The 64,092-nt window shown below is 41.5% G+C and overlaps 1 protein-coding gene and 1 long non-coding RNA gene across 4 annotated transcripts in view; one reads left to right on the top strand and one right to left on the bottom strand.

Moving 5' to 3' along the window:
• The first annotated feature begins 6,496 nt into the window (after positions 1 to 6,496).
• Positions 6,497 to 31,642, top strand: LOC112836234 (uncharacterized). The gene is made up of 4 exons (XR_003211434.2): positions 6,497 to 6,632; positions 11,251 to 11,396; positions 24,290 to 24,354; positions 31,429 to 31,642. It is a non-coding gene; the product is annotated as an uncharacterized lncRNA (long non-coding RNA).
• Positions 31,643 to 47,792: 16,150 nt separating this feature from the next.
• The window catches only part of SH3GL2 (SH3 domain containing GRB2 like 2, endophilin A1), a 211,198-nt gene continuing 194,898 nt past the window's right edge, over positions 47,793 to 64,092 (bottom strand). For 2 of the 3 annotated variants that reach the window (XM_073880847.1, XM_073880848.1), the window contains exons 4-9: positions 58,839 to 58,982; positions 57,864 to 57,997; positions 55,649 to 55,807; positions 53,793 to 53,896; positions 51,820 to 51,950; positions 47,793 to 49,755 (exon numbers count right to left, since the gene is read on the bottom strand). In XM_073880847.1, the coding sequence (XP_073736948.1) occupies positions 49,556 to 49,755; positions 51,820 to 51,950; positions 53,793 to 53,896; positions 55,649 to 55,807; positions 57,864 to 57,997; positions 58,839 to 58,982 (872 nt within the window). In that variant the 3' untranslated portion in view covers positions 47,793 to 49,555. The remainder of the gene's footprint in view (positions 49,756 to 51,819; positions 51,951 to 53,792; positions 53,897 to 55,648; positions 55,808 to 57,863; positions 57,998 to 58,838; positions 58,983 to 64,092) is intronic. The other variant, XM_025887866.2, reaches the window with a different exon arrangement.

Here is a 64,092-nt window from a genome sequence, read left to right as displayed (position 1 = left end):
CTTCTTCTTCTTCTTCTTCTTCTTCTTCTTCTTCTTCTTCTTCTTCTTCTACTTTTGAATCTTTGTGGGACTATAAAACTCTAAGTGCCAGTTCAAAACTGGATAGACAACAATAATTTCTATCTCCATCAATATTAATGCTAGGGACAAGCCCTCCACCCAAGTGACAGGAAAGCATCCAGAACCAATTTGAATCCCCAGGCAGATTTAGAAAATTATTATGCCTCAACAGGGGGTAGGGTTGAATCTATCTGCTTTGACCCACTTTGGAAGATGATCTCTTCCCACTACAAATAAACAGATGATGGAAAATGCAGGCCAGGGGTAGAGAAAGCCTGACTAGGTAATTTTAGCCATTGACACAGAGACATTCTTGCTGCTCAACAAGATCAAGGCTAAACTTGGAGTGGGCAGAGCTCCTCAACATTTTCTGTGGTCAAATATGCAGCTTGGCAATCAGTCAGGAGAGGAATGAACACAGAGGATTCATCGCCTTCAGCTCAGCCGCATGGCTCAGCCAGACTCTTCACAGCAAGAAGGTTCTATTTGTTTCTTCCTCCTCTAAAGGAAAGGACAGTTTTTCAAAGGACCAGAAAAAAACCTTTGGCCAAATTTGGATTATGAGATCAAGAAATAAAATTATCAGGAAGCTTAAGTAGACATAGAGGCAATCAATTAGTCTGAAATTAGATGAAGTGAATACATAAGGCCATTTAACAAATATTTCTTGAAACCCAAACCAAGTACTTAGCTGTAATTTCTAAATCTATTTTATTTGAACCATATACAGATGAAAATTGATTTCCTGAAGTAACTAATCAAATAATGTGAAGTATAGAAACTAGAAAGAGGAAGCGATGTTATTATTTCTTTCTGTGCTGTAACTTTTCCACCACATTTTAAGACGGGGTTGTGATGACCTGGGGCATGTCCAAAAGAGAGAAACCCAGGTAGAAGGGAGATGCAAAACCCTGTCACATAGAGACTATTCAAGGACTGGGACCATTGAGGGGGAGGAGTTCTCAAGGGGCAAAGGAACACGATGCTTTGTTTGATTTTTTTGTTTTGTTTTGTTTTCATTTTGAAAGGCAGTGTTGAGGTCATAACATATTTGTGTAGAAGTTCAGGACAAAATACTGGGTATGAGCTGCAGAAGGGCACTCATGTATGGAATGGGTGCCCCGGTGGTGGCAGGTTCCTTGCCATGCTTAAGATGGATGGTTTGTTGACAGTGGTATGGGAGAGGGATTTGAACATAGGGATGACACTGGATTGGGATGAGATAGAATTCAGGGGCAGGGTGGTGCTGGGTTGCATTAAGAGCTCAGTTCTAGAAACAGACTTATTTGGGGGGGTCTCAATCACTGAACACTCTGCTTAACTTCTACGAGCTTTGACTGTTTCACAAGGAAATGGAGATAACAGTGCCTGTCCCATGAGGTTGTTTTGAGAAATAAATGCCTTATGCATACATAGAGCTTCACATTCTGCTTGACACACAATGCTTAATAAACAGCAGCTCATGAGTACTGGGGTTTTTATTACCCTGATAGTCAAATGTAAACTTTCCAAATTCTCCAGATTCAAGTAAGTTCACCTACAACACAACTACAAGATGGCAGACAGATTGGCACCTTAATTCATGCTTTGGGATCTAGCTTGGAGGTGAGGAGCCATGAGAAAGCAGTCAACAGTGAAAAGGGAGAGAGAAATGAACCTGGACCCACATGCTCACAGCCGGAAACACAGCAGGGTGGGACCCATGAAATTAGGCCATGAATTTACAGGGAGTTTACTATACTCTGACTTTTAAATGATTACTTTTTTGTTTGACTTTTATAGGAATAAAATATCCGTTGAATAATGAATAGGAGTTTTCCTGGAAGCTGAGGCTTATGGTGACCTTACTCAGTGGCAGAGAGACAAGTGGAAAAAGATGGTAGAAAAGGGAGGTATGTGTTAACTGTTGCGTAAGGAAGATACTGGACATATATACAGCAACATCCTTTCCACTGTCCTCAGACCCAGACTCACATCTACCTGCATGAAGATATAAACCACATGTACAGGCACAGTCCTTTCTTGCCTACTTGTCCTCCAAGATTACCTCCCCCCAACTCCTAGAAAAGTAAATATAAAAGGACAGCTTTCCTTTGGGAAAGGACATTGACTTAGGGGCCAGTACGTGGATCCTCATCCTGGCCAGGCTGCTTAAGTAGCTGGTTCGGCTTGAACGATCCCTTACTCTGTTCTCATTCACATGGTGAAGGTATAACAGCCCTAATTGAGCTCCAACAGATCCTCCCAACCTATTAGTCTCTCACTCTCTAAAGCACAGAGTAACACCTTTTTTTTGAAGCCTACCATCTATTCCTCTGCGACCTAGCCTATGTGCCACAATTCACATAAAAGCACACAGATGCACACAATGTCAGAAGAACTGGACAGGGTACCTGGGTGGCTCAGTCGGTTAGGCGACTGCCTTCGGCTCAGGTCATGATCCTGGAGTCCCGGGATCGAGTCCCGCATCGGGCTCCCTGCTTGACGGGGAGTCTGCTTCTCCCTCTGACCCTCCCCCCTCTCATGCACTCTCTATCTCATTCTCTCTCTCAAATAAATAAATAAATAAAATATTTTAAAAAGAAGAAGAAGAACTGGAGAAACTTTAGAAATCAAATATCCTTGCCCCTTCAGTTTATGGATGAAGAAGCCAAGATTCAGAGTAATAACACAATTTTTCCAAAGAGAGACAGCTAATTAGTTATCAGGCCAGGACTAGGGCCCAAGCCCTCAGAAATTCAGATGATTGTTCTTACTTACATGTATGCATATACACCACACCTACATAGTGATATTTTAAGAGTTCTGTTGAATATAACTTAGATACTATAAAATCCACCCACATTAATTATACAATTCACTAATTTTTAGTAAATTTACAGAGTTATGAAACCATTACCACAACCCAATTTTGGAACATTTTCATCACCCCATAAAGATTCCTTGTGTCCATTTACAGTCATTCCCCATTCCCATGAGGGGGCAAACATTAATCCACTCTGTGTCTCTACAGATTTACTTCTCTGGATATTTTATATAAATGGGATCATACAATGTATGGTCTTTTCCCCAATTTAGAGGGGAAAGCAGTCAGCCTCTCACCAGTAAGTATGATGCTAGCTATAGATTTTTTGTAGAATCCCTTACCAAGTTGAGAACATTTTTTTCTATTTCTAGTTTATTGAAAGTTTTTATCAGGAATGGGTGTTACATTTTATCAAATGCTTTTTGTGATCATCTATCATCTACTGAGATGATCATATGGGCTTTGCCCTTTATTCATATTATTCAATTAATATGATATTATGGTGATTTTGAGATATTAAGCTAACCTTATATTCCTGGGAGAAATCCTACTTGGTCATGGTGCATAATCCTTTTTATATGTAGATGGATTCATTTTGCTATTTCGTTGAGGATTTTTGCATCTAGATTCATGAGGGATATTGGTCTATGGTTTTCTTGTGATGTCTTCCGGCTTTGGTATTAGGGTAATACTAGCCTTTTGGAATTAGTTGGGAAGTGTTCTCTCAGGGTTTATGGAAAAGTTTCTGAAGAATTGGTATTTTTTTTCTTTGACTATTTTATTTATTTATTTATTTATTTATTAGGAAACACACAGGTAGTTTTATTTTTTAATTTATTTTTTGATGTAGTGTTCCATGACTCATTGTTTGCATATAACACCCAGTGTTCATTGCAATATGTGCCCTCCTTAATACCCATCACCTGGCTACCCCATCCTCTCACCCCCTCCCCTCTGAAACCCTCAGTTTGTTTCCCGGGGTCCATAGTCTCTCATGGTTCGTCTCCCCCTCTGATTGCCCCCCTTCATTTTTCCCTTCCTTCTCCTAATATCTTCCATGCTATTCCTTATGTTCCACATATAAGTGATGAATTCTATAAAATATTCAAAGAAAAGACAATTATCATATGGTTTCTCTTTGAATATTTTATAGAATTCATCAGTAAAGACATCTGGGCCTAGGCTTTTCTTTGAGGGAAGATTTTTCAATTACTAATCTAATTTTATGGGTCTACCCAGATTTTATATCTCTTCTTCAGTCAGTTTCATTAATTTTTGTCTTTCTATAAATCTTCCTATTCTAAATTATCTAATATGTTAGCATAAAGTTTTGTATAGGATGCCTTTATAATCTTTTAATTTCTGTAAAGTTGGTACTGATGTCTCCTCTTTCATTCCTATTCTGGTAATTTGTGACTTCACTTTTTTCTGGGTTCTCAACCTCAGCACTATTGATATCTGGGCCCAATCTTTACTATGAAGAGGGCTGTCATGCATTGTAGAATGTTTAGCAGCATCTCTGGCCTCTACACACCAGATACCAATAGCACACACAAAGCGCATATACACCAAGGTATGACAATTAAAAATTTCTCCAGATACTGAAAAGTGTTCCCTGAGAAGAAAAATCGTCCCTGGTTTAGAACCACTGGTCTAGATGAAGTTGTAATTTTGTTGATTTTCTCAAAGAATCAACTTTTGTTTTCATTGATTTTATCTATTTTGTTATTTTTCATTTCATTGATGTCTATTCTAATCTTTAACTTCTACCTTCTATTTGTTTTGGGTTTAATTAACTCCTTTTTTTCTAGTTTCTTAAGGTGGAAACTTAGGTTATTAATTTGGAGTACACACGTTGATTTTAAGACAAATTGTATTTTGGACAACTTGGAGTTTGGTAAACCTAGTCTCTTAGCTAGAAGAACTGTTTGTATACTAATAAACAGAAAATGGTAAAAGAAGAGCTTTCCCCCAGCTCTTATTTTTCCCTTTCCTAAGCAAAATGTTATGTAAAAGAAACTTAGCTTATGGTGAACTTCTAGCCAGTTTTCTTACCTAATTACCCCGGCTTCCCTGAAGACACAAATTGTCAGCTTTTTTTTGCAACTTCTTTTTCACTTCCAGTCTACATCCTGACTTCTTTTCATTCACTCACACTGATTAGCTAATCTGACTGAACAACTGCTGCTGATTATATAGGAGAATATGATCTTTTCTAAGTGCTATAAATAATGAATGCTACATGTAAGTGATCAATAGACAGTAGCTGCTAATGTAATCATTATCATAGTGGTGATGTGTAGACAGTAAGGAATTACCTTTTGGAAAAATTAGACTTTCAAACAAGGACATTTTCAAATCATGGAAGGACAGAAGAGATATAATCAGGCACACTAGAAAGGAAAACAGTTTAGTGGCCAGACTGATAGTCAACCTCCATTCTAAAAGCAGGTGCTAAAGCTGGGATGGGGTTACCACCAGGAGCTAAAGGAAGAGATGACTGTTAAGCCTCTTAGCAAGCATTAGAGCCAAGCCATGGAAACCAGATTCAGTCACTGAGCACCAGGGTCAGGAGCAGAGGTGATATAGCAGGGGACTAGATAAAGATAAGGAGCAGGGCAAGATAAGAATATCTGGGACAATGTCAAGAGGCCCTGGGTGGAGCAAACTAACAGTCAGTTTGCAGGTTGCCTTTCTGGGTTCTCCAGAAAGGCAGGACATGCCAATGGTCTGGTGGGCTTTTCGTTACAAGAAAGCTGCCATCAACTGGTAGCCTTTTCTTCCTGTATGCTGTGCCCCTGGGGCAGGTGCTGTGCCCCTGTGAGGCCCAGGAGAAAGGAAGGACACTCAGCTCCACACTTCTTTCCATGATTCCAGTCCCTCTCCCTCTCTATCCCTGTCCTTATCCCTGTCCTTTTACCAGTCCTAATTCATCTTTCATTTGCCCTCACTCTCTCCCTGTCCAGATCCAGTTTCTCTTTCACATGTTACATTATCCAGGCCATATCCAGACCTCACTCCAGAGCTTTGGGAAATATTCTTTCTCTACTTCAAGTCACGCTTCTTACGTAAGAAATCAGTTCTTCCTGTTTCAGGACATCCAGGGGGTGGTGCACTTCTGTTTACAGTACAAGAACATGTGGTAGCATTACATAGCCACACAACTGGGAAAATGTTAAAATAGGAAAACTTGGGCTGGAACTGAGATCATCTGGGTACCTTGTTCTGGGCTATGAGACATGTCTATGAGCTGGCAAATGAGACATGAAAATAGGAGAACATTCGCAAAAAGAGCTTTAAGGAAAAGGAGGAAGGGAATCTAGAAGGCCCCTGTACCTGCATGTGATAGAAGCTTTACATGTATTCATTAATTTAAATTCAGCAATTCTATAAGAGAATTCTCTTCTTCCTTGTTTTATAGAAGGGAAAAGTGAGGCTAACCAACCCTACATAACTATGAGTATGTAGCAGAACTGGGATTCCAACCCAGGTCTGGATGACTCCAAAGTCTCCCCCTTATACCACACTGTTCACACACCACTCAATGGAGAACATAATGGTTACCTTGGTGATCTCTGTGGTCAGTTTTCTTTTGCTTTACAGTAGTCTCTAGAGTAGAATATTCAGGAAGGATGGCAGGTTGACTATGTCCTGACTCCCTTCATTCCAATACAGCTATTTCTCCTGCATCAAGTATTATGGATGCAGTTAACAATGGTGAAGGTGGTGATCAATATGTGTGCAGGACTTTCCCTGCCTGAGCCAGGTAAGAACCTAGAAACAAAGTCAGAGACCTTAAGATCAAAGATTAGAATATATGGATACAGAAGGAGAACTGAATCCATGAGATTTATGCACCCCACCTCTCATTACAATAACACTACCAAGAGAAGGGCAACTAGGTCCACATAAGTAGGTTTGGGCTCCCTGCCCCTGAGATGCTTAGGAGAAGATGAAAAAGAGAACTTTCTTCTCTATACTCTTAAGGTAGGAGACCTCAAGTTGGCTGAGAAACAGAAAGGCTTCTTCCTGATGTTGCTATCTCAGTAGAGGATGATAAAGTTCTTCTACTGGCTCAAAGAACAGAGACCACCAAGCTTTCCATTACTCATGAGACAGTCCCACTTAAAATACATCAACAGCTGAACCTGAGCCTAAGTGAACAGACTATCAAATCAAAAAACAATTTTACATGAGGGTGTCTGACAGTCAGGGGGGGAGAACAAGTAGAACATTCTGAACTGGCCTTTAGTGAAACAGAGCTGCTGGAGGAGGCTAACAACAAATTGGACAGGAAAAACAGTTATTAAAGAGGTTCAAAGGACAACACAAAGATGGCTCTCAGCACTGAAAAACATGATTTAGATGAATATAGTCAGTAAATAAATGAACAAAGGAATCACCACTGAAATTCAAATCACAAGCCAGATGAATGGGAGAAATATTTTCAAAAACTGAGCTACAATACAAAAAGATGAGAGTATACTGAGGCAAACTGAGAAACAAGAGAGTTCCAGAAGGAGAAAAAAGAAGAGGTGGAGTGGAGGCCATTGTTATACGTAATTAAATAAGTCATAGAAGAAAATATTCCTGACCTGAAGATGAATCTGTGTCTGCATGGTAAAAAGTATCACATAATTATATGTTTAAAGTACAAATCAAAGCAATGCAGTGTGTGGTTTATAACATGTAAAAGTAAAATGTAAGACAACAATAGCACAAAAGAAAAAGGAGATAAATGGAAATATGCTGTTAAGGATACTTAATTGTATATGAAGTGGTATACACATTAATTCATAGTAGACTATGATTAGTTAGGGATGACTATTTTGATCCCTAAAGCAACATTACAAAATAAAACAAAGAGGTGTAGCTAAAATCCAATTAAGCATATAAAAGGAAACACTAAACAATATATTTTTTTAAAGATTTTATTTATTTATTTGATGGAGAGATAGAGAGCACAAGTAGGCAGAGAAGCAGGCAGAGGGAGAGGGAGAAGCAGACTCCCTGCTGAGCAGGGAGCCCGATGTGGGGCTTGATTCCAGGACCTGGGATCATGACCTGAGCCAAAGGCAGCTGCTTAACCAACTGAGCCACCCAGGCACCCCGAACACTAAACAATATTCAACTAATCCAAAAGAAATCAGCAAAGGAAGAAAAGTAAGCCCAAAACAGGACAAATAAAACAGATAGCAAGACAGTGGACTTCAACCAAATCTTGTCAATAATTACATTAAATGTAAATGGACTAAACACTAATTTTAAAAAGTTAAAGTGATTATCAGAGTTAAAAGAAGGCAAGAACAACTATATGCTGTCTACAAGAAATGCACTTTATTTTTTTTAATCTTATTTTATTTTTTATTTTTTTGTTATGTTATATTAATCACCATGCATTACATCATTAGTTTTTGATGTAGTGTTCCATGATTCATTGTTTGCATATAACACCCAGTGCTCCATTCAGTACGTGCCCTCTTTAATACCCATCACCAGGCTAACCCATCCCCCTACCCACTCCCCTCTAGAACCATCAGTTTGTTTCTCAGAGTCCATAGTCTCTCATGGTTCATCTCCCCCTCCGATTTCCCCCCCTTCTTTTTTCCCTTCCTGCTATCTTCTTCTTTTTTTTTTTTCTAACCAATGATGGAAAATAAGGAAGCTAAGAGAAAGAGAGATAAACAACTACTGGATCACGAGGGCAGAATTCGAGAGATAAATGATACCATAAGATGAAACAACATTAGAATAATTGGGATCCCAGAAGAAGAAGAAAGAGAGAGAGGGGCAGAAGGTATATTGGAGCAAATTATAGCAGAGCACTTCCCTAATTTGGGGAAGGAAACAGGCATCAAAATCCTGGAGGCACAGAGAACCCCCTTCAAAATCAATAAAAATAGGTCAACACCCCATCATCTAAGAGTAAAACTTATGAGTTTCAGAGACAAAGAGAAAATCCTGAAAGCGGCTTGGGAGAAGAGATCTGTAACCTACAATGGTAGAAACACTAGATTGGCAACAGACCTATCCACAGAGACCTGGCAGACCAGAAAGGACTGGCATAATATATTCAGAGCACCAAATGAGAAAAATATGCAGCCAAGAATACTATACCCAGCTAGGCTGTCATTGAAAATAGAAGGAGAGACAAAAAGCTTCCAGGACAAAAAAAAAACCAAAGGAATTTGCAAACACGAAACCAGCCCTACAAGAAATATTGAAAGGGGTCCTCTAAGCAAAGAGAGAGCCTAAAAGCAGCATAGACCAGAAAGGAACACAGACAATATACAGTAACAATCACCTTACAGGCAATACAATGGCACTAAGTTCATATCTTTCAATAGCTACCCTGAATGTAAATGGGCTAAATGCCCCAATCAAAAGACCCAGGCTATCAGATTGGATAAAAAAACAAGACCCATCGATATGCTGTCTGCAAGAGACTCATTTTAGACCCAAAGACACCCCCACATTGAAAGTGAGGGAGTGGACAACCATTTATCATGCTAATGGACACCAAAAGAAAGCTGGGGTGGCAATCCTTATATCAGACAAATTACATTTTAAACCAAAGACTGTAATAAGAGATGAGGAAGGACACTATATCCTACTTAAAGGGTCTATCCAACAAGAAGATCGAACAATTGTAAATATCTATGCCCCTAACATGGGAGCAGCCAATTATATAAGCCAATTAATAACAAAAGCAAAGAAACACATTGACAACAATACAATAATAGTGGGGGACTTTAACACCCCCCTCAATGAAATGGACAGATGATCTAAGCAAAAGATCAACAAGGAAATAAAGACTTTAAATGACACACTGGACCAAATGTACTTCACAGATATATTCAGAACATTCCATCCCAAAGCAACAGAATACACATTCTTCTCAAGAAATGCACTTTAAATATGAAGGCACAGATAAGTTAAAAGGATGAAAAAAGATATACTATGTAATTACTATTTCTGTGTTTTTTAAAAAGCTAAAGATAGGCTAAATGGGTGATGGGCATTAAGGAGGGTACTTGTGATGAACACTGGGTGTTATATGTAAGTGATGAATCACTAAATTCTATACCTGAAACCAATTTTATCATATATGTTAACTAACCAGAATTTAAATAAAAGCTTGAAAGAAATAAATTTTTCAATTAATAAAAAAATATGAAGCCACAGATCAGTTAAAAGAATGACAAAAGATATACTATACAATTATTATTTATGTATTTTTCAAAAGCTGGAGTGGCTATATGAATATCAGACAAATTAGACTTCAAAACAAAGGGCATTGCCAGTGATAAAGAGGAACATATAAAAGAGCCAATTCATTGAGAAACATGAAAATACTAAATTTGCATTCACAAAATAACAAAGCTTTAAAACACATGAAGTAAAATCTGACAGAGTTATAGATTTTCATACTCCTGGTAGAAGAGGTATATCCCCAAAATCAGTAAATATAGAGTATAGATTCTCAAAATGTGATCTGGCTACCACTAAGGGTCCCCGAGACCCTTTCAGGGAGGCTGTAAACTCAAAACTGATTTCATAATAATACCAAAAGGTTATGTGCCTTTTTCACTTTCATTCTATACTGGAATAAAGTATAAGAGAGTATCTTCACAATCAGGCAAAAGTTCCTTAGATGGGATATAGAAAGTATTAACCTCACAAGAAAAAAAACATAAATTCTACTTGACCAAAATTAAAGAAAAAACTTCTGCTTATCCAATGACACTAATAGCAGAATGTAAAGGCAAGTCACAGACTAGAAGAAAATACTTATAGTAAATATATCTAATAAAGTACTTCTATGTATTTTATATAAAGAACTCCTACAAATAACAAAGGATAGTCAAATTTTTAAATGGGCAAAAGACCTAAAAAGATACTTCACAAAAACAGATATACAGATGGCTAATAAGCATATGAAAGGTGATTAACATCATTAGTCATCAGGCAAATGTAAACCCTAATGGAATAACCATCTCACTAGAATGACTGAAGTGAAAAAACTGTTGACATCAGATGTTAGTGAGAATATGGAGCTACCTAACTCTCACAGACCACTAGTGAGAGTAAAAAATAGAACAAACATCTCGGAAAACTAATTGTCAAACATGTACCAATTCATGACATCATGCATGAATCCCAAAAGCATTATGGCAAGCAAGAAAAAAAAAAAAAAGCCAAACGCAAAAAACACAAAATTTGGATTCTCCTCTTCGAGGTTTTTATATCTATGGGAGATTTCATGGCTACTGTGCATCGTAAGTACTTAATGAATCCACCACTGTCAATTCTTATTTAAAATACTAGCAAACTTTGAATTCTTACTTCTAGGAAGTTCTAATATTCTTTTCTTGTACTCCAAGGGGTCATCTTGCACAAACTCTAGTTATCTGTCTGCCACTTAGGAGATCAGCAATTAAAGGCCTTTGCATCAGGATTTTCTGCTACCTGCAGCTGAAGAATCTGAAGTGATAAAGCTTGATGTTGAAGAAGGGGCCAGAACATGAAGGTGACTATATCTCATGCTAAGGAAATAAGATTTTATCCTGTCAACAATAAGTAGCTTCCAAAGTTTTCAAAAAAGCGAGAGGGGCGCCTGGGTGGCTCAGTAGTTGAGCATGTGCCTTCGGCTTAGGTCATGATCCCTGGATCCTGGGATCGAGCCCTGCATCGGGCTCCCCGCTTGGTGGGAAGCCTGCTTCTCCCTCGCCCACTCCCCCTGCTTGTGTTCCCTCTCTCACTGTCTCTCTCTCTCTCTCTCTCTCTCTCTGTCAAATAAATAAATAAATAATCTTAAAAAAGAAGGGAGAGAAGTATCTAGCAGCATTGTGCTGCTCAGACTAAAGGCAGAAAGATCAGTTTGAAGTCTGGGAGGGATTGTTGCCTGAATTAAGACAGTGACAGTGGAGTACAGATAAGACAATGGAATTAAAAGCAAGCAGAATCCAAAGACATCCGGGTGAAAACACGGACAGGTGTTGGTGGTGGGTCCGATGTGGAAAGTAAGGGCATGAGAGGCATTATAAACGATACCTGGATTCCTGGCTCAGACAACTGGGATTGTGGTAGGACCCCTGCCAAGGAGAAAGTCCAGGAAGTGGAGGGGTAGTGATGAATCCAGCTCTGGGCTTCCCAAACTTAGGTGTCCAGGACATTTCCAGGGGGCAGCTGGTGCTCCACAGTGAAGTTGCGGTTGTAGAGTGGGCCTCTCGGTCATCTTCTCCAGACTGAGGCTTTTGTCTTACCAGCCTCAGTCACTTCAATTCCTTAGCACACAGTGGTGCCTGAAAAGAGTCCCATCCTTCTTCCCTAGCATCACTCCTGGTCCCTCCCCTCCTCACTAGACTTGCGGAAAGCTGAAATGGATGCCATCGTCCTCTCCCTCCTCTTGTTTGTTCGGTCTTAGCTTTGGTGTTACCTCCCACTTCCAGGGAGAGGCTCCTATTGGAGCATTCAAAAGTGCATGCCTGGTGACCAACTTCCTATTCTCTTCATCAAGAGCACAGATCCACAACCATTTGACATTTACTGAGCTTTATAATGTTCTAGACTTTGTGCCGCAGACCAGATACACAGAAATGCAAGGTCATGGCTCCTGCCTTCAATGAGCTCACAGCAAAAAAGACAGACATACACAACTGCAGTGATTAGATTGGCATGGGTATGGCTGAAATTCAGTGGGGTTTTGGAGGAAGGGAGAGTGGGAAAGGCTGCAGAAATAAGGGATGGTGTCAAGAGGTGGGAGCCTTTGGCCTTACATTGAAGAATGTATAAAAAATCAGCGAGATAGAGCAAGATGTGGCAGATTCTCTAAACAAAAGATCTCGGGCACCTGGGTGGCTCAGATGGTTAAGCATCTGCCTTCGGCTCGGGTCATGATCCCGGGGTCCTGGGATCGAGTCCCGCATCGGGCTTCCTGCTCCTTGGGAGCCTGCTTCTCCCTCTGCTTCTCTCTCCCTCTCTCCCTCTGTCTCTCATGAATAAATAAATAAAAAATCTTTAAAAAAAAAAAACAAAAGATCTCATAAAGACCTGAGGTATGAGAGAGCCTGGCATAACTGGAAAGTGGGAAGTTTCAGACAGCTTAGTGGGGCTGGAGTCTAATGCGCAAGGACAGGAATGTTTGCCACGGGTCTGCAGAGAGAGTAAGCGGTTTGTTTGTAGAGCAAGTGCTAAGCCTTGCACAGTGTTTAAAGCTTCACAGGCAATAGGAACAGCCTTTCTCTCCTGGGTTCTCTCCCATAGGAGAAGCTCTTTAACAATCTGGGAGAAGTCTCATTAATAGCCACAGTCTCCTCAGCATCATCATGTGGTGCGCCATAAAAGGACAATTTGCTGGCTAGGGAGGATATTTGCAGCTAGAGCAAAACAGGTTACACAGTCAACTTGTGGCATTCCTGGGAACTAGCAAGGTGGGGAACCAGCATTAGGGTTTAGATACGAGCACCAGCTTGGGCTGCAGACAGCCAGAGAAGCTACCTCAGAGCACTACTAGGGCTCAGGGTAGGATGATAGGCAGTCATCCCCAGACCCCAAGCCTTGGCTCTACTGCAGTTCCTGCCTAAAATAGGGCTAATTAACTCTAGTGGACATGGTAAGGTGGCCAGGGTCTCAGGGCAAACTGTCACGGCAAGAGCCACAGGACCACCAGGACTCAGAAGGGCAGAGCCACTCTGGGCCCAGGCAGCACTTACAATGGCCACAAGATGGGGGAAGAATACAGGACAAAGAGAGATGTAACACCAGCAAGGGAACACCAGGGATGGCCAAGGCTAGCTCCTCTTATACACATGCAAATGGCACAGCCTTGGTGCAGCAGCTCCCACAAAGATATCCTGTGAGCTTCTGGATTAGCTTATTTGTTGTGAGTGTTTTTATGACACCAGAGTGAATTTTATGCCTCTGTGATGGTAGGGCTAGGAAGAAATCCTGTTAATAGTCTAGTACTACTATCCATAAAAGCTACAATCTACCATAGAATCTAAGAGGCCACATAGTGCCAGAAACATTACTATTTTACCTACCTATCTGAAGCATTTAATTGTCATTGGTCTTATTGCCAAATAGTCCCTGTTCTCCCTGCTTCTAGGAACATGATGAATGAGAAGACTACCTGACCGCTTTGTGATTGGGTGAAGCCATATGCTAACCCTGGCTAATGAGTTGTGAGTGGAAGTGACCAACTCATTACTTGTGAGTCTGAGACCTTCAAGGCACCTTCTAATTTGTGCAAAGTTACCATATAGGCTGAAGGCAGCAATGGACACGGTATGCAAGATGCATGGCTAGCTGTGATTACAATGAACCCAAGCCCCTGAGCTGTGAGTCAGCTCTGACAAGCCTCCTTTGTGTTTCTGCTTCCATTGGATTAGAAAAGGCCACAGTCTCTAAGATTCATAAAAACTGCTATCACTCCAAGAAGACATTTCAGGATACACAACTGGCATCAACTAACACACATTTTTTAAACAAAGACATATGCTTCCAAATGAAATGATAACAAAGCACAACTTTAAGACATAATAAAAATGCCAGACTTGGCCCGGGAAAACTTTCAAAACTGAGAAAGTGAAACATATCTGTTATGTTACTTTTTCTGTCTACCGTCACTCACTGCATTTGGTCTTTTGGGGGAAGGTTGATATTTAGAGCATTTAGGAATTCGTATGGAGAGCAAATGCTTTGACAAGGTCCTAATTCAGCCCTGAGATATCCAGGATGAGAAAGAGAGAAGGATTTGTGAGCTTTACTACCAGGAATTAAAGAGGCATAAGAGACAGGGGCCTTCCCTAAACCTTCTCAGAAAAAATGTTTGGGAAACATAGACCAGGGTAACAGGTTACAGGTTCATGAGCAATGTTTTTGAAATGCTGAGTTCCACCCATATTTGCCAATTTTGTTCTTTCTTGTCTGTGATCCCACATAAAGAAAAAGAGTGAGGCTTTTGTACTTGTTGATGAATACAATTTCTAGGACTTCCCTGATTTTAATTACCTTGATCCATTCTGTCCACAAGCATTTTTAAGATGGCAATTCCTTAGTTTTGGGTTCAGAATACATGGTTGCTGTGGGACCTGGCTCTAAAGAGAACCCTTCTTGGGCTCTGGGCAGCTTGCATCCAACTTTGTTAGACATCAGGAAACGAGATGTTACTGTGAAAATGAGCACAAACAGATGGAAGCTTCTTCCTGGAAGATAAACAGCACCAGAACTGAGATGGGGAACGTGGACCCTGAGCCTCATCTAGCAGAAAAACCCAACAAGTTCCCAAAGTGAGATGATAAAAGCAAAGCTTGTGAAAGTGTCATTTGGGACTTCCCCGTACAAACAAACTTAACACCCAAATCTTAGATTCTGAATACGATTCTCCACTGAAAGGAATCAGGGTTCTTTGAAGAAATGGCTGGTTTTAGGTGTGGAGCTGAAAAAGTACAAGATGAAGTTGAAACATCTTGCTGGGGTGCCTGGGTGACTCAGATGGTTAAGCAACTGCCTTCAGCTCAGGTCATGATCCTGGAGTCCTGGGATCGACCCACATAGGGCTCCCTGCTCAGCAGGGAGTCTGCTTCTCCCTCTGACCCTCTTCCCTCTCATGCTCTCTATCTCTCATTCTCTCTCTTCTCAAATAAATAAATAAAATCTTAAAAAAAAAAAAGATCTGGGTCAGAAAGTAGAGACATGCAAAAAGAATATGGGGACATGTCAAATGGTAAGGAGCCAGCTTGAAGAGACTCAATCTGGGACAATTTCAGCCTCAAAATAAATAGTGATAGTGCAGATTATAACCCACAGAATACAGTAAGAATCCATGGGCCCATACTTATGTAAATACATAAATAAATATATGAGAAAGAAGAGAAGTCTCTTTGCTACAGTCCAGTGGCAACTAACAGGGAAGAAATTATGGGAACAAATGTGGAAGGAATGATGGAACTTGAAAATATTTACCATTTGGCAATAATTGTTTTAGGTCTTCTGCCTTTTGAGATGATATACTGAGAAAAACATATCATTACTTCTGTGGCAATACTTCCAAAAAGATATAACCTGAATCTAATCATGGGGAAACATCAGATAAACCAAAAGTGAAAGACATTCTACAAATCAGCTGGCCAGTAATCTTCAAACACGTCTAAGAAGACCAAGAAACCTGAAGGAAACTATAGAGACAATGACAACCAATGCATCATGCAAAACTAGATTGGTCCTAAACCAGAAAACTGATTTTTTCTTTTGCCAGAAGCACGTTAGTGTGACAACTGATGAAATGGAAATGTCTGTTGATTAGATGATAGCTATATGAATGTTAATTTCCTGGTTTGATAATAGTACTATGATTATGTAAAAGAATATTCTTGTTTTGAGATACACACATTGAAGGATTTAGGCATAAAGGGGCATTATATCTTCAATGTACCTTCAAATGATTCCAAAAGAGAGAAAGATAAATCAAATCAGTAAAATGTTAACAGACTGGCAATCTGGGTGAAGAATATACGGAAATTCTTCACACTATTTTTGCAAACTTTCCATATATCTGAAATTATTTCAAAATAAAAGTTTTTTTTTTAAAGGATAGAGAAATAGAAAGAATTGTCTATGAAGTTTCTATTGGGGGAAAATGTGTGGAATCCCACGTAGAATGGACTGCACTAAGGCTGGAGGCTGGGAGAGATTTCTTTTAGTATGAAGAAATATTTCTTCTAGTCTTACCAGATTTCCTCTAGTATTTCCAGTATGGGTCCAGAGCCACATTTCCTCTTTCCTAACAGTTTTTGGTCTTATTCCATAATGCATACAAGAAATACTTGTTCTCTCCTTCCACACAGTCACCCCCAAATTTAATGCCCTTCTTCAGAGGGCACCCCCAGAATCCTCTCTGAGCATCCCCTGAGGTTAGACCACCTAAAAGGCAATACCTGTCTCTAACTAAAGACTCTAATTAGTTTGCAGATTATGTCTCTCCAACTATAGTCTTCTCCCCACCTCCCAGCACCTAACTAAGGTTTTACAAGGTTTTGTTTAGGTCAATGCACGGTCTCATCTGCGTTCTAATCAGACTCTACTTGTGTTCATGTTTAGTCATAATCCATTGGGAAAATAATCCTAAATGGGGAGAAACCACTACTATAGTGAGAAGAACTCTGAATTTATAGTCTTAACCCTCTCCACCAACTAGCTATATAAGCCTGGATAAATCATCTCTATAGTTCTCACCATAAAATCAGGAATCTGAACTAAATCTTAATAGCCATCTCTTCCAATTCTTAAAAAGGTGTGGTTATTAAACAAAAGCGCCTTCTAACGTAGTTTGCGTACCTGTAAGAATGAACTATTTCCCCCTGAATTAAAAAGATGAGATCTTACACTCAATTCTCAGAAAGTTGACCTTGGTTTGAGTACATGGCATTGACATCGCTTTACCCAGGGGAAGGATTACAGCTAAGAGGCATCATTCCCACACCCAAGTTCTATTTTATAAACAGCCTCTACCAGCTATGCTATGTTGAGCTTAAACTATTTCTGGATGTGCTACAGTTAATCACCTCTTCCAGTGAAAAATTAAAGGAGAAAAAAAATTTTTTAAATTCCTGTAATCATTTCTAAATACCTTTAACTTTTCTTCTGGTTACCTGTCCCCCCTGCCCTTCATCTCTGAGATTTCTCTATAATCGCTGCAACAGCATGCACATGAGCTGTTCCCCTGTGTCTAGTATGCTCAGGTATCTATTTCCTCCAGGCCTGGCTCGGATTCAGCAGCTCCTAGTTGTCAAGGAGTTGGGAGAGAGAGACTAGCTGTGCCCGGTTTTGCCTGAAAGCACAACTCAGGCACACACAGTTTGGAATCATTCTCCAGGCTCTGCCTTCCCCCTTGAGCTGCTCATCGGTGCTAAAGTCTTTGCTACAGGCAGAAAGGACTTTTATTCTAAATCCCAAGCTTCTAGAACATTGTCTCTTCTCCTGGTGACTATTAAATACTACTCCATTTACTTATTCAGATTTTGTTCTGATCTGATTGTTCCTTTTTTTCAGAGGAAAAAAAAAATCCAAGTAAGAGAGAGAAAATTATGCTGAATTTCTCTTGTGGGCCGGACAAGGGAATACAATGGGAATCTTATATCCTGAAGGAATGCAAGGAATCCCAAAGATGGGCACAGGCCGCCTGAGCTGAGTGCTTTTTATAACAGAAGACACAAGAGCAATGAGAGAATGGACCGTGTCTACTTGGTGCAGGCAGGATAAATTAACCTTGACACCCAGGGGAATTCCTAAAGTCATGAAGTTTCTGTAAAAAAAGAGTAGGTGAAAAATACTTTAATTCCTCTTACATGTCAATTTTGTAAAATTATAAAACATGAAAAATATCAAATGTGCAAAAAGGAAAAAGATTAGTCTAATAAACACCTGTAATATTTTGCCATATTTGCTTTATATTTTCATATATACTTCCATATACATACATGTATATGTATGTATATATGTATAAATTACTGAAGTATTTTAAAGGAATTACAGACATTAGGAAATGTCACTTCTAAATACTTAAGCTTCTATGTTCCCCAAATAAGGACATTTTGTGATTTAATGGCAATAACATTATTGATCTTAAAATTAACAATAACTGCAAAATATCATGTAATACCCTATCTCCAACAAATTATTCCAGTGATATCAAATATGTATTTTATTTTATTTTTTAAAAAGATTTTATTTATTTATTTGACAGAGAGAGAGAGAGCACAAGCAGGCAGAGAGGCAGGCAGAGGGAGAGGGAGAAGCAGGCTCTCCACTGAGCAGGGAGCCCGACGTGGGGCTCGATCCCAGGACTCCGGGATCATGACCTGAGCCGAAGGCAGCCGCTTAACCGACTGAGCCACCCAGGTGCCCTCAAATATGTATTTTATAGTTGATTTCTTCAAAGTGGAATTTAATCAGACCAAGCCAATCATGTGACTGTAAACATCTTGCATTTATCTGTTTCTTCGTGGTGTCATTTAACCTTTTTCTCTCTCCCCTGTTTTTCTTTACAATGGAAGTTAAGTCTAAAGGCTTGAGTAGTTTTAGGTTCAAGATTTTTGGTAAGAAGTCTTCATAGGTGATGCTGTATAACTGCAACATATCAGGAGGCACAAGACGTCTGGTAGTGCTACGTAGAGCATTAAATTTCATCACCTAGTGAAGTACCCAGCAAAGTCAGTTTTTCTATAATGCTACATATATGTTCTTAAAAACTACTGGTTATGCAAAATTACACAGTAAAGTCCATGAAGCTTATGCGGAAAATAGGGATAGGGGTACAACATTCAAGAACTTCCTCAGGGAAACCTAACAACAAACAATGTTAGGAATTTATTAAAAACAGTAGCAGTTATACATTTGTGAAATCGGTAAGAAATACATAGATAGGGGCACCGGGGTGGTTCAGTCAGTTAAGCACCTGACTCTTGGTTTTGGCTCAGGTCATAATCTCAGGGTCATGAGATCAAGCCCCACATCAGGCTCTGTGCTGGGTATGGAGCTTGCTTGGGATTCTCTCTCTACCTCTCGCTCTGCGCCTCCCCTTCCCCCTCCCCCCCCAGGTTCATGTGCTCTCTTTCTCTAAATAAATAAATTTTAAAAAGAAATCCATAAATACTACAACATATGTGACATTTCATTTTGAAAAAAGACCTGAAACTTAGTTGTGGAAGTGGGCATCAGAAGGGTTGTACCTTGTGGGTTATTATGAAGTGAGGGAGGGAGAGTTATCAAAAATTAGACTGAAAGCTCCAACTCCACATGTGGATGGTGTGGCTTATCACTCATTTGTTGAAATGAGGTAGCTGGTAGATGTTTGAGATCTGCACTTGTGTGCATTTTATGTATTCCTAGGTAGCTTGGTTCAGCTGGGTGCAGTTTTCTGCATTCACCCAGTGTTTCCTGTGGCAAGAATCACACACAAATAACTGTGAGAGTGCATTATGCTCAAAGTGTTACCCAGTGTATCAATTGCATTGGAAAAAATTCACATCTTGAAACAAGCGTTATATCAGAATTGACAGTACTGGTACGTTGTGTCTTCTCTCTTTTTCCTCTCTTTTTCTTCATCCCTCTAGCTGGAGGCTTATCAATTTTGCTGATCTTGTCAGAGAAAGAGCTGTTGACTTCAACGAATTTTTCTATTCTTCTGTTCTCTAGTCCATTTGTTGTGTTTTATCATGATTATTTCCTTTTACTATTTACTTAGATTGAATTTGCCCTCTTTATTCTAGCTTTCTAAGGTGGAGGTTTAGGTCACCAATTGTAGATCATTTTTATTTCCTAATATAAGTTTTTTTTTTTTAAAGATTTTATTTATTTATTTGAGAGAGAGAATGAGATAGAGAGAGAGAGAGGAGCACGAGAGGGAAGAGGGTCAGAGGGAGAAGCAGACTCCCTGCCGAGCAGGGAGCCCGATGCGGGACTCAATCCTGGGACTCCAGGATCATGACCTGAGCCGAAGGCAGTCGCCTAACCAACTGAGCCACCCAGGCACCCCTTAATATAAGTTTTTAGAGTTATATATCTCTAAGTACTTCTTTAGAAGCACCTCACAAAATTTGATAAGTGTTTTCATTATCAATTGCATTAAAAATATTTTCTAAGATTTCCACATCTGCAAAGATGGAGTACCCATACTTTTCCCTATTCTTATATTAAGTACAGCTAAAGATCTCAGAAATTACATATAAAAGAAACAGAAGAAGACTCTGCAAGGTACAGGACAAAAGGCAGGTAGGCTAGGGACCTCAAACTAAGGACAGGTACCAGGGTGCTGTAAATGGAGGCATAGTGAGGGTGTCCACAGCTCCCACCTCACCCAGCAGTAATGGGGAGTGAATGTCACTGGAGGTCAACTAGGGAACCTGGATTTCAGTCCCCACCGGTCTGCAACAAACCATGCCTCCCTTCTCTAAACATAAAGAAATGATAAAGGAAGGAATCCTGGGGCATCAAGAAGGAAGAAAGAACACTGGAAAGAGCAAAGATATAAAGAAAGAAAACTTTACCTTTCCCTCTTGAGTTTTCTAAATTATGCTTGACAATTGAAGCAAAAGTTTTAATGCTCTCTGATTTGGTTCTCAGTATACATAGAGAAACTTTTTAAATTTAGTATTTACTTAAGACAATTATATTATAAATAGAAGAGAGCAAAGGGATATAAGGTAGGATAAAGTTCTTATACACCATTCGCCATTCTAACTGGTAGTGTTGACACCAGTAGACTATGTGTCATATAGATTCATAGATATATAGATAATAAAATACCTGAGGCAATCAATAAAAAGGCTATATCAAGTGATACACTCAAAAACACTGCAGATAATATGTAAAAATGATAAATAAAAATGGATTTCTAAAAATTACTAAAGTAACCCACAGAAAGGTAGGAAAAAGAAAACAGAAACTAAAAACAGAAAGGATAAACAAAAACTTAAAAATACAGACTTAAGGCCTAACATTTGCTAAGAATTTGTCTAAAAAAATTCAGTTAAAAGACAGAGATTGGTAGAGAGGCTTAAAAAAAATTGGGGAAATTTATAAGTTCTTTATATGCCATTAAGATAAGGAAAACCAAAGCACTTGGCATCCTTGTTCCTCTAATAGCTAACCCTTTTCATCGTCTGTTGCCTAAAGCACCACTGGGTGCTCTTCTAATTAATTCAAATATCATAACTCCTATGAGCTCAATGCTGCCATTTTACAATGTTCAAAATAAAGCAATGGGATGAAGCCTCTTTATGATAGTTCTAAAGAACATATATGAAGAGATAAATAAGATGATTGGACCCAAGCAAAATATGCTTATAAAAATACAAATTTTTTAAGAAATTGTCTTACATATTACTCATACATTATGTTATCGCTATTTATCTCTAGCTTTAGTAACAAAATATGCTGTGTAATATTTCAGTCTTTTGAAATATAATGCACCAGCATATGGTCTATTTTGATGGAAGTCCCTTACCTATGTGCACTGGAAAAACTGTGTATGCTACAGAGGTTATGGGTCATATTCTGGCAATGCTGGGTCAGCATGTGGTTCAAGTCCTTATCTGTCCTGAATTTGACTAAGTATTCTGTCAATTACTGAGAAAGGGGTGTTAAAATCACTAATGATGATTGCTGATTTTTCTATTTATCCCTTTATTACATCAGTTATTTCTTGTATTTTGAAATTACTGAATATGTACGCATTCATGATTGTTTTCTTGATGAATTAATCTTTTTTTAAAATATTTTATTTATTTATTTGAGAGACAGTATGAGCAGGGTGGGGGGGAGATGGTGCAAAGGGAGGAGGAGAGACAGACTCCCCACTGAGTGGGGAGCCTGACACAGGGCTTGACCCCAGGACCCAGGAATCATGACCTGAGCCGAAGGCAGACACTTAACCAACTGAGCCATCCAGACGCCCCTGAATTAATCTTTTTTATCATTATGAAGTGTCCCTCATTATCTCCAATAATCTCTTTGCTGATGTCTACTACCTTTGACATTAAAAAGCTATACTACCATTCTTATACTTCTGTTTGTATAGGACGTCTTTTTCCTATGCTTTTACCTTTATCTATAAGTGTCTTTATGTTAAATTGTGTCTTTTGAAATTAGTATATAGTTGACACTTGATTTTTTTATCTATTCTGACAATCTCTGACTTAATTAAGGTGGTTAGTACATGTACATTTAATGTAATTGTTGCTATAGACGGCTTTAAGTTTGTCATCTTGTTGCTACCTAAAACAATGCTTTTTGTTTCATTATTTTTCATTTCCTACCTCCTTTTGAATTGATTAATTTTAAATAATCTTTGAATTCTTCTATTAGCTTTTTAGCTATACCTTTTTAATGTGACTTTTATTTTTAGTGTTTACTCCAGATATTACAACAAAAATTCTTAATTTAGTCTACTAAATTTAGTCTACTTTGACTAAAACAGGTAACTCACCATTCACTCACTTTGCATGGCAGTGCAGGACTATAAAAATGACCATATAAGCTGAAACCATGCAAAGCAATCTTAGTAATCAATGAAAAAATTACAATTGTTCTGTGACCTTTAAAGAATTTATCATAATATTAAAAACTTATTGTTGGTTATAAGTGGATAGGGAAATGAAAAGAAATAGTAAAACTAACATTTATTTCGTACATTGCAATTTAAAACATCAGGAACATTAAAAATCAAAATGTTTTATTTGTTAGTAAAAAAAAAAACAACCTGTCAAGGGCAGCTTGAACAGTGTTTGCCTTCTCCTCATCATCATGTAATTTAGGATATAGAGAAAGCATAGTTCATATGCTGATGAACTGTCATACTCCTTTCTGTGTTAGGATCTACTTCCAATATTATATCCTTTATTCTTCCAATGCCATGAAATATTTCTGAGAGTTCCTTTAATGTGAAGTTCTTTGCCAGATATCCCCACTTCCTCTGGCGTATCTTCATCCTTTACGTCACACTTTCCTTAATTTAGATCCACAATTTCATCTTCCCTAAGTTCTTCCAGCTGCCTGTTTAGAATCTCTCAGAAAGCAGGGTCAACATTCCCACAGTCAACAATCCCTTCTATGGCTCCATTTGTGTTGGATTCAGATTTCAATTTTCATTTCTTTGTTGCCCTTTCATTTTTGTTGGTCAAATTCCTCTTGACTATCCATTTTTATAAAATGTTGGGTGGGTTTATCAGGGGGAGATGAGGAGGTAACACAACTACATGCTTTGCTGTCTGTGCAAACTGAAAACCAGGTGTGTATTGACCAGTCACTGCAGACTTCAATATAAATGGCATGATTGGTTACTGATCATGACGTGCATGTTATTCACATAGTTATTTGTCTGTTGCCTGGACTGAGTCATAAATTATTTTGCAATTCCTTAGGACGCTATGGTAATTTTTTAATATTTTTGTGGGACTCATGTTATTTAACTAAATTTTAGTAACTGAAATGTATGCATATTGGAGCCAGGCAAGGGAAGACTGCCTGTACTGTACTACTTCATGTAAGAATAACAATATGGACCTTCTCATTCAGCCCCTTAATCCACTTGGCTATCCCAGAGACTGGCTTACCTTTGAGATCTGCACAGAAAGAGCCTCCAGTCCCTTTTAGTGTTACCCAGCCCTAGGCTTAGAAAGCTTCTTTTTTAAAGAATCCCCACCACTGCCATTTAGACCACCAATTTCACAGTAATTTCATGGTCTCCTTAGCAATAGACAAATTTCTAAGTAGGCTCAAAGCTGAAGTATTTAACATTAATCAATTTAGGTTTAAAATTCTGTTTTTTTAAAAAAAGTAGTAAATGTACATTGAACATCCGTTTGTGTGGCCATTCATCTCTTGGAGATCTTAAAGAGTTATATACTTGGTTGTCCCCAGGTCAGAGGGAACCAGATCCACAGACCTCAAAAATGACGAAGGATAGAAAATGGGAAATTGATTCTGTAAGTATTCAGATAATAGAGCACTTTGCTCAATCAGGTACTCAGAGAAGGTCTCTTCCAAGATAAGAGACATGAACTGAGCCTAAAGAATAGTCAGGCTTTGGAAGAAAAACACAGAGACAAGTGCTTAAATAAGGAACATAAACAAAATGCCTACTCGTGGAGGCAGCACGGCACAGTTACAGCAAAGACCTGGTAACTTGGAAAAACAGATTTCTAAGGGCTCAACTGAAAGCTCCCCAGGTGTTTCCACTGACAAGCCAGATTTGGGCAGCTATAGTAAAAAACATGTTTAACACATGTTCACTGTTTGAATAACTGTGAAACAGCATTTGGATGTTTCCATATAATTATTTGATTCCTCTAAAGCAGATTTATTCCAAAGACTGTAAGGTCTATCATTAATACAACACCAACTTTAGACCGAATTGATTCAATGACATGCATCATTTCTCTGTTTACTGAAGAGTAAATCCAGGGACACCACCATGCTTATGAAAAAGTTTTACAGGAACACACAGCTTTGGAGTGTTGTTTTCTGGGGGCAGCTTTTGTTTCCTTTTTTGTTGCTGTTAGCTCCCACCACCCTGGCATCCCCATTGTCTGGCTCAACAGGCTTCTTCAGGTGAACAAGAATCTCTTGCTTATAAGGCTGCCTGCAGCATTCGGCCCTTTCTGTTTCTTGGGGCACTTTTTCCTTGGGCTTGCCCTTCTTCCCCGTGAAGGACAAAGCTCAGAGACTGAAGAGAAAATGGAATCCAGGAAGTCCCCCTTCTGTCAGCTTGGGCCAGCACACTCCAGGTGAGAGGGACCGTGTGAGACCTCGAGCTGGCCAAGTCAGAGACCAGGTTAGGCCCCAGCAGGCCCTCTGCCTCGACTCATTCTTTTCTCCCTCCAGTTCCAGGGGCAAGAGGCTGGGGCAAGACAGGTTCTAAACTTCCCGGGTCACCCAACTACCTACTAATCTCCTTCCATGAGATGCAAGTGTCACAGTGTGTTATAGGAGCTTAAATGCTAGAGACTTGCAAATCTTACAGAAATCATCAGCCCCATAATTAAATCATTCAAATCTAATTACTTTTAAAGCAATTTAGCAGAGTGGGGTAATTGTGAACTGCTGAAAAACAGCTGTGGATGGAAACAATTCTGCCCTAGCACAGGCTAAAATAACTGCAGCATGATAAAATGTTCTCATGGTTTGGGAATCACAAAACTTGTCAACTAATTTATAATTATCCCAGAAACAAGAGCGGGCTTTTTGCTAACAGGTCCCATTGAGGGATTTTCCACAGCCCATCCATAGGGGTAAGTTGTGTCCGAGTTCCTCATGAAAGACAAAGATGTTCATCACAAAAAGATACCTCTCCCAAGCTCTCCATTTGAGGACCATCCTCACAGAGATTGGGTTCAAGAGTGTAAATTACTTCTACCATCTGTCTGTTCTTGAATACACTTAGGGCTTGCCTGAATTTGTGGTTTGCTTGTTTGAAGCCTAACCTGCCCTCACAGGTGTTTTGATGGGGTGATGACAATGATGACGATGATGATAATGATGCTGATAACAAGCTTATAATACAGCAAAGTAAACAAAAACCAAATAAAGACACACTGCTAACCTGCTTAATCTGTACTGAACTTCATATAGATAGGCGGGGTCCCCATACATGCATTCTGCCACAGCTCCCTTTGGCACCCCCATTCCCAGAGCCTGAAAATCACATGAACTATGGTATAAAAGTGTTGAAGTAGAGGTGAGTGGTGCTTTGGTCCCCTGTCAGAGCCATGGGAAGCTGGGCTGTCTTCAAAGAGCATCTGGAGACACATGTCAAAAAAGTCTTTGTCTCCTGCCCACTGAAGGCACCTGTCAATCATGAATCAGTCTTTTTGATAAGCAATTATTCTCAATCCTACACCTTTAAAATGTAAGAGACTGTGCTAGTGGTAAACTTTCTCAGCTTTTACAGAAATACTTTTTAGAAGTGAGATATAGCAGGGACTGGACTTGGGTCCCTTCAACCCTGATTGTGAAACCCAGCATTCCTTGATAGCAGAAACCCTATGCCTCTGGAGCAGCCTATCTTGCAGGAATGCAGAAGCAGACTGCTTACCAAAGGAGGAACTTGACTACAAAGACACTAAGACCTGACCAAACCAGTCTGTGCCAAGGGGTACCCCAGCACTGACCTTTCCCCCTATTATAATACTAAAAATCATGCCCTGGATGGAGATTTAACATGCTAAGGAGACATGCCATGCATGACAGCTTGTGCTATCTACTGCATCTGCACACAACACTTTCTGTGTCTCTTCCTGCCCCTGCATCCTTAGAAGTCACTCCTTTCCTGCCTTAGCCTCTTTTAAAACTTTCCCAGGCCTTTGTTTGGGGAGTCAGCCTGAAGGACCCTTTCCTTTGTGCTATCTCCCTTGCTCAGGAGCATAAGCCCCAGTAAAAGTCTTGCCTGGAATTCCTGTTTGGCCCCACTTAATTTCTTTGCTTGGAGAGCCCAAGGACCCGAGTTGGTAACCAAATCTGCATGTGGAGTCAGGCTTCAGGGGCAAAGAGAGAACCAAAGCATGTCCTCATCTATTCACTCACTGATTCATTCAAGGTTTTGTTTGTTTGTTTAAAGGTTTTATTTATTTGAGAGAGAGAAAATGCAAGTGGTGGGAGGGGCAGAGGCAGAGAATCTCATGCAGACTCGGTGCTGAGCACAGAGACTGACTGACGCAGGGCTCGATCTCATGACCTTGAGATCACAACCTGAGCGGAAACCGAGTCATTCGCTTAACTGACTGTGCCCCAGGTGGCCCTCACCAAGATTTGTTAGTCAACCAACAGTCGAGGTTCTCAGTTAAGTTCTAGAGGCACAAAAATAATGTTTGCTTCTTTCTCCCAAATAGTTCACAATCTGGCAAGAGAGAGACACACACAAACAGTGCATTATAGGACACCATAGCAAGAACTGCAGGGAAAAGCCTCTAAGCTCCACCTCTCCCAACTCACACACTCACAAGATTAGTCAGTATGAACCCCATCGTGTCTAGACATAATGGCTGGGGGGCAGTACACCTTATAAATGATTTGTTCAGTTTTGTGTTTTTCTACATTTCTACATTTTTCTACATTTCTTGTGCTCCCTAAATGAGGAACCTAACTGCAGCTTCCCTTGGACAGCCAGTAAAATGAGTGGAAATCCAAGTCTCCTGAAGTTCTTCTCTTTCCAGGTTGGTCACATGAGGTGCCACTGAGGTGCTCCCACCACCACTGGGGTCACTCTTTGCTTGCCCGATGGGGACTTTCCTTTGGTAGCTGCTACTGATTCTGTTTTCCTTTTGTGGAATGGATAGGATAAGTTTCATTTCACACCAATATTTGTGTCTCCTTGTTAGGCTCTGGGACAGGAACATGTCCTGCTAGTATTTTTAGTCTCCTGTCTTGAGAAATTTAGGTCCAAGATTCCTGGAGTCTGTTTGGAAGGCATCGGAATGGTACCGCCTCCTTTTACACTAAACATTCCCCTCTGGCTTTGTGCTAGGCTATACTGCTGTGTTCTCAGCAGGGTATCTCTGCATATCCGGGCACTCATCCCAGAGGCAGGTGATGGGGAGCAGAATTTGTTACCCCAAAATATGTCATTTTGGCTTGAGCATTATTTTGAGCTAAAGGCAATCAAAACCTAGCAGATTCAGGAAAATTCTTTACTTCCCACTCAACTCCTCAATTTACATTGGAAAAGGGGCCTTCACCAGGAGGAGAGCTATTGCCAGAGATAATCTTGCATAACAGGGCAACTTCTGTTTTCCAAACATGTCCTCTCAAAAGGTCTTCCTCCCTTTTGTATTCCCAGACCACTACTGCTGTCATAGTTTGAAGGGGCTCCTAGGCTACGAAATTTGTTTTTCTCCTATTAATCTGTCTTGTATCAGTTTCATTATTAAACCAGCCAAAGAACCTAGAAGGGAAGAAGGGAAATTTTTTTCCACCCTCACACAGGCATTAATTTTGGTCTCCTTACATTAACAGTCTTAATCCAGGTTTTGAAGGGCCTGATTACACGTCTACCAATCAGCCTGTCATGCAAGTATCTCCATTTTTTTTAAACCTTCTCTTTCTCATCATGGAAAAAAATATTCCTTCACATCCTAGAGTTCTCATAGTAGGAATTTAGATTAGCTACTTTCCCCTGCAGTTACAAGAACAAGCAGCTGTTTGCAGATTTTCCATCCTTCTGGGTCCAAAGCAGCTTGAGGAGAAAGCTGAATCCACATCATTCCCTATATTTGTGACATTTTTAATTCCAACAAACTGAATAGAAACTCCTAGTATCCCTTGCAACTTTTCAGAGTGAAGAAAAACTTTTTTACTTGTTCTCTGTTTTTATACCAGAACTCCTTAAAACATTTTAAACTCTACAAGGGACAAGGGGAAGGGAAGAAAACTGAGTTATTTATTTAGCACACATGCGAATAGACCCTCACAACACGCTGGGTAACTCGATTACATTTCATCTTCTTATCCAAAACATGTTAGATCTGCAATGCCAGGAAGTTGAAAATGCTCTTAATACGAGAGAGGAGTGAATTGGTTTTCCCTCTGTGATAAATTGTGGCGTGGCCTTTGGGGAATGAGGCATTCCCCCCCCGCCCCCCGCCAACCTCATCCCAGTGCAAAGGGGCATATTTTAGTCTTTTCAGAATTCTAATAGTAACTCTTACAAAATCTTACCAGTATTCTTACAATCATCAGGAAGTGCTTAAGAACCAACAAGATCAAAACCAAAATCTTCGGGTCTTTAATCAATGGACAACTCATAAACATCTACTGTGCCTCGGATACATTACTAAAGCCTGAAAGGTTACAGGATGTAAACAAAACTTGATGCTCAAGCAGTCTCATATGGGAGACATATATTCACATTACTGTCAAGAGAAAGGGCCTCACGGAGAGTCCCTTGCACATAGAAAGCTCCTCACAAATACTGGCTTTGGTTATTAGCTTCTGCGTTGTAAGAGTCATGTGAGGTTTTAAAAAATTGCTATGGCAGCATGGAGAGGATGTGTCAGGAAGGAGATGTATGAGGTCTTACAGAAGAGGTGCTTTGAGCCAAGCACTGGAGAATCAGTATGGAGTTTTCAAGGAAAAAGGAAAGAGCACTGAAGGCAAAAGGAACAGCACAGAGAAAATCAAAGGCTCGGATATACACCTTAATCTTACTAAAGGAACTCCAAGTGTGGCCAGTATCAAGAGAACACAGGGTCGAAATGATGGCATGGGAGCACATGGAAAGGTACAGGTAAATTGGGCCCAGATTAGGAAGGACTTAAAGCTCAGGGCTTGTTCTGTAGATAACCAGATAATGGGGGCAACATTTTTAGGGGGAAAGTGACGAGACCGAACTTATAATTTGGAAAAATCTCTGTGGGGTAAAAAAATAAAAGGGTATATGACTGGCGAGAAGCCGGGATGCAAATGGGAGGCTCTTGTGGGAATGGGGGAGATCTGAGCAGGAGGGGTCTAAAACAGGCAGTAAGCAGCAGAGAAGGAGAGAGATTGGGAAGCATATAAAAGACAAGCTTTTTCTTCTGCTATTTTCTTTTGCTATTATTCTTTCCAAGTTATTGAGTATAGTTTTTAATGGAGTTCATTTCCATAAACTGCAAGCTCTTTGGGGGGGGAGGAAAGAGAGAGAGAGACTGGATTTTGCCCTTTCTTCCTACTACTGTGTTATGGGTGCCTGAGGAGGCCTACCCTGTTGGACTTTGCAGGCGCCACTTGGTTGCAGCTCCTGGAGTTACAGGCACAGGACCCAAAAGTATTATAATCAGCCCTGACCAATGCTTTCTGCCAACTTGTCTTGAAATCATGACAAATGCCACACTGAGATTTCACTTTTGGAAGGGATAGAAAATGCTCTTTCTTGGGTTATAGGGATGAACGTTTACAAAGTGGCTTGCCTCAGCTAACAAAATGAAATGCTGCATTCCAGGTAAAAGAGTAGAAAAGAGAGTAGGGGCGTGGGAAACAGAGGCTACTAAGGGTAAGACCTCTGGTTACCAGATTTTCCAAACCTGACCAACAGACTGCTGTCAATTATAGAACAACGAAGGAAACCCCCACGCCATGGTCCTGTTATCTGAAATCAGAGCTCCTCCCTGCTAACAGCTGCATAAACTACAGCTCTTAGGTGCTAGGCTTGGTGTTAAGGGTCTAAGAGTCGAAGACAAATGACTGCCTTGATCTTGATTTAATCTGCATCCTCAGAAAAAGAGAAAAATGAGACCCTGGATTTGACCAATCTCTCTCTCTCTCTCTCTCTCTCTCTCTCTCTCATATACACCCTTTATATAATCAATCCATCATCAGTCCCAGAAACTCCATCTTTAAAATCTTCCAAATGTTCCCTAATTTGCCCACTGCCTGCTACCTCTGTCACTGCCACCATGGTCCTGCCACCGATCCTCTGTCCTGGACTCTGCAATAACCTCCTGGCTGGCTTCTCTGCTCCCGTGGTTTCTCGTCACACTGACAAGAAACTTGCAGCCTTCCCAAGCCCTTCTTGTCCCTCCCCTGCTGCTTTCCTGACCTGTGACCTATCTCCCACCACCTGCTCTCCACAACCCTGCTCCAGCCCCTTTGGCCTCTTTTCAATCCCTTATACACACCAGGCTCTCTCCTGCACTGGGCCCCCGCACTTGCTGAATCCTCTGTCTAGAATGTTCTCTCCATGGCATTTACCTAAACAGCACCTTCCCCCTCTCTCTAGCCCTTTATCAAGCTTTATGGACTTTTATCCCTGAGATTTTTTTTTTTCCCTGATATTTTGTTATGCATTTGTTTATTTGTTTATCTCCCTCCCTGGAATATAAACTCCATGAGGTCAAGGATTTAATCTGTTTTATTTACTGCTATATCCCTGTGACTGGAATAATGTCAGGCACATGGTAGTTTCTCAAATACTTAAACTTATGAAAAACTGGCTGACTGAATGAATGATACACTATTCTCATTTCCCAACCCAGACTCAACCCACCCCTGCCCCAGTCCTGAAATAACATTTACCTTTACTCTTGCAGCTTATCAAAACCACTGTAGGCCAACGTGGCCTAAGTGATTTTCCACAAAGTGAGGGACTGGAGCAGTCTTTGGATCTGGTGAATGGTTAGTACATTTTCAAGACACCAGATTATGCTCTTCAGACCACTTCAGCTACTGTCAAGAACTCAACAGCTGCAGCAACTCTGCCCCAGGAGGGGGATTTAGAATGTGTATCATTTTAGCCATAAACTTCAGAAGGTAAGTGAAGGTATGTCCTAACTCTGAATGTCGTAGATATACTCCATGGGTGCATTATGCAAACAAAATGTACGTTTAGATAACTAATGTATGATTTCAGTTTTTTGATCAAGAAACTCAAAATCAGCACCTCTTTGAGGGAAAATAAAAATAAAAGCAAACTTAATTCTAAAGGAATCCAAGGATCTCAAAAGGGAACTTTAGTCAAAGGCCAGGGTGCCCTCTACTGGCCATTGGCAGCTAACAAAACCATGGGGGAGGGGTCAGGAATCACAGAGGTAGCAACTTTATATTTAAATTCATAAATGGGATTATTAAAAAATATTCCAGTCCCTTCCAAGAAAACGGACTGTGGCTATAATAAAGGGAAAGTCCTGTTCAGACCCTGTTTTCAGGGACTTGAAGATTACTATGAGGAACCAAAATTTGAGTTACAACAGGGTAGGGTAAATGATACAATCTAGAACACAAGATGTGCACAAAATCCATCATGCAGGGGTGTGGGGTGCTGCCTGAGCTGAGGTTTGTAAAAGGGTGGGAGTTAGCCAGATGAAGGGAGTAGTGTGAACATACGGAGTTATATTCCAGATGATGAAGCCACAGATGCACAGGCATAAAGGTGAGAGAGAACATATTTAAGGACTCCAGGAGTTGAAAGCTGGGACAATTACTATTGGTTATCTACTCAACCAGCCAACCTCATCTGTTTTCCTTTGCTGGTCTGTTTTCATTTGGTGGCAGAAAGTACCCGATGCTGACATCTCTAACTTCTCTAATAGCCAGATATGGCCATGTGACCCAATCCTGGCCGATGAGATGAAAGGGATCATGTGCCAGGAGCTACCATTTCTTTCGTGATAAAAGTGGAGACACTCAGGAAGAGAGCACACTGTTCTCAATCTGCGTGTTGAAGTTGTCTTGTGAAGGTGTGATCATTGGAGATATAGCAGCCATCTAGTGGCTATGAATGGTGACATCACCAGCACAGTGAGGATGACATTACAGAGCTGCTGAACCACCCCTGCCTGGGGCCACACATCTCTGGACTTATTATGAGAGAAAACATAGCCTTTATGACTTAAGCCACTCTTGGTTACATACTCTGTTATTTATAGCCAAAGCGTGCTCATTGATATAATCCAATCCTTATTCTGTGACTTGAGGAATAGTAGAAGGTATTATGAAAGCTGTAACCATGAAATTTGCATTTCAGAAAGATCAGGCTGATAACAAGCAAATAATTAATAGAAAAGGGTAAGATGAGGGGTCAGAAGGCCAACTGGGATACTTGCGAAAGTTTAAGTGTGAATGGGAATGGGAGGCAGACATTAGCGCCTGATATCTGAACTGCTGAGAATGGAATGTGAGGGAGATATTTAAAAATATTTAGAAAGTAAAATAGACAGGATATGGTCATTCATGGGGGCAGCTAGAAGAAGAGATGAAGGGAGGAGTCAAGAGTGAATCCCAACTTTGGGGCTTGGAAAATAAAGTGGATGGACCGCTCACTCTTTGATATATAGAATTTAGGAGAAGGAGCACATCAAGGATGGGATGGAAGTGATGAATTCGCTGGGTTTGGGGAGTAAAGGACGGTCCAGGAATCCACTGAATTTTACATCTGATTTTGGATTTAAGATAAAGATTTTCAACATATCTATACGGACATGGTGATTGAAGCCATGGCAATAAAGCCAGTCACTCTTTTGGGAGTATATATAGAGCAAGGGAGACAAGAGAAGAGGGTCAGGGAAGGGTTTGTGATGACCAACATTCCAAGACAGATAGGAAGAAAAGCCGCACTGATTCTGAGAAACAGCGAAGGAAGAAAGCAAAGAGAATGAAGTGTCACAAATACCAATGAGACGGAAAGGTTCCAGAAAGCAACTTCTTACCGCAGAAGACATAAGTGAAATAGGGTCAGAAAAGACACCCTCAGTAACCTTAACCAGAGGGGTTCCATGGAGTGCTGAGTGAAGAAGCCAGAGCCAGCAGAGTAAAAGGGATGAAATGGATATGACCCAAGTAGACCTTTATTTCAAGATGCCTATGAAAAGGAGAGGGTTGGAAGGATAGTTAGGGAAGGCGTGGGGCCCAGGGAAGGGGATCTTTTCAAAATGAGGGAGGTTTGAATGTGCTTACATACTGAGGGGAAGGAACCAGCAGAGGAGGTACAGCCGAGGTATCTCTCATCAGAGAGGGGAAAGAGGTGTTAATTGAGGGAGTGAGGTCCTTGAGGTTTGGGAGAGGGGAGTTGAGGGGCATAAACTTTGTACACCAACTCAGATCATAGTTCCTTAGCAAATTAACTCTTTGGGGAAAAGTTCAATCCCAAGCAATACTGGGGCCCTCCCACCTCCCCCAAATCATGCAAGAATTCTAGCACAACATCAAAACATCTGGATGGACTCTCTGATTAATGACAGTGGTTAGCAGAGAACACGGAGGTGCTCATTCTTCAGGCCTACAGGGCTCAATCTGCTTTGAAGGAGACTCTGAGCCCATAGGCCAGTGGTCAACATCCTCAGATTTATCACAGAGACAACCCAGCATTCCCCACACACTGCCACTAAGTCCCCATTACTGGTGGGGGTTCCCTTCTCTTCTCCACCTCCAGGCTCCTTTGGATATGCAGGAAGTGATTCTCCCCTTTTCTTGCCTGCATAAGCTATCCCTTCTTTACCATCCCTTCCCCCTTCAATAAGCTGGAGTGTCAGCGGAGAACAGGATTTCCTGCAACCTCTGTTTTTCACCTTACCACAAAATATGTCTGAGGTAAAGGCTGATGGGGGTGGGGATAGGTGAGGAAATAGAACAAGCAAAATATAGTCTCTCATACCTCAGCTTCAGCCCTCAGCTGGAGGGTAACAGCCTGCATGTTGAAGAAGCCCCCTGAGGATCTTCCTGAGATAATTCGGGGGCATGCCACAGAACGATGTGAACATACCTATATTGTCAAACATACCCTCTGTGAAATCAATTTTATGTGTCATCTTGGCTGAGCCACCCGGCCAGATTACACATTATTTCTGGGTGTGTCTGTGAGGGTGTTTCTGGATGAGATCAGCATTTGAATCTGTGGATTCATTACAGTAGCTTGCCCTCTCCTATTGTCGGTCATCGTCATCTAATCCATTGAGAGCCTAATAGAACAAAAAGCAGAGGATGCAGGATTCATTTCCTTCCTGCTTATCTGTGCAAGCTGAGACATCAGTCTTCTCCTTTCCTTGGATTGGAATTTATACCACCAGATTTCCTGGTTCTCAGGCCTTCAGACTTGGACTAGAACTACATCATTGACTTTCCTAGCTCTCCAGCTTGCAGACAGCAGATTGTGCAACTTCTCAGCCTCCACAATTACATAAGCGAATTCCTCATGAAAAATTCCATTATATACATATGCAGATAGATAGATAGCTTGACAGACAGACAAACTATTAGTTTCTGTTTCTCTGGAGAACCCTAACTAATATATCCTACAAATTTTCTGAAAATCTGTAGAACTTTTTCACACAATTAGTAACTATCAGAGCCTACATATTACTTATGTAAATTGTAATTGATTAACTTGGAATTCCTGTTAATTCAGAAGGTAAAATAACTCCCTAGTACCTAGGCTGTGGTCTTGATATTCTATCTCCTGCTCAAAGGAACCAGGACTTCTTAAAGCAATGACCAATATCAGTTCTGGGGCAAGAAACCTACCAGATGAGCCTGTACATTACTTACCAGAAAGCAAGGACGCTAGCAGAGAATCCTCGAGTTGCATCAAAAGGACTCAGAAGCCAAGCTGATGGGGTTCACGCTGGTCAAAATAGGGGCAATTTGAGTATCAGTGAGGATAACTCTAATGATTGAAACATATTAAGTGTTTAGATCCATGAGTTCATAATGGTGCTTCCAAAAATTATTGGTCACTACTAGTGATGCTAATGAACAAAAATCAAGAATTTATCCTGCCTTTCCTACATACACTGTTTCACTGGGAAATGAATAGCAGTTAAAAGGAATTGTATCTTTATAGAAGTGTTCTGGAAAATAAGGAAAGAAGGAATGATAGAATATCATTACTTTGTGATTCCTATTAATGCATCCAAGGAATGATCATCACTGACTGCCGAAATCACAAAAAGAGGAATGATCAAAGATTAAATGCCTTCTGATGAAAGAACACACTAAGAGGTAGTCTTGCTAAAAGTTCAAGCTTAAATTTGATTAAGCTACTTCTCTAGATCCAACCACCAAATTACTAGGAACATACAGAACACACTGCTAAATGAATGATCTTATGATCTTCAACAAATTGCAAAAAAAAATAAAGATATGGAGAAGAAATCTTCAGTTTGTCTTAAAAGACCTATCAGCCTTTCCTCCAAATAAAAGGAAGTAATATTAATGCTCTCATGTTCCCTGACTCTGGAATGATCCTGTTTCCCTTTAATCTCAAAGTCACAAAGCTTTCCCAGGACCTGAGCTACAGCAATGCTCTTACTGATATATTACTAATTCTCATATCCGTCCCTCCCATTCCGATGTTCTTCAAATCCCACACCTCATTGTCTTCAGTGCATTTATATAAACTGAAGCCTTACCACTATCAGCCACATGAACCCTAAATATATCCTGATGTCACACAAGATCTCTAGTTCTGAGAAGCTCAATGTAATTGGGAAGATGAAACTGGTACTAGAAGCTGGGCTCCATAGGCTTGTCAAAGGACATCTTACTTAAGGTAGTTGTCCAAAGCAGAAAGAGTAGAAGAGCACATCTGAGGCACAATCCTTGAGGTGCACACAAGAATCAGGAGTCAGGGGGATCTGATGTAGGCATTAAATCTAAGGGCAGGTAGGATTATGAAAGGCAAATAAAACAAGTGCCAGAAACCAGATGGAAACAGAACTGGAGGGGAAAGAGGAAGAGAACAATTGAGAGGGCCTGAGATTGAATATAAGAGGGAAGGGGGAAGGGGGAAGGGGGAGATTGATGGGTTTTGTTTGCCCAGCATTTTTTTCTCAGTTGGAGAGTTGTTTATTCTCCAGTGCAGAGCCTTGCCTCTTCTAGTCTACAAGGGAGGGCAATGACCAAGGCTGGGACTCTCATGGGACCCTATCCACCTAACCGTAGTCATTAGACCATACTGACTGGTCTAACTGTGGACAAGGATCCAAGCAAGGCCAGTCAGAGTTCTTCCATGAGATTTTTCTACTTAGATACTGGAGAGAAAGGGCCCCTCTTTCTGTAATGATGAACACTTGGATCTGTCAGCAATCATCTTCCTATGATGTGCCAAGAGTTTTCTATGGCAGGATACAATGAAGCCAACATAAGAATAGAAGTAGAAATAAGAGCTGAGAAGTTTAAGAGAGAGAGAGTGATAAGCCCTAATGACATTGATGAGCCCCTAGATCTAGTCTTGCCTGAAGTATGTCCTTGAACTTACCAATTACATGTATGAATTAATTCCTTTTTTGTTTTTGTTTCAGTACATAATTAGGTTACTGTCATTTGCAATCAAGCATCTCACTACTATATTGTGTCGAACAAGCATGAGCTATAACCATTTCAAAGCCTCACAGGGCATGTCTTGTCCTGCCTGCTTAGCCTCCACGGAGCTGGTCTCTCTACCTTGCCACCTCCATTCTTTAAAACCCCACTGCTGGCTCAGGTCATGATCTCAGGGTCCTGGGATCAAGCCCCGCATCAGGCTCCCTGCTCAGCGGGAAACCTGCTTCTCCCTCTCCCACTGCTCGTGTTCCCTCTCTCACTGTCTCTCTCTCTCTCTCTCTCTGTCAAATAAATAAATAAAATCTTTAAAAGAAATAATAAAATAAAATAAAACCCCATTGTCGCTAACCTTATGAGCTCCTGTTCTCTCTCTGGCATGAACAGTAAATGATCTCTTAGTGAATGCATTTGAATTATTCGAAACTGGATACAGTCTCCAAATAACCAAATGTCACTGTTTAGTGTTATAAAAAGTTTGCTGAAAAGAGATGCATTTGGAAAATACATTCATTGACTTTACCATTTCAGAAATGCTTCGTAGAGGAAGACTTTAGAGCAAAAGTCAGAAGAACTGATTCTAGTCCTAGAATCTGAGACTTTTGGTTTGACTTGGCATAAATGATATGCCCTCTCCGTGCCAAAGATTTTATTTATTTTACTTTTTATTTTTTTAATATTTTATTTATTTGAGAAATAGAGAGCACATATAAGCGGGCTGGGAGTGGGGAGGGGCAGAGGGAGAGAGAGAGGCAGACTCCCCACTGAGCAGGGAGCCTGACATGGGGCTCAATCCCAGGACCCTGAGATCATGACCTGAGTGGAAGGCAGACGCTTAACCAACTGAGCTACCCAGGCGCCCCAGGCCAAGCACTATTTTAAATACTTCACTACGTTAATTCATTCAACCTTCAACCATCTATCACACCAATGAAGTAGGTAGTATTATATTTTCATTTTACAAACAAAGAAACTGAGGTACAGAGTGTTTTAAGAAATCTACTCAACATAACAAAGCTAGTAAATGGGGGGTGGGGCGGGTGGTCATGTGCTTTGAATTTGGAAACCTGTGTCTTTCATCCACAAAATACAAGTTATTCGAAAAGCTGTGTACATGGTGCAAGGAGAGACTGGGTTTTGGAGTCAGAAAAACTTGAGTTAGAATTCTGAGCCTCAGTTCCTTCATGTGTAAGACTAACAGCACCTTTCTGTTAGGTTTGTTGCATGGATTGAATGAGATAATATATGCCAGTGGCTGTGGGAAACACTTGGAAAATCCCTCTTCCTGCAAAGCAGAAGAGATAACAGACTATTAAAATGGACTCGAGGGCGCCTGGGTGGCTCAGTTGGTTAAGCGACTGCCTTCGGCTCAGGTGATGATCCTGGAGTCCCAGGATCAAGTCCCACATCAGGCTCCCTACTCAGCAGGGAGTCTGCTTCTCCCTCTGACCCTCTTCCCTCTTGTGCTCTCTCTCATTCTCTCTCTCTCAAATAAATAAAATCTTTAAAAAAAAATTAAAATAAAATGGACTTGAAGCATTGGAGTCTTTTCCTAGGAAACAGGCCGCTCATATGCAGTAATGCAAGAAAAAATATGTTAAAATATCCCTCTTTGGTTAGAAATCATGCTTGCTTTTTATGCTTTTATAAAAGCATGGGGAGATATCTGCCACAAATGAGGTAAGAGTTGCAATAAGATATCACCATGGGCTTATATTTTCTTCCCTGAGGGAAAACAATAAAACATGTCAGAACATGCCCTCCCTCACCCAGGGCATGCTCAGCTGGTGGCCAGCATGGAGGCTGGACCGTGTGTGCAGACAGAGCTCCTCTATGGCCTCAGTCTTCACTTGGGGTGCCGCCACTGGCTTTTCGGAGAGCACTGTGAAGACAACTGAAACAGTCTGCCTTCAGCCGGGGCTAAAATCAACACAACTAGAGTCTGAATGGTGTTTGGCCCTGTGTGGAGGCACGGCTGGAGAGAGGGAACATTCAGACTCCTCTCTCACTCAAGGACCTGATGTTTCCATTTCCTTGTGATTAAAAGAACCGACGTAGGAATTCCAGTCTAAGTGTGACAGCATGAGACAGAAACTTTCCTGGTCTCCTCCAAGATGTCATACAAAATGAGATTAATGGAAACATCAGTGTGGGTAATGCCATTTTGAACAAAATTAGGGAGATATATAATCCTCAAAAAGCACCTAAGGGCTGTCTAAATCAGGTGCATTAGCTACTTAGGAAAAAGCGCAGGGGTGGGGGATGCTTAAGGAGGTGGCCCAGGCTCACAAGATATGAGCAGGAATACACTTCCTCCAGGTGAGGGGCTTACCCTGGTGTGATAGATAAATATCCCTTGAATATAATAAGAGTAGCAAAATCTCAGGAAAGAAGATCAAAAATGAATTGAGCAGAAGTTACACAGGGAGGGAGGGTGGGCATAGTGTGCACTAATTCAAAGTCCTCCTGGCCCTACTTCTTACTCCAGCCAAAGCACTGCATCCCCTTCCATGCAAGCTTTGACTGCCTTTGCACAGGCCAGGGGGTGAGCCTTGCCTTGGGGTGAAGGCTGCCTCACTCTCACTTCCTGGGAACACACTTTTGTATTCGGCCCTGCAAAACCCAGAAGTGTGGGGGATAGGAGCCAACTGATAAACATTTCACCCTTTTATTCCCCAACTGAGTATTTCTCATTGGTAGATTCCAGTAGACCCTCAAGCACTAGTCGCCAAGCAGGAGCACACCTCAGTAATGTACCTTTGTATTTGCTTTTTCTGCTTTTCTGTCCCAATTACCTGCTTGCTGGGATCACAGTTCTCAAAAAAAACACCCTACCTACACACGAGCCTTTGTCTCAGGCTCTGCATGCCGTTGGTATCAGGCTAAGAAAGTTCGTACCAGAAATGGCCCTAGAAAGCAGAATTTCAGAATGGGATTTGGGGGGCCCATCACCCACAAGTCCAAAGGCAAGACCCCATTGACGGTGGTCATTGAGGGACAAAGCACCACAGTGAGTTTTTACCTACCAGGGATTAGGATCAGGTGCAGATGGAAGGTGAAGAGTGGCACTCGAGCAGTATAGGGAAATGGTAATTAGGAGGATTGTGACCTTCACTGGCTTTGGTAACTGTTTAGAATATCCTGAAAAAAAAAAAAAAAAAAAGATAGCTCCAGGTCAGCCGACCATAAACCTTGAGAACCAGAGTGCCTCTGGGGCAGCATTTAGGAGATCCCTATCTCCTGCAGCTGTAGGGCATGCTGTGCTGGAAATCAAGCTCAAAATCCATCAAGGAGGCAAAGTTGCAAAGAAAATTAAATCAGCATCCTCGATAGTTCCATTATGTCAAAGTCCGGAAGAGTGGGACCCAGAGGACTGGGGTGGAGCCATCTCAGTGGACAAGGCTCAGAACCCTGAACTTCCAGGTCCCCCGAAATCATCCCATCTGAAAGCAGCCAATCCTCCCACCACTTCGCCTGCTCGGAGACCCTGCAAAGACTGTGTCACCCGAGGCGACGACTGCTTGGGGAGCACCGCCCTGCTGCTTCTCATGGCCCCTAGGCTGATGAGCAGTGTCCTAGCTCAGCACACTGACAGCAGAGGAATGCAGCTCCTGCTCGGGGACAGTCTACGCACTGAAAGAAGAGGAGGCTAGCATGCCCTGGCGGGAACTAGGAGAAGACGTGTGGGAGTGATCTCAGGAGCGCTGAAACGGGTGTGCAAAATATAAGGCTGGACAAGGAGAGCATTTGTTGGCGTAGGAGGCCCCTCCTGTGACTAAGCATCAACACCTGCAGCCACCCTACCATGTCACTGGGATAGCTCCTTGCAGCTTGCGTATGATGACGGCCTACAGTAAACCAGACGGGGATGCCGAAGCCGCTTGGCATAATATTAAGGAGGACATGAGAAGATTCACGGAGGTGAGCATGTTAAATGGGATATTTTTCCAGATGGTGTCCAATTATGCCAGCACCATTTATCAGACTATTAGCTTTTACACTTAACTAAAATGTCTCAATTTTTATACTTTAAAAGTACACTACTCATGAGTAGAGGTTGCCTGGAGGTGGGGGTAGATGCAGCGATAGACTGCAAATGGGCACGCATCTTTTAGGGTGGGAAAAATGTTCTAAAGTTGGATTTCTGTGAGAGTGCAAACTTTTTTAAGTTTACTAAAAATCATTACACTGTAAATTTTAGGCTAAGTCGATTTTATGGTAGGTAAATGGGTAAATTTTATGGTAGGTAGATCATCACCTCAGGAAAGTGACTTTAGAAATCCAAGGATATTGTTTATACTTTGTAGCTTTAATTACTGTCTCTGAAGATGGCATTTCTTGAAGGCTACTGTCCAGGCAAAATGTCGTGACCTACTTCTTTCCAGCTTAGCCTCGGAAAGGTGCCATGAGACTACAGTGTTGTCCCTACAGGATAAGCATGTGGCCATCGTAAATGGCCAGTCGGTCGTGTTGTAGCTGGGTAACTACGACGTGTGATCCTCAACCACGCTTTTTGTTAGAAGAGCAGGATCTCCGTTCTCTTCATGAAGATCACACATTATTTCACTGGGTATCAGTGTGATACCAGATGTGCCCAAAATAACTCACACATTAAAAGATCTGTTGCTTAAGCATCATGCCACTGGAAAGAGGAGAACTTAAGCTCTGTTTATGCATGATTATCAAAAAAAATCAGGGAAATCTGTCAGATTTTTAACTGGTTAAAATATACATAGGTTTGGGGCGCCTAGGTGGCTCAGTTATTAAGCGTCTGCCTTCAGCTCAGGTCATGATCCCAGGGTCCTGGGATCAAGCCCCGCATCGGGCTCCCTGCTCCGCGGGAAGCCCGCTTCTCCCTCTCCCACTCTCCCTGCTTGTGTTCCGTCTCTCTCTGTGTCTCCCTCTGTCAAATAAATAAATAAAATTAAAATATATATATATATATATACACACACACACACGCACACACACACAGGTTTTTTTCTTTTTGGCCAGCAGAGGGCAATCTAGGTCCCATGAAACTACTTTGGGGGAAGAAACAATAGGGAAAAAAGAACGAAAAGCATAGGATCATCAGATGGCATCAAAATCTTGGTGATTGGGTAAGTTAAGTCCGTCAGTGCAGCTTTCCTTAGGCTCCTGAGCTGTGTTCCTCCTCCCATCTCTATTTCCTACATAATGAATTCAGATCCTTTGATGTTCCTAAATAGAAAAACCCAGGCAAGAGAAAAGGGCGTTACTGCTAAATGTCAGGAATTAACCTGTGCGTTCTGCAATTCTTTCAACGGACTCTTTCCATGGAAAGTGCTGGCGCTATGGGGCAAGAGGAAGCTCATTCCCCCTCTCCCCTTCTTAGCTGCCAACCCATGTCTACTAAGCGAACCTCTTCCAAGGCACTCACACATCTAAGGATTCCAAGTCTGCCCCGGCGTTTCTCAGAGTGTGGCCCAAAGACCGGCTACAGAAGAACGATGGTGTGGGGCAGGATGCCAGGTAAGCCTGCAGACACGGGGCTCCACTCTACACAAGTGGACCAGAATCTCTGCGGTCAGGACGCAAGCCTCTGCATTTCAGCGTGCACATTTGGCCGTTCTGATGGGGACTGACACCTGCGACTCAGCGATCGACAGAACAAAAGCGTGAGATGTGACATTAACTCCATCTGAGGCCATTGAGTCTCGCCATAGACATACCTCTCTCTGACTCCCTCACAAGACATGAAGTGAGCAGTAAAGCATGAAGGAAGGACCAGGAAGAAGGTGGGCCTTCTAAGTCAGTGCGGACTCAGAACCAGTGTGTCTCTTCTACCATCAGCTTATGTGGGGAAACACTGGGAGGCTGGGGATTTGTAACACCACTGAGTGACGGTGGAAATGCATGCATCAAATGTACCTAAACAATTGATAAATGTGAATGTTTCAAAAAAAAAATCGAAGAAAAAACAGAAAAGTCAAGACACAGCTGGCTTCATATTTAAAACATTTTTTGTACAGATTTTTTTTTAATTTATTTGACAGAGAGAGACAGTGAGAGAAGGAACACGAGCAGGGGGAGTGGGAGAGGGAGAGCAGACTCCCCACTGAGCAGGGAGCCTGATGCAGGGTTTGATCCCAGAACTCCCGGATCATGACCAGAGCCGAAGGCAGATGCTTAACTGACTGAGCCACCCAGGCGCCCCTCTCATGGTTTTTTAAGTAAATGCTACGCCCAACGTGGGGCTTGAACTTACGACCCAGAGATCAAGAGTCATGCAGCCAGGCGCCCCCATATTTAAAACATTTTTATAGGGACTAGAACTCCCCAAACTTGCCTGAATGTGAGAACCACTTGGGAAGCTTGCTAAAAATGCTGACACAGACTCTCCAGGGCACATTTAAGCGGCCACCTTCACACGTCTGAAGTGGGACCTCTTAGGTCTGCAGCAAAATGCCTGGATTTCCCAGCCATCACTCTCCACAGAAAGTGCTGTTCGGTATATGAGCACAAAGAACATTTTCGTTGGGGAAGATAACTGATGAATGCATCTATGTTTTGTCATGATTCTCAACACCAAAGGCAGAGCCTAAATATCAGGAAGCAGCTAGCTCTCCCTAAGTTTATCTCGTGGAGCAGCACCATTTCAAGTGTGGTCCAGGAACCAGGAGCAATTCCCGGGCTCCATCCCAGACCACTGAGGGCAGGGCCCGGGCATCTGTTTTGACAAGCTCCGCATGATTCTGATGCATGTGGGTTTTAGAAGCACCACAGGAGACTGGTTCCTAAACCTTTGTGGTGGGAGATACAGCTTCCTAGGCCCCTCTACGGGCAGTCAGATTCCGAATAGCCAGAATGAGACCGCAGTGCCACTTGTATAAGTACCCCCAGGTGACTCCTCTCATTTGTAAGTTTAGGAGACTCTGGGTACCTTTTGGATTTGTTTACCTCCATGAGTCCTGGTAGAGGCAGAGGTTTGATAAGATATATGGAAGAATCACTGGTGGAGCTTCTGCTAAACTCAAGGCTTTTCTGAATCTCTAGTCAATCGCTGTTATCTGGGACAGGTGGGAGAGAGTGGTAGATAATGTGTCCTGTTCTCCTGCTGTCAAGTGACTTCCATGAACAAGGGGTAATGCTGATGGAAATGGCTCTGTGCCCAGGGACACAGAGTGCTGGTGCTGTAGCTCGAGGGCCTCAGCGAAGACCTGGCACGGGGCTCAGGCACAGAGGGCTCCAGCAGTGCTTTCTAGCAGAGCGCCAGCATTTGCTCCAGAAAATTTGGCGGCAGCACCACCTGAGGCCCAGAACCAGGGGCCCTTCTCCACAGGCAGAACGGAGAAAGCAGTGCCTGCCCCTTGTGACGGGAGCCAGGACAGCACCCATACCTAACTTGGTTTAGAAAAACAAAGGAATGTGAGGTTTCTTTTACTAAGCACACATGGAAAGATTTTAAGAAAGCCGAAACACTAGCAGGGAAATAAAGTGTGAAAAATGTTGCTTTTAAAATGTTGCGTCTCTCTACCTTCTGCTTTATCTCCTACATCTCAAATTCTATAAAATAAGCCTTTTATATGACCCTATAGTCTCTTAATTTCACCATCAAGCAGCTCACCATCCCGCTCTCTTGCTAAGATATTTCATAACGTTGGCAAGTTCTCATTTTTCTTTTATATGCTCTAAATCTAGTAACCATCAGACACTACTTTGGGTAAACAATCAACCTGTTTACAGAACTTTCTTCTAGTATATCAACCCCAAAGAGCTAAGAGTTTAAGGTTTAAAACCTTAGCCTTCAATCAAAATCATATATATTGAGCTTAACAAAGTGCTTGATAGGGAGTAATAAATAATGATCTTTTCCATTTCCTCCCCATTGAATTACAAGTATCATCTTATGAAAGTGTTGAATGTGCCTGATTTCCTGGTGTGAAAAGAATGATAGGAAATTCAAACACTGTTATAAATACAAACACTGCTTAAAGGCCACCAAAAGCCTATTATCAGGATAGATTCTGCCAGGTGAATAACTCTACAGTTTGCCTGCCTGGAATATAAAGAAAGAAAAATTCCTGATTTAGTGAACGCCACAAACATTTTTTTCAGACAACACACAGTCGTGTGAAACCCTTGTTTCTGAGACCACATTTGCCGTGAGGGAAAAATAAGCCTGATTACAGAGAAGCCTCCAAATATCTTTGAATTTTCTGGATACTTAAAATTATATTCTCCAGCCCCTGCTGTAGACACCTTCATTTCTCGTCCAAAGGAAGTTACCACAATCGTAGCCTTGGGTGAATATCAGCATCTAATCGCATAGGTGGTACAAAACGTCCAGGGTTCCTTTTCAAGAAAATGGTATTGCCATCGGTGTTGCTCTCCACTCTTCTGCCTCCAAAGCTGACAACCTGCTCCAGTCCTGCCAAGAATCACAGCTCTTCCTGTCTCAAGAAGAAGGCCACCATGACTTCGGCATACCTGATAGCTGAGTGACATTCAACGGCCTGACCTGTAGGTTCTTAGCATTTATTCATTTATTCATTTAATTTTTAAAAAATAGCTTTGTTCTTTTCCTTGACAGTTCCTTTAACACGGGGGCTCAGAACTGGTTCCCAATTGCTGGGCCTAGGAATTGACGGTGTGGCCACCTCTCCATGTTGCCCTGAGTCTTCAGCCACCATCACCCAGAGCTCCAAGTGGAGGCAGGCTTCAGGCTGCCACTTAGTTCACCATTAAATCCTTCTTATGTCATCATCACCATCCCCATGGGATGAAAGGCAGTCTGCATGGTTCTTAATTTGGTAAATAAGAGAGTCTTAAAATAGGAGCCTTAAAAGTGCCCCCATAGTTTCAGTGAGACCACTAGAGGCTGTCCTGAAAACAGTCTCAAGATAATCCTGATTGCCTAAATCCCTGCTAAGCCTACACAGAATAGGACTCAGCACATTCCAGGAGTTATGTTATATACTATACGGTCCCAAGGAAATTTCAATTCTTGGTCATGTCATTCTTGCTGTCTCCTTATTTATAGCAAAGAGAAATTTTTCTCTTTAAGACCTGTCAGACCTTTAGGAAAAATAAAATGGGACAACTGCCTCACTGAACTTGTTTTCCATTTCAGTTCACTTTAGTTTAGTTCTGCTTCTGTTTCTACTTCAGACAATTTATTCTGTGATTAGTCTTAAAACCAGTGTTTGGGGTGAGTTCAACTTCCTCAGTGGTGGTCCACAAAACTGCCTGCTCATTTCAGTATTTAAACTTTTGTAAAAAGGCATTTACTATTCTTCAATAAAAATACAGAATTCAGGTGGTACTGAACCTGGTGAGTGTATTATTAATGTTCTCCACGACTCCCTCAAATAAATATTACGTTCTTCCTGGAAAAATGTGGTCATGATACTTTTGCTTCATTTGATGTTGACTCATAATGAGATTACTCTATTTGGTGCAGGGTCTTGCGATTGGTTTCCCTTTAAATTTATAGAACTACTTTTCCACAAGTACAGTCCTATCTGGATGTGTAATATTACAAACTGGAGTGGTTCAAATATGGTTAAATGTATGTGTATCCTTTTCTGGGCTCGCTGTTCTGGACAGATGGTCTTTTTTTCCTATCATAGCATCAATATCATACTATCTCAATTACTATAACTTTATTTTACGTCTAGAAAGAGTAAGTCTTCCCTATATTGTTGTTCTTTAAGAAGAAATATCCCTTTGCATTTCCCTGTACGTTTTATGTTTGCCAGTTTTCACACATCCAAGAAAAGCTTCCTGAGATTTTGGTTGAAATTGCACTAAATCTACAGGTCCATTTAGGGAGAAATAACATCTTTACAATGCTGAGTTTTCCAATCCACAAACATAGAGCGTCTCTTTACTTATTAAGGTCTTTTTTTCTAAAACATGTTTCCTAATTTTTTTTAAAGGTTTTATTTATTTATTTGAGACAGAGAGGGCACATGAGATGGGGGAGGGTCAGAGGGAGAAGCAGACTCCCTGCCGAGCAGGGAGCCCGATGCGGGACTCAATCCAGGGATTCCAGGATCATGACCCGAGCCGAAGGCAGTCGCCCAACCAACTGAGCCACCCAGGCGCCCATGTTTCATAATTTTCTGTGTAGAGATCTTATATAATTCTTATTAGACTTATACCTATGAGTTTGAATTTTTTAAGTGATTTTTCTAATTACTTTTTTTCTAATTGATTGTTACTGGTATATAGAAATAAAGTAACTTTTGAATATTGATCTTATATTCAGTAACTCTATAACTATTGATTCTAATAGTTTACCTGTGATTTTTCTATATTTTCTCCATTCACAATGTCACTGGTAATTTCTTTTTAAAAATTGGTTTTAAGAATTGATCTGTATTACCCTAACTCAGGTAGCTAGCAAAAATATTATTTTCATGTTAGAGCAGCTCACATATAGAACTTCACATATTAGATGAAAACTGTTCATGTTAGATCAGAATTTTTGGACTATTAGCCTTAGCATGGAAGAATACAAAGTGCACCAATATATAAAAAACATGTTTATTTTCTCAGAAGCTCAGAAAATACAAATTCTGTAGGCACAGCTCCCCTCCCCCACCTCCACAGACGCATGCGGGCGCGCGCGCGCACACACACACGCGCGCACACACACACAAGAATGCTGGCTTTGGCCAATCTATATTTCCCTATTTCTTTCTCTTTAAGCATGAAAGACAACAAAAGACTGGTTGAAATGACATATTTTATTTGTGTCTCTGAACATTCTATCCTTTTGCTATCACCACTGGTGGTATCTCATGTAACTCCTAGAAGACTTCCTCTCCCCCCTTTCTTATCCTCTCTCCCAAATCACCTTCTTCCGAGGATTATCAGGAAGTTACCAATGTCCAGGCTGGTTGACTTCTTGCTAACAAAACTTCCTTTGCTGCCAGAGGGACATCTGAGGTCAGAACCAGGTCTGGTTTGGCCGCGTCAGAAGGCAACGGAGACTGAAATGAGACCTCCCCCCGGCAAAACTGACACAAAATAAAGGACCAGAGACTTTGGCTGTGTCTTCAGCAATATTTATTGGAAACGGCGATGCTTCCTGTGGTAAGAGGTTTATACATTAAGCAGTAAGATTTGCCTTTCACTCCACATGACCCACGACCGCAGGTGGCACATCCGAAGCAGCACGTTCAACCTCTGAAGGGATCTGTATAGCTAGATAAATAGAACTCTGAACACCTAACAGGACTTCATAACTGATACCAAAAACACCCAAAACCAAAAAACCACTCACAGGCTTACACACGGCACTGTGCACACAACATGAAGATGGAACAGAAGGGACGGAAATAAAAGTCATGACTGAGGTGGGAAAACTTTTGCAGGTGCGGCCATACATCTTAAACTGCTAAGCACAAAAATCGTCTTTATTTGGTCCTCATTGAGGGCAGAATCTGCACAAATGACATTCAAAGAACACAAGGTGGAAGCGGAAAGGAAAGACAGTTACTGTTTCTTGGTCTAGGAACTCGTGGAATAATGGTTTCTTGTGTTTTTCTCCTTGTGTGTCTGTGCCAAATGGACTCATGACGCACGTAATTCATAAATAAAACTGAAGTGAACATATGTGTTCCCTCTTCCCTGTACCTTTGGAAATGGCCTAAATACATAAGTGGTTTCTCTGCAGCAAGAAATTTAAGCTTGGAAACCAGATGTTTTCCCGTTTCCTCATAACGGACCATCTCTTCTCTTCAGCCTCTCCTACCATGTGTGACTGCTAACTGCCTTACTCAGAAATACAGTGGGAGTCCCCCTCTGGCTTTATGAGCAGGGAGGGAAGAAAACTGGCTGTCCCTCAGAAATAGGCATAATTGGGAGGAACAAAAGTGACTGTTTTCAGAAAAGGTTTCTAACTCACATTCGACACTGTCCTACTGATAGCATCAAGGGACTGATGCATTCAGGCCAGAAGACAAGTTGCTGGTGAGGGAGGCTTTCTTCTACAATTCTGTGGCTCACATATTTGGGAGGGGGCAATGGGAAAGCAAGACCTTTCTCCTATTGAAATGGAGAACCTGAGACCTTGAGATGGCCCCTAGGTGATAGATAATATCTTCAGTAGGATGGTTTTACCGTAATGTGGCTCATGGTCATATTCTAAGAAGCCACAGCCTCCTGAGGACCGTGTAAACAGCAGTTCAGTGACTACCAACTGGTCTCAGATGGTGTTTAAAAAGCACATGCCATGCCCACCAGCCTAAGAAGATACCACCCATCACCATGACTCTTGTGGGATCACACAAGTCAACCAAAGATACTCGGTGGGGCTTGATGACTTGGACCACTGCGGCCTGCATTTGGGATGTGTTGTAAGCAGCATTACCAAAGCAGTGGTTAAACTTAACTATCTGGGTCAAGAGGAGGTAAGCCTGCCAGCCTAATATTCTAATGGGGCAGGGCAACCAGAATCTCCACATAGTTGATGGGGAAGAAGCCTGACTGGCCATGAAGCATCCCCTCATACCAGTTCTCATCAATTTGGTTAGTGAGTGTGATGATATCACCCTCTTTAAAACCCAACTCCCCTTCATTTTCAGGTTCAAAGTCGTACAGAGCTCGGCAGCAAGGCTGATCCATTGGGGCACCTAGAAGTGAAAGCAGGAGAGAAGAACACAGAAAGACAAGGGGTATTTAACTCACGTATCTACCACCTGCTTAACCTGCCTGGCCTGCCGTCCCCCTTGCTTCTTCCCTCACTCCTCTTTCCTGCCGAAGCTTCCTCTTGTGGCTAGTCCCCAGTCCGCTGCATGGCATCTGCCCTTCACCAGTCTTCAGAAGTTTTCTCAGATTCCTGGAAGTTGCTGGATGCTGCTTCCATTTCCAGTATGAAAAATGGCCTCATCTATGCTTGCGACACATGCAACACTGTCCACCAAGGTTTGGCCCTCCTGACAATGTCCAGAGATGGGAGACCCAGTGACTTAAGGAGTTTTAATGAGTTTTAGGTTAATAGAACATGGCCAGAATCCTTTCCATGCTAGCATTTTAAAATCTCTGTACATGTGAAAGCATCAAGTCCATTAAATGGACAATGCTTGGCAACGTCAGAATAACAGTGCAGTTCTAATCTTTTAAAGGTAAAAACTCCAGCCTCTGGAAAACTGCTGTAATGTGATGAAAACAAAACAACATAACACACTGGGTTCAAGTTCATACTCTGAGTGACCTTGTACAAGGCACTTCCCTTTCAGTTTCCTTGTCTAGCATTAGAACTAACAGAACTTACTCCACACTACTTTTGTGGTTATTTAGTGAGATTATGTAAAAATTATATAACTTACTCTTGGTAAATTGTTGCATATATGTAAGGATGAGTACATGGGAGTTTTGGCATACAAAAAATAACATACTATGCCTTGAGTAAAATAATGAAGAATAGAATCGTATCTTAAAAGTGATCTATTTTAAATGACCATCCATATTTAATATAGCATGCCTTCACATGGGCACGTAAACTCAAAACACGTGCATACAGCTCCCGTGTCACCTAGATGACTTTAAAGGGAAACAATGTCAACTCCTTTTTTACTTTAAGAAAGCAAAAAATGAACAAGTCTCCAAAAGAAGAGTGAAATACGTGGTTGGTTTCTGAATAGGGAGAAGCAAACTCATCACAACTTACATGACTTGTCCTTGCAGCCAGCTAACTTCTAAGAGCCACTGTCCCGTATACCCCACCCTGGGGGCTCCGAGCAGTGAGACGAACACAAAGGGCAGAGAGCACCAACTGTCACCACAGACTTCACTTTTTTCCTTCATGGTCTCCAGAGAGCACCTCATAAAACATTTCCTACTACAGAATGTCAAGCCCTGAGCTCCAGGGAAAAGAGGAGACACTGCATTTCTTGGAAGTCCGTGTCCCGTGTAAGATAGTTTCCACTTCTTCACCCAAGCAAATTGTTATGGTTGAAAATGTTTCAAGCACAGGCTTTTACCTAATCTGTGTATCGGGGGTGGAGAGCAATGGTGCCAACTAAAAGAACCTATTATTGGGTATACATCAATATTCCTGATAGAAAATAAATTTCAGCTTTTACTATACTAACCTCAGTTACCAGGGTACAATGAGTTGGCTGAAGGCAGAGGAAGGAGGGGAAGCTAGCCGATGCTGAGATTTGAAATACATTCATCTAGAAAGGTGTTCACCCATATGCTCCGGTGACTTAAGGACTCCAGCCGGACATGCTGCTGGAGCTGCTGTCTGTGGGTTATGTGAGTGTCTGTGGGTGCGCCCTGCCAGGGCCTTCACCCTCATGCATGCTGGAACACAGAAGGGAAAACAGAACAGAAAGAGGACGCTCCTGGCACCAAAATGACACATTAGGGTGACTTAACACCACAAACAAAGGTCAAAGTCAAATGTGCTACTTGGGAGGTTTATGTGTGCTGATGATGGAGAGTGAGAGAAAAAGGGATGTACAAAGAAAGTTTTCTAGAGGAGAGAAGGGGGGAAAGGAAAGAAATGATCAATGAGAGAAGAAGGAAGAAGTGCTTTAGAAGAGTTTCTACCTGATGAAACCATCCTGTAAGAAATGTATCACTGTAGAGTTCTTGTGCAGCCAGACTGGGCTGTGCCTAGAATTTCTGGGAAAGTGTCAACAGGGTGTGCCCAGGGCCTGTCATGGGGTCTGCAGGTCTCAGCTCCTTACCTGCAGGTTTGGGTGTACCCGTGTGGGAGAGGCCTCCGTTGGGCTGAGTACTATCTCCAGTTGTAAACTCCAGGCTCATTCGTGGTTTAGGCTGATATTCCCTTCTAGGCTGAGATGAAGCTTGTCTTATTCTGCATTAAAAAGAAAAGGGAGGGGGGGAATAAGAGTATGGAGCCAATTAAGAAGCAAAAAGAAAAGCAGTAACATCCAGGAAGGCTCCTAATGTACAGCAGGGAAAATCTCAAACAAAAACAAAAACAAAAACAAAAACAAAAAACAAAACTAGCCTTCTCTGTGTATGTCTCTTGCTTTCCGTGATGTCCCTCTGTGGTCCAGCCCTCACCATCTTCATCCTGTCTCTCAATCCCTCACTTCCGCATTTATTCAGAACTCACTTTGCAAATGTGCACTCTGGTAGGTGCAGGGAACACAAAGATGAGTACGACACAGTTCTTGCCCTCAAGCAGCTTATGGTCAGTAAGGGAGACAGAATGTAAACACCTGAGGACCAGAAACCGTGGTGAGTGTTGTTCTGGAGAGACAGAGAATGCTACAGGAACACGGGGGTGGGAGCAGGGAGGGGTCTACCTGTCCACGGGAAGGCTTATGGAAGGGGAGAAAAGACAGCTGAGAGGACGTCCGGGTGGCTCAGTTGGTTAAGCGACTGCCTTCGGCTCAGGTCATGATCCTGGAGTCCCAGGATCGAGTCCCGCATCGGGCTCCCTGCTCAGCAGGGAGTCTGCTTCTCCCTCTGACCCTCTTCCCTCTCGTGCTCTCTATCTCTCATTCTGTCTCAAATAAATGAACAAAATCTTAAAAAAAAAAAAAAAAAGACAGCTGAGAGTCATTTCCAGATGAACAGTCCTTTCCAGAAGAAAGAGTTTAAGAGCTGGAGAAGGTCTGGAAGGAGGAAATGCCGTGTGCCCTGAGAACAGTGAGTGGTCTGATATACCAGAAGTAGGAAAGAAATGAGGGAAGACAGGAGGAAAGTGGAAAGGTATGGCCAATTAATGTCTTCCCCACACCCCTAAGTATTTTCCACAGTCTCAGGTGTTCATGAAGCAAAGGGTACAGAAGATTCGCAAAGATGGGGAGGGTTCAAGTTATGGTGATTATAGAACCATACTGACTTTGAACATATGTCAGAGGAAAAAAGGAAAATGGCCCTTTGTGCTCAATGGATGTCACAAAGACATATAATATTTCTTTAGTATGTTGAAATACGGGGTTTTACATCTTTCTAGATGCTTCAGAGTGTGACACACATTCCCATAAGGGTGCACTGAGGAAAGAATGACAAAGTGACACACAGGACAGAGCGGGGCCTCTGCCTACAGCTGTGAAGCTGTGCCCTGCAACTCCAGGGAGACCTGGTCACAAAGAAAACGACCTCGGCCCGGCCGTGGGGTGCACCTGAGGAGGAGGAACAGACATACAAAAGCAGTCTCTCTGATAGCGGAAGACTTGCTCACCACTCAGAGAAACGCTGTGGCAAGATACAGGCTTTCAAATAGGTTCTGCTTGCCGGGCAAACCCCTGTTGCACCACTGTGTGACCCAGGGCAAGTTACTTCACCTGCCTGGGCTTTCCACCTGTGGGTGAGGCTAATCATACTTAGTTTACAGGGCTGTCAGTAGACTGATGACAATATGCCTTTAGTACCCACCCAGAATGTCTGTTCAGCAAATCACGCCCGTTATCCTTGGTAGCACCCTGGTTTCCCATCTGTGGCAGCCAACATACAACCCACACCCTGACCTCTCATCCACACAAGATTAGATTCAATGGAACACAGTAAAACAAAGCACAAAGACACAAGAAAACCAAAACGAACGACCCACAAGGTGCCTAGGTAGGATCAGCAGGAATTTTGGCAGAAGTTTTTCTTCAAACGTATTCTATTATTTCCATTTCTTTACCCATCATTTCAGAGGAAGAAAATGGGAATATAACATTCAGGAACTGTGAGATACCTTTCTTCCAGTCTGACGGTGACTTGCTGCAGGATCTGGACGGCCTGCTTGTGGTACTCCAGCTGGGCTTGGACGAGTGCAGACAGCTGGCTCACCTGTTCAATCTGCAGGCCAATGGGGGGATCACGCCTCATTTACCAGGTCACCATCCTTAAGCATCTCCTACTGCCCCACACATATGACAGAGCTGCTCCTGACCCACAGCCCACTGCTCAGAGATTCTGTAGGCTCCACATCAGTTAAGGATAAGAAGCATCTGCATGCTTGCAAATGTCAGTACCATGAGGAGAAGCCACATTATCAGGAATCTTTCTAAAGATCACACACTTCTCACTGAACAGTCTCATTCTTAGCTACCAACTTCCAGGTAGGATTTGGCTAATTTTATTGATTTCTCATAGGAAAAAGAGACATCGACCAAAGGAGTCTTTGCTCCCTATGCTTTCCATGCTGTTAACATATTAGTGTTAATAAAAATGTGAATATTGATTTTTCACATGAGGCAGCATGGAGGCAGTTTGGTAGGATGGAAAATTTTTTGTCCTCTCTGCCTCTTCTGTAACATAAAGGGGTTGGGTCAAGTGACATCTTGGGTTCATTTCAGCTCCAGTATTCTAGGCATCCTTAGTTACTCTTCATTTTATGTCTCAGGTTGTGATCTCGCTGAATATTGTCCTCCAAGTCAGCGAAGTCAATGCTGTCCCATGATTTTTTGGGGTGGAATGGGGCCCTGGGTGCAGGGAAGGAGCACTGTAATTCAGGTCAGGCCCATGCCTACAGCATTCCTCTTCAGTAGGTAGGTGGGACACCAGTTGTTCTACATAAACACCAATGTACACCGTCTCTGGGTGGTGGGAAGGTCCAGATATGTTCAACATGCCTCCCATGTCACCAGTCAGGGCAAAGCAGTTAAGTGATAAGCACATAAAGGCTCTGTAAACACCTTGGAAGAAGGTGGTCAGCAACTGATAGAGTCAGAGGTGGGAGTGAGCAGGAACTTGAACACTGGCTAGCTGGCTTTATTACATGAGTGGTCAGAAGTCCTCATGACTACAGGGCTGAAGGAACTCAACAGAATATAACTCTAAAGCCATAAATAATAATTTAGCACACTTGGCGTGGTATGTGGGTGGCTCAGTCGGTTAAGCATCTGGCTTTTGATTTCGGCTCATGTCATGATCTCAGGATCGTGAGATCGAGCCTCATGTTGGGCTCTCCACTGGGCATGGAGCCTGCTTAAGATTCTTTCTTCCTTCCTCTCCCTCTCCCCCCTCCTGTCTCTCTCTCCTCCTCTCTAAAATAAAAAATAAATAATAATAACAATTTGGTGCACTGGAAATGTAAAAGCAGCTTTTAAACTACACTGCCCGCAAATACAGCACCTATGCTACAATCATCAATCTCAACTGAAATTAGTTTTTGAAAGAAAATATCACGTTTACTTCAAAATATAGAACATCTTAACCTATACTGACCCCTCAATTCTAAATGCATTTTAGGTGATATTCTTTTATAATCTGAAGTCAATCTGCCCTATATTTTGACAAAGTATTTCAAGCTACTGGACTTTTACATGGATCATCAGAAACATTCTTCATTTTCTCACAATTGGTAATTCTTTAAGATCATTAGTAGACAAATATCTCACTAAATTAAACTATGGAAATACAGAAAAAAAAACCCTTACCATTTCTGGATCCACTTTATTTCAAATTATTTTAAAGAAATAACTTATCGACCAAAGTTCTCACCACATACTATAATTAGATATGAACGTTTTGAATTATGTAACCCTCTAACATAATCTTGAGCCTCAATGGCAAGATTAAATTAGAAATCGGAGGAGAGGGACTCACATCCATCTCCAAGAGATTGAACATGCTTGACTCAGCAATTTCTTTAGATTCATCGAATTTCTCCAGAGCCTGACGGAGCTCTTCATCTGGAATCTTGCCTTGTCGTTTCTTCTTATAATCAAAGTCCAGGCGTCGACCCTCCAACTTCTTTAGATGATGCTGAAAAAGTCAAGGGCAGGAATATGCTTTGACAGGGTTCATGGAAAGGTCTATTTACAGCTCACTTCTCCATTATGCCTATGAGCTTCCAAAATAAGACAGGCTAAGTTCTAAAATATCACATCACCAAAAGCCAGCATCACTGGGGCAAATGCTTCCAAAAGCTAAATATGGAGAAGCATCTTTAAAAATAATTAAGAGCAAGAAAGAAATTTTGCAAATTACCAGTGCCCTTTATTTTCTGCCCTTGCTGGGCCAAAGCCAAGCTGGAATATGTCTTTCCATCCCGTGACAGAAGCTGGGAACGTGTGCATATGGCCACCTACATGGAAAACACTGCTACACAGAACCCACAAATTCCCATCTTCAAGAGAAATGGTGTCTCATGAGAAGGTAGGAGAAAAACACTTTCCTTGAAAAGAAGTGGGAAAGACTGGCATTCTTTTTGAGTCCTAGCACACTAACACTGGAAAGGGTTTATCTTTGAGGAAACCAGTCTGTGAGAATCACCTAAGTTGCTTATCAGAAATACGGATTACTGATCACCTGCATTAAAATATCTAGGGCCGGGGTCTAGGAATCTATACTTTTTTTTTTTGACTCTCAGATTGATTGATTGGTCATAGAGAGAGAGAGAGAGAGTGAGAGAGAGCACAAGCAGGGGGAGCGTCATGCAGAGTGAGAGGGAGAAGCAGGCTGCCCGCAGAGCAGGAAGCCCAATGTGGGGCTCGATCCCAGGACCCTGGGATCATGACCTGAGCCGAAGGCAGACATTTAACTGACTGAGCCACCCAGGTGCCCCTAGGAATCTATATCTTAACACTTACCCTTGTTGACTGATGCAGCTTTCAGGGAACCACTGATAAGTTTGAGTCTCCCGTTTGGTAGATGATGAAACTCAGTGGAAAAAGTCTAACTTGGAAAGGATGCTAGACAGGGTCTAATGCCCCACAGTGTTCTTCAAAATCCCTCCTCGCATCTTCCCCACTGCCTGACCACCCAACCTCTGCCCAACCCTCTAGTGACAAAGTAGGAAAGTCATTTCCCAAAGCTACAAATTATCTTTTTTATTCTAAGGGCTGTAGTATTCCATTTTAATGGGTGGGAGAAAACACTAGATTTCCCTGATCCTGGGTGTGTATGGAAATAAAGGCAGGGAGATGAAAACAGAATTGGGAGTGGTAAAGAAAGGAAAAGGAAAAGAGGAAGAAAAATATCCTAGACCTTTCCTCCCACTGTACACCCTGCCTCCCATCCATGCCCCGATCCAAGTTAAATGTTTGTTCCTTTGGAAGGGATATTCTTGTAACACATTTGAACTTGTAGTCAACTGGAGGGTAGAGTACTGGAGTCAGGGTTAATACTGTAGTTCAAGAGTGAGTCTGCCATTTACTACTGCAATCCTGAGTAAGTGACAGGATGAAGGAGACTCAAGCTAGAATAAAGAGATCTAGGGGACTTCACACTGTGGATGACCATGTTACAATAAAGTTACATTTCAGAGAGGTTCCACAAATATTTGTCAAAGGAATGAATGAGAAAACATTACACACCTAGTTGGAGGTAGAGCCAGTTGAACTTTATTTCTTTGGAACAGCTCTACGTGTTTTATAAAGAGGATGGTTATTCTTCCTCAGTCCTAACAATCGCTATGAAAATATGAAAACACGTGTTTATAGAGTGATAGTATAACAATTTACCTAAGCTAACAACTGATACAGTTAGCCTTTCAGACAGTGAAATCAGCCCAGAAAGCCGTAATTAATAAAACTGGGTGGTATCAGGGAAGGATATTATTCTTCTGGAAAAAAAAAAAAGGTTGATAACCTGAAAACTCAATGTGGAAAAGTCAAATGTAATATTCATAAGTGGCATAGTCATAATAATGGGATAAAGTATTGTATTTCTGGTTTCTCTCAATTTATCTTGCTGGGTTATTTTGTAGTCCAAACCTCATCACACACAATAAGCTTAAAAAAATGTTTTCTGGGGGAAAAAGGGCACCTACATTTGTACATTCAAACCACTCACTTCCCAAAGGATCAGTTGCAGGTACCTGAATTTCTCTCAGATCTTTGTCATGAAGGTTCTGAAGGGGGTCAATGAAGTTCTGCTTCACTTCCATGTCCAGAGAGTCTTTCACCTCTGAGAGCTCCCGCATGGCCTCCCCCACCTCACCAAGCGCTGGGCCTGCAAGGGGAGAATGAGTCTCTTGTATGTTAAAGGACAAAGGTGAAATGTATGTGTAGTAAGAGGGCCACCACAGCCGAGATGACAGGCAAAATATAATGCCTTCCAGAGAACAGTGTATTTTCTACCTAGGAGGGGTTCATACAGTACAAGAGAGTCAATGCTACCAAGGGGATGGTATCCCTTATTATGAAGAACATAAACTTTTGCTTGTCCTTTAAAAAACAATTGGGGAAGCTCCCTGCCCTCCCTTGTCACTACTGGATTTCCCTAGCAGGGAACCCGTTTAACGCCAATGCATTGAGCAGAAGCAAATACCAAGAACAGAGGCCAGGGTTCAAACAGAAAGGACAGTCATTAGCTGAGACCTCCCATCATGAAGGAGTGAAACAGAAGTGTTTTATATGGTAACTGAGTGTTGGAGGAGAGAGGGGTGAAGGAATTCACCTGGAGCCATAGAATTGGGTACCACGTAAGCAAGAGCAGAGACTGAAGAGAAAGCTCACAGGGCAGGGTGTTACATCATGCTGACTGGTCCCTCTGCCTCAACACTCAGTCATGGCGGACACACTGCCCAGTAAGTTTCCAGGCATCTGGTTATGTCCACTAGCTACCGTAAAGTCTGGGATCTCATCAGAGAAAAAGAAAGGAAACAAAACTATGACAAATCACACTAAAAATGATGAAACGCCTCTGAAGGCAAACTTTTGCCCTCTGTCTCTAAGACATATAAAACTGAGAACCAAAATATAAAACCAAAATCATCTCCTGCAGAGCACCTTACTGGCACGAAATCCCCGTGGACAAATGAAAGAAGTGAAGTGTGGAAAGCGCTCATTACCAAAGTTGCAGTCATCTCCAAGCTCTCTTCCGAACTTGAGCATGGCCTCCGCTAGCAGTGCTTCTGCCTGTGGGTAGCCTGGCCCCTTCTCCTGCCCGCGGATTTTTGACATGGTGTTGATCATGCTGAGTTTAGCTCTGGAAGCTGGAGCAGAGAGAGCAAACACTTTCACAGTAGGCAATATGATACAGTGGAGACCGGGCTGGAAGGAGAATTGGGCCCTAACTACCTGGTCCATAAACCAGCTCAGCGACAGGCAAGCACATCTTCACCTTCCCAGCTTCAGTGTCTTCATGTATAGTACGTGCAGGCTGGCCCATTGATAGATATAAACAGACATTTTTTCTTTCATCACTGAACTTTCCCTTTCTCTCAACGTCTTATGAGGAACTTAACAGAAAAGGCAAAGCCCTTCTGGGGAGAGATCCCACCCACTGTCATGTGCTCTTCCCCATTTTCCTGGGTAGCTTTCTGCGCCTCTCTTCATTGCGGCGGCCCCGGCAGTACCTCCATGGAGCTGGGAGGCCCCAGGGAAAGCATTTTGAAAACCTCTGAATTATGTATTCTCTAGGCTTTAGGATTCCAGTTTTATATTTCAATTCTAGGAATCTATGGACAGAAGTAGGAAATTGTTAATTCTTGCAGTGTGAGAGCCTTATGCCAACTTTCACTTACACCCCTATTTTCAAAATCACTGCTCAACTGAGATTCTGATGGTAAACAGACCCATGAAGAACAGAAATATGTTCATTAAAAAGGCTTCATCACTTCCCTAGCACATAATGGCTTCGGAGAATTAGTCTTATCCACAAAGACAGCACTTTAATTTCTTTTTTGGTTTGTTTTGACAAAAGGGGATGCCTAGAAGGCAATTCCAGTTTTCATGGAAGAAAAAGTTTTGTTAACACACTGTGAAGGAGACTTTCCTGATGCTTGGACACTAGGTTTCCTCAGGTTCATTTTTAGAGTTGGGGCTGTACATCAGCCTAGGACTGTGCCCAGGATCCCATCGGCATGGAAACCCTGATAGAATTCACAGCCAAAAGCACTTCTGGCATTCAGTGGCTGATAGTTGATCTTGAACACTTGTTTCAAATAGGCTTTTTTTTTTAAGTTTTCATTTAAATTCCAGTTACTTAACATCGTGTTCTATTAGTCTCAGGTGTACAATATAGTGATTCAACAGTTCCCTGTAACTCCTGGTGCTCATCACAGCAAGTGCCCTCCTTAATCCCCATCACCCACATCCCCACCCCGTCCCCTCTGGTAACCATCAGTTTGTTTTCTATAGTTAAGAGTCTGTTTCTTGGTTTGCCTCCCTCTTTTTTTCCCCCTTTGCTCATTTGTTTTGTTTCTTAAATTCCACATATGAGTGAAATCCTATGGTATTTGTCATCCTCTGACTGACTTATTTTGCTTTGCATAATACTCTCTAGCTTTATCCACATCATGGCAAATGGCAAGATTTCATTCTTTTCTATGGCTGAGTAATATTCCATCGCATGCATTGATGCACGTGCACACACACATCATCATCATCATCATCATCATCTTTTTTTCTTTTTCCTCAGATCTTGGGTTAGGGTTAAGGCCAAGGTGAGGATATGTGCCTGGAATCCTGAAGTTCAGAGACCTCTCAAGAGAATATGCTAGGGTGAAAGTAGACATGGCAGCCATCTATTGAGCTGAGGCAAGGTGGGATTTATGGGCTCCAAATACTCTTTACTTTTTTTTTAAGTTTTTATTTTAATTCCAGTTAGTTGACATACCGTGTTATATCAGTTTCAGGTGTACAATGTAGTAATTTAACACTTCCATATGTCACAAATAGACTTTTATTTAAATTTGGGCTTCCAAGGTTGAAACTGGAAATGGGGAGAGTTATCATGAGAGGGTTCCTCCCAGCCCTGCCCCAGGCATATTATAATGAACAAGGCAACTATGCTGCCTGCCTTTAGGAAGTTCCCAATGAACTAAGGGTGGCATCTGTTTTAAAAGCAATTAGAGGGGTGCCTGGGTGGCTCAGGTCATGATCCCAGGGTCCTGGGATCAAGCCTGCATCAGGCTCCCTGCTCAGCAGGAAGCCTGCTTCTCCCTCTGCCTCTCCATCTCCCTCTGCCTCTCCCTCTCCCTCTCCATCTACTTGTGTTCCCTCTCTCGCTATGTCTCTGTCAAGTAAGTAAAAATAAATAAATAAATAAATAAATAAATAAATAAATAAATAAATAAATAAGCAAGCAAGCAAGCAATTAGAGTGAAGTGTATATACTCAGTGCCATGCTGGGGAATTATGGCAAGTTACAGAAGGACAGCATCACCCCAGTCTGTGGGGATGGAGCATTGCAAAGAAGGATTCTGAAGGGAAGCGTCAAGTTTAGAATCACATAGTGAGTAGCAGTTAGCTGGGCTAACAGCATATGCAAAGCCTGGTGGTAACTGAAAAAATATATATAATTCACATTTTCTTTACTCTGCTTTTCAGGGAAAGTATATATATTACACGTTAAATTTCAAAAACTGAAAATGCCACATGGTCACACATTTTCAAGGGAACGATATTATTAGAGCATATTTTCAAAGCCTCTTCTAAAATAAGTCATATCAGAGATCCAGAAAGGACACAGTTCCTGCCCTCACTGTGCTCACAGTATAGTGAGGTGTCAGATACAAGATGCAATGATGGCTAATTTGCACAAGATACTTGGGGAACACAGAGAAGAACTAATAAAAGCACAAATAAAAATGAAATAAGCAAACACCAGACAGTAAGAATTACAGAATGAATAGAAGGAAAGAAGATAAATGGAGACCAAAGAAAGAGAGTACTGAAAACACATATGGCGGTCAACCCTTTTCAATCCTGTTTTGACTATTTTACACCCTAAAGACTTTTATCTTTTATAAAAGTTGATATTGATTTGTGCTTACATCTTGGTTCTGTTAAAAATCATCTTGTGGTAAGTAATTACCAGAAGTCATTGAAATGGTTTAATATACTGTGGCTGATTTTTAAAGTCATCATTTTCAAATGTTGGTTAATTATAAAAAGCTTTATTCTTCTACTAAATATTTACGAATATCCTGGATATATTCTACACTTTCATGAGGAGGAAGAAAACCGTTTCTATTAGTTTGGTCTATTTCTTCAAATCATCTAAAATATCTATTAATACACATATTATTCTTCATATTATGAAGAGGCTGGTTTTTAAATTCATTCACAAACTCATAAGATTTATCAAGAATCTTAGATTAGTAAAGCTTCTGTGTTCTTAAAAGCAATCATCAGACCTCTGAATTCAGCATCTTGAAATGTAACCTAATTGTTTTTAAATGAATTTTTTAAAGCTATATTTTAAGAAACAGAATAAGCCCAGAAAATACAAATTTTAGACATTAGAATTCCTATAATATGGTCTCTTCTCCTTCAAACCATCTTTTTTTCCTTTCCACCACTTTACTTTCCTCAGAAATTTTTACAGTCTCTCAGGCGACACCCCATCTTTACTGTCGCAGCATCACTGTCCTAGAGTTCAAGTCCCACCCACTGGGTTTACTGCTAAAACAGCTTCTCAACAGCAAACATTCCCCTGGTCCGCGAGAGCAGGACCCCGGCATGCTGATCTGTGTTATCTCCCAGACAGGGTTAGCGGAAAGTTGTACACACAGTGGATGTTTAATACATGTCCACTGAAGGGAGAATAAATGAATGAACAGATTATCTTGAAAACTAGTAGAATATCATAGCAATGGTTTCCCGAAGTAGACTATGTTCATATCCTCTGGCTCATGTGCCCAAGAGCTTTTTGAAGCATAACAGAGAATGGGAATTAGAAAACTTGTTTCCTTCTATTGAAAAATAAAAGTTTTTAGGAGAGAAGAGAAGATAACCAACCCTGCTTAGGGTGGGACTCCATATTAAAAACAAGGCATTAGGGCCAGCCCACATAGTGAACTGTGAGATTTCCCCACCCACTTCCCCTACTTATCCCCTAGAGAACTGGCCAGCCAGGTTAATACCTTCTGGATGGGGGACTAGAAGATTCTTCTCTGGGGAATACAACCAATCCAGAAGAGACCTAAAGACACTGATAGCTGTAAGCACCCAATATACCAACTCCAGGCTGATCACCCTAGGAAGAACCCATTACAGTTTATAAGCCTCCACTGACCCCCACACAGCTTTACTGCCCTATACCTAAGTGGAAAAAGATAGACACTATCACTAGATTTTGAAAAAGGCTTCTAACATAACAGGGCCAAAACAAATAAGGCAATTATAGGAAACAAACAATTCAGGGAGGCAAAAATAACTATCATTAATGTTCTCAGGTGTCTAAGATACTTTACCCATGAAATAAAAAAAGAAACAGAGGGGTGCCTGGGTGGCTCAGTCATTAAGCATCTGCCTTCGGCTCAGGTCATGATCCCAGGGTTCTGGGATCGAGCCCCGCATTGGGCTCCCTGCTCCACGGGAAGCCTGTTCTCCCTCTCCCTCTCCCCCTGCTTGTGTTCCTGCTCTCGTTGTGTCTCTTTCTCTCAAATAAATAAATAAAATCTTAAAAAAAAAGAAACAGAGGAACTCTTAGAAATTAATATAACTGTATATGTGAATTTAATTAAACTATAAAATTAAAAAATCATTAGAAGCACAGAGTTGAGGCACATTCCACCCCCCGCAAAGGAAGACAAAATTTTAAAAAGAGATAGAAAATCAGAAGAAAGCATAAAATCAGGATTAGTCCAGGGGGTCTGGTGGCTGAATGATGAAAGTTCCAAAAAGAAAACACATAGAAGGGGAAGAAATTTTTTTAAAAGTTAAAGAAAATTTCTCAGAACTGATAAATGTATGTTTCCATATTGAAAAGGTCCACTGAATGCCCACCACAATGGCTAAACGGGTCCACAAGGAGGACCATTCACATGAAATTTCACTAGGAACAAAAGTTCCTAAAACCCTTCAGAAAGGAAAAAATAGGTTATATACAAATATCAAGAATTAGAAGGACACTGAACATGAGAATATCATGAGCAAGAAAAATTTCCTCAGAAAACAATGGAGCAATGACTCCAAATTTCTTAGAGAAAATAATATATAACTCTATATTCAAATTATCAGTGAAGCATGAAGGTAGAATGATGACATTTTCAAACACACAAGGAAGGTTTCTGATTTTTCTTCCCAAGCTAATGGAAGAGCATTCTACCAAAATGAAGATATAAATCAAGAAAATGGACAGGTATAGGATCTAAA

The sequence above is a fragment of the Callorhinus ursinus genome, unplaced genomic scaffold, assembly GCF_003265705.2.
Source record: "Callorhinus ursinus isolate GAN/ISIS: 27379988/994484 unplaced genomic scaffold, GSC_fseal_2.0 scaffold39, whole genome shotgun sequence".
NCBI classification, from domain to species: domain Eukaryota; kingdom Metazoa; phylum Chordata; class Mammalia; order Carnivora; family Otariidae; genus Callorhinus; species Callorhinus ursinus.
The sequence above is the reverse complement of the archived record's forward strand: the minus strand, read 5'-3'. Positions and strand labels throughout refer to the sequence as shown.